The sequence below is a fragment of the Nyctibius grandis genome, chromosome Z (assembly GCF_013368605.1).
Source record: "Nyctibius grandis isolate bNycGra1 chromosome Z, bNycGra1.pri, whole genome shotgun sequence".
In the NCBI taxonomy this organism is placed as follows: domain Eukaryota; kingdom Metazoa; phylum Chordata; class Aves; order Nyctibiiformes; family Nyctibiidae; genus Nyctibius; species Nyctibius grandis.
The window spans coordinates 63,837,818-63,898,765 of record NC_090695.1 but is presented as its reverse complement, the minus strand read 5'-3'; the positions used below and the strand labels follow the sequence as shown (position 1 = coordinate 63,898,765).

At 41.7% G+C, this 60,948-nt stretch overlaps 1 protein-coding gene across 3 annotated transcripts; it reads right to left on the bottom strand.

The window, feature by feature from the left end:
- Positions 1-505: 505 nt before the first annotated feature.
- Positions 506-44,004, bottom strand: SPTLC1 (serine palmitoyltransferase long chain base subunit 1). Of its 3 annotated transcripts, XM_068422291.1 has the most exons (15): positions 43,911-44,004; positions 41,818-41,925; positions 35,861-35,955; positions 31,733-31,826; positions 31,187-31,259; positions 26,456-26,588; positions 24,625-24,754; positions 18,187-18,276; positions 17,347-17,454; positions 15,845-15,940; positions 15,445-15,541; positions 14,103-14,157; positions 7,986-8,103; positions 7,025-7,098; positions 506-1,938 (listed from the first exon to the last, which is right to left on the bottom strand). In XM_068422291.1, the coding sequence occupies exons 1-15, from the start codon at positions 43,968-43,970 to the stop codon at positions 1,845-1,847; spliced, it is 1,425 nt and encodes a 474-aa protein (XP_068278392.1). In that variant the 5' UTR covers positions 43,971-44,004; the 3' UTR covers positions 506-1,844. The 3 variants fall into 3 exon arrangements, with proteins under 3 accessions (XP_068278392.1, XP_068278393.1, XP_068278394.1); XM_068422292.1 differs by lacking the exons at positions 506-1,938; positions 7,025-7,098; positions 7,986-8,103 and having other exon boundaries at positions 14,101-14,157; positions 15,445-15,569; XM_068422293.1 differs by lacking the exons at positions 506-1,938; positions 7,025-7,098; positions 7,986-8,103; ... (2 more) ...; positions 15,845-15,940; positions 17,347-17,454 and having other exon boundaries at positions 18,269-18,316.
- Positions 44,005-60,948: the final 16,944 nt, after the last annotated feature.

The window sequence follows — 60,948 nt, the reverse complement described above, 5'->3', positions numbered from 1 at the left end:
TATCAAATTAAAAATGGCTCACAAGCTCAAGGTAAGTGATAAGTTTTAATTTCCATTTCTCACAATCTCTGAGGGTCTTGAGAAGGTTGATTTTTCTGCACTTCAGTTCCAGTCTGTAAAAGAGGAATCAGCTTCCTTCCCCACATTTTTGCTCTTTTAAAATGTTGGCTTCTCACAGGCTTTTACTCACAGTTAATAGAGAAAAATGTAAATGTCAGTGACATAGGAATACTCTTTCACATTGGGATGGAGGTTTCTTTACCTTGCACAGATAATGATTTGACTATTTCAAATAGTCAAGCAACAATCACAGAAGTGCCCCAACACAACTTTACCTGGCTTATCTGAATGTACGCAGGTGAGAAGTTTTGAAAGCCAGCACAGAGACAGTCACTATGAACTGAGGAAGACAACATAGACTATGCTCGTCTGATGCAGAATATTCAACAAAATATGGTTGATCATACTACAAAATCTAATTATGTAAGTAAAAATCAGAATCAAATATTATTAACTTTTTATTTAAACAAGGATGTTTCTCAAAAATAGTCCTGTAGTCCTTGTAGCAGCAACCAAAAAGGCACATAAAGTACAAAACAACCCAGAACACAGATCAGGCAGAATACAGAATTGTTAAATGGGCATTCTTAAAGGAAAATCCTGAAATACATAGCTATAGTTTCTATTTTATAAAAAGGTACAGCTTTTTATAAGTCATTCCCCCCTTACCAGTCTCCTCTGAGTGGTGTAATGTGTCCATCTGTGTAATGTCAATCTGTGCTCACCGAAAATCCTGACAACATAACCTCCAAATATTATTATTCAGTTGCGTGGGGATTTTATGTGTACATATCAATTTGTGTTTCAGTAGTATTTGTACCATGTAAACTCTTACTAGCTATCTGTAAATCTTCCCCTCTAAGGTATAGCTGATTAGAGAGAAAACTTAACGGACACCATTTTAGTGCTTCAAAGTAGTTTGACTACGCTAGTATTTAGTTGCTGTTTCAAAACCTTGGTTCATTCTTTATGTTGCTTATGACTCCTCTTCAAGACTGGTGTAAAGGCCCCCTGACTGAACATACTATAATGGAATTACACCAGTTTGACAATTCAGAGGTTTCAGTTTAGATGTTTTAAAGTAAATAATATGAAAAACCTCACCCATAGTATCAATCATGCATACAATTACATATGAAATGCAGGAATCAAATAGTATTTAATATTAATTTACTATTCAGATAATGGAATTCTCTGGCCACGCATTCTTAAAAACTGGCTTCCAAAAATAGTTAAAGATATAAACAAAAAAGAATTTAAGTTCCTCCTATAATTCAATAATAAATGACATAATATAGCACAAAGTTATCTCTTAATGTGTTATTTTCTCCCTTTTGGCAGTATTAGGAACAGCCATCTCAATTTGGGGCAGGGGGGGCAATAATTCCTTGACATTTATTTGTCCTCCATTCTGAGAATATGCAGAGAAAATGATATATTTTAGATGTTTATGGAGAAAACAATGTTCCTATACATTTTTGAAAACGTTTAAGGGTCTGAAGAAATAAATTTTAAACTTTTTAAGATGCAACTTATGAAAAAGTCCTGTATGCAACAGTGATATCCCATTTTAAGGAATGCTAGCAATTCAAATTCTGCCATTTACAAGTACACCGTGTCATTCACCAGTTACACAATTCAGCGTTTGTAACATTCTGGAATAATCTTATTACTCAGGTTTCAATGCCATCAGTGGAAGAACCTGAATATCTGAAGTGAAGTCACTATACAGTGTAAAACACTTATCCTGGTAAGTTGGGGAAAGAGGAATCCAAAAGATCAGTCTAATTCAATACAGACTGTGCAGCTTCCTTAAGAAGTGATGCAGCTTTGTCCAGTTCTTGTTCTGTTTGTTCCACTGTTATCACTACTCGAATACTAGAAAAAGAAAACCAGAACATACACAGTAAACTTTACTCCTTGCCTTCAGCTTTAAACTTTTTTTGTACTAATTTTAACACATTCAGATCACTATCTCTAGGGAAATTATTATGAATTCAAATTCAAACAGAAACAAGACATATGACATAGGACAGCGGCAGCAGCAGCGAAAAGCGGCGGCAGCAGCGAAAAGCGGCGGCAGCGACTTGAGGTAAGTGCGGGGGCGAGGGCGACATCGGGCTTAACCGGGCGGTTTTTCGTACTCTGGGCCCCCCCTGAGCCCCCCGCGAGCATCAGCCCCGAGCTGCTTCCCTCTGACCCCGGACCCGGAGGTTCCCGGCAACGAATCAGGAGAGGAGGGGGCGTAGCCGGAGGCACCACCCCCTGTTACCGTTGATAAGAGCCTCCCGGAGGGCAGGGACTAGTCCCTGGCCAGACGGGAGAGGGTGAGGGAGACTCAGCAGTGCCTGGGTGAGTCAGCAGTGACTGGGTGTGTCCCAGGGCAGGAGAGGCTGCAGTTGTTTGCAGCTCGTTGGGGAGGGCGCTGACTCCCTCCCAGAGCACAAGGCGAGGAAGGTGCCAAGGAGCTGTGAACCAGGGGTGGCACCAACAGGTATTTCCCAGCTCAGTGGAAGAACAATGGTATCTACCCGGTGGAAGAAGACCAAAATGGATGTGGGAACCCAGACAGAGCTCCCACGGAAGGAGGCGACGGTGCAGGTCGCAGGCTGCAGGGAATGCTACACCGTCTCTGTGGTGTCAGGGGGCTGTGTGCGCTGTGAGCAAGTAGATGATCTGCTTGGCCGAGCGGCACAGCTGCAAAACCAGGTTGAAAGGCTTCAAGCCGAAGTAGAAAGGCTTAGGAGCATTCGGGAGGCTGAAATGGAGATAGACTGGTGGAGCCAGGCTCTGCCTTCCCTGCAACAAACATGGGAGCACCTGCCAGAGAGCTCCCAGGATCGAGGGACCCCTGTACTCTGCCCCTCTCAGGTGGAAAACAGTAACCTAGAGGGGAGGAGTGAGTGGAGACAAGTCTATGGCCGTGGCAAAAGGCGAGTGCCCTCCTTGCCTACCTTGCCTCCACAGGTGCCTCTGAGCAATAGATATGAAGCCCTAGTGGAATGCAGCCGGTCCAATGGGGATGTGGTGGAGAGGCAACCTATATCAGAGGTCCCACCACAGTCAGAAAAACCTGACGGGCGTATAGCTACCTCCTCCACAAGGAAGAAGAGAAGAGTTTTAGTGGTTGGAGACTCCTTCCTAAAGGGATCTGAGGGCCCAATATGCAGAGCTGACCCCCATCACAGGGAGGTCTGCAGCCTGCCTGGAGCCCGAATCAGGGATATCACCAGGCAACTCCCCAACCTGGTGAAGGCCACAGACTACTACCCCCTGCTGATCTTCCAGACAGGTGGGGAAGAAGCTGCATCCCGTAGTCTGAGGGGGATGAAGAAAGACTACAAGGCCCTAGGACGGTTGGTGAAAGAGTCTGGGGCACAAGTTGTTTTCTCCTCCCTCCTTCCATTTTCAGGTGATGACGTGGGATGGAATAGTAGGATTCTCTCTATTAATGCCTGGCTACGAGACTGGTGCTACAGGCAGGGCTTTGGGTTCTTTGATAACGGCTGGTTTTATAAGACAACAGGCGTGACAGTGATACATGGGAAAGGTTTATGTCGCAGGGGCAAAAGGGTTCTGGGACAGGAATTAGCAGGGCTCATTCGGAGAGCTTTAAACTAGATTCGAAGGGGGATGGGGTGGTAGCTGGGCTTGCACCACTGGGGCAATGCTCTAGTGTTGAGGTGGACCAGGAGGCCCCCCATCCCCCTGGGGTGAAATCAGGGGGTGAATCTGGGATGAAATCGGTGTGCCCAGCTCGCTCCCTGAAATGCCTGTACACCAATGCACGCAGCATGGGGAATAAGCAGGAGGAGTTAGAAGTCTGTGTTCGGTCGGGGGGCTATGATCTAGTGGCAATTACAGAGACTTGGTGGGACGCCTCGCATGACTGGAATGTGGTCATGGATGGCTATGTCCTGTTCAGGAAAGACAGGCCACTAAGGAGAGGTGGTGGAGTTGCTCTTTATGTGAGTGAGCAGCTAGAATGTATTGAGTTCTGTCCAGAGGCAGATCAGGAGCGAGTTGAGAGTTTGTGGGTGCGAATTAAGGGGCAGGCTGGCAGGGGTGATACTGTTGTGGGTGTCTATTACAGGCCACCGGATCAGGATGAGGAGGGTGATGAGGCCTTCTACAGGCAGCTGAGAGCAGTCTCTCAATTACAGGGCCTGGTGGTTGTGGGGGATTTCAACTACCCTGATATTTGCTGGGAGGCCTACTCAGCCAGCCATCCTCAGTCCAGGAGGTTCCTCCAGTGCATTGATGATAACTTTCTGATGCAAATGGTGGATGAGCCAACTAGGAGAGGAGTGCTGCTGGATCTGATCCTCACTAACAAGGAGGGTCTGGTGGAAGAGGTGAAGGTTGAGGGCAGCCTTGGTTGTAGCGACCATGAGATGGTAGAGTTCAGGATCTCATGTGGCAGGAACAGAATAGCTAGCAGAATCGCAACCCTGAACTTCAGGAGGGCCAACTTTGGCCTTTTCGGGCAATTGCTAGGGGAAATCCCATGGGACAGAGTACTAGAAGGTAAGGGGGCCCAAGATAGTTGGTTAGCGTTCAAGGACTGCTTCTTCCGAGCTCAAGATCAGAGCATCCCAACAGGTAGGAAGTCAAGGAAGGGTACCAGGAGACCTGCATGGTTGAACAGGGAACTGCTGGGCAAACTCAAGTGGAAGAAGAAGGTGTACAGATCGTGGAAGGAGGGGCTGGCCACTTGGGAGGAATATAAGTCTGTTGTCAGAGGATGTAGGGAGGCAACTAGGAAAGCTAAGGCCTCCTTGGAATTAAACCTTGCAAGAGAGGTCAAGGACAACAGAAAGGGCTTCTTCAAATACATTGCAGGTAAAGCCAACACTAGAGGCAATGTAGGCCCACTGATGAATGAGGTGGGGGCCCTGGAGACAGAGGATAAAAAGAAGGCGGAGTTACTGAATGCCTTCTTTGCCTCTGTCTATACTGTTGGAGGCTGTCCTGAGGAGCCCTGGACCCCTGCGGCCTCAGAAGAAGTCAGGATAGAGGAGGAATCTGTCTTGGTTGATGAGGGCTGGGTCAGGGACCAATTAAGCAACCTGGATGTCCATAAATCCATGGGCCCTGATGGGATGCACCCGCGGGTGCTGAGGGAGCTGGCGGAAGTCATTGCTAGGCCACTCTCCATCATCTTTGCTAAGTCATGGGCAACAGGAGAGGTGCCTGAGGACTGGAGGAAAGCGAATGTCACTCCAGTCTTCAAAAAGGGCAGGAAGGAGGACCCGGGTAACTATAGACCGGTCAGCCTCACCTCCATCCCCGGAAAGGTGATGGAGCAACTTGTTCTTGGTGCTGTCTCTAGGCACATCAAGGATAGGGGGATCATTAGGGGCACTCAGCATGGCTTCACCAACGGGAAGTCTTGCTCAACCAACTTGATAGCCTTTTATGAGGATGTTACCCGGTGGATAGATGATGGTAAAGCTGTGGATGTGGTCTATCTCGATTTCAGTAAAGCGTTTGACACGGTCTCCCACAGCATCCTCGCAGCTAAACTGAGGAAGTGTGGTCTGGATGATCGGGTAGTGAGGTGGATTGTGAACTGGCTGAAGGAAAGAAGCCAGAGAGTAGTGGTCAGCGGGACAGAGTCCAGTTGGAGGTCTGTGTCTAGCGGAGTCCCGCAAGGGTCGGTTCTGGGACCAGTTCTATTCAATATATTCATTAATGACTTGGATGAGGGATTAGAGTGCGCTGTCAGCAAGTTCGCTGATGACACAAAACTGGGAGGAGTGGCTGAGATGCCGGAAGGCTGCGCAGCCATTCAGAGAGACCTGGACAGGCTGGAGAGTTGGGCGGGGAGAAATTTAATGAAATATAACAAGGGCAAGTGTAGAGTCCTGCATCTGGGCAAGAACAACCCCATGTACCAGTACAAGTTGGGGACAGACCTGTTGGAGAGCAGTGTAGGGGAAAGGGACCTGGGGGTCCTAGTGGACAACAGGATGACCATGAGCCAGCAGTGTGCCCTTGTGGCCAAGAAGGCCAATGGCATCCTGGGGTGTATTAGAAGGGGTGTGGTTAGTAGGTCAAGAGAGGTTCTCCTCCCCCTCTACTCTGCCCTGGTGAGGCCGCATCTGGAGTATTGTGTCCAGTTCTGGGCCCCTCAGTTCAAGAAGGACAGGGAACTGCTAGAGAGAGTCCAGCGCAGAGCCACAAAGATGATTAAGGGGGTGGAACATCTCCCTTATGAGGAGAGGCTGAGGGAGCTGGGTCTCTTTAGCTTAGAGAAGAGGAGACTGAGGGGTGACCTCATTAATGTTTATAAATATGTAAAGGGCAAGTGTCAAGAGGATGGAGCCAGGCTCTTCTCAGTGACATCCCTTGACAGGACAAGGGGCAATGGGTGCAAGCTGGAGCACAGGAGGTTCCACTTAAATATGAGGAAAAACTTCTTTACTGTAAGGGTGACTGAACACTGGAACAGGCTGCCCAGAGAGGTTGTGGAGTCTCCTTCTCTGGAGACATTCAAAACCCGCCTGGACGCGTTCCTGCGTGATATGGTCTAGGCAATCCTGCCCCGGCAGGGGGATTGGACTAGATGATCTTTCGAGGTCCCTTCCAATCCCTAACATTCTGTGATTCTGTGATTCTGTGACTGCAGAGAAATGGTCAGACTACTTCCCCCCCCCGCCCCCCCCCCCCATATGCACCACAGAAATTTGATTGTTATCTTTTTTACCTGCAGATCCACAGCTCATGGAAATGTGCCTGGTAACAGGCAACATGCTGATCACTGAGATTCAGGTAGTTTTGATACAGTTATTTCAGGGTATTAGCATCCTGTAACAGTCACTGAAAATATACCTCAAAGTGGAGCCTTTCCCATGTTTTACAGGACCAGCTATTGATTCCAGTCTACTGAGCAAAATCCCATCATTGTATGAAAAGAGCTAGAGTCATATCCAGTAAAATGATGTATTGACTTTCTACTAACCTGGGTGGAGGAAGACATTTTTCTTCTTTCTCCAGATAGCGGGCCTGAGTTAATGCAATACCACTATTCATGCACTACAAATAAAGAAAATACAGGAGTCATCAATCTGTGAACTTCTGATGGCATATCCTTTTGATCACCAAATACATATAACTAACTTTCATGAGTTTGGTGTCAGGATAACTATAAGTTCTTTCCCAAATGGAGGTTTTGAAGGTTGTGCAAAACAATCTCTAATTTTAGTATAGCATAAACACATAAAACAAGTCAGTGTATAGCTTCTTTAGCTTTCATCTCCAAGTAATCAGAGAAAAATGCTGTATTAAATAGGCTATTAAATTACATTTAAGCATATTTTCAAGGAAATTAACTTCAGAGTTTCTTTTTGTTGTGTCATCTTGTTCACCTGCCACCTGAAATATAAAACTTCCTCATCAACCTTCATCTCCTTCATGTGGGAGAAAGAGAACCGATGTGTACTGAAGATGGAAAAAATACTACATACAAAACATTAGGTTCTTCACACAAAAAAAGCAAGTTCATGGACTGAAACGAGCAAAATTACAAAAAGCTAGACCTCAAATGGTTAAAATACCCCACCAGAACTCTGTTCAAAGGACAGCCTTTATTCTTATGAACATCATAAAAGTTTTCTTAGCATCAGTTTTATATGCAAATTTAACTTGAGTTTTGAAGTACTTAACAGGAAATTTACTTTCTGAAGTAAAAGGTCTAATATATATTTTTATCCCGTGCTACAGACCTAAACACCTGCAGCAAGAAATGGTTAGAAAACGGGCTTTAACATAGCCCTATAGTCAGCAAAGAAACTGAGTTTCTTGCAGCATTCCTGCAAGACATTCCAACAAGTTACCCAACAAGCCTCCCTACCTGTGTGCACTTCATTCGTTATTCACGTTCAAAGGCAGTTACATATTTTAATTGCTATTGGGACACTTACATAATCCACAACTCTTTTGAGTAACTTCACATCATTTTCTCGCGATCCACAGCTCTCTTCCAACTGTAGATGCAATGATGGAGAAAAAGATTCTCCCACTACTTTTAAGCCAGAAATCCTAAAACAAATAAAAAGCCTTTAACGCACATCCTACTTGAACACACGTGTTAAAGTTCTAGATAATAACTGTTTCCCCTTTCTACGTGGTGAGTGAGAAGAGAGGCATATTTCACTTTACTAATACTAATGCAGACAAAACACGTGCATTTCAGCTTGAAATAGGTAAAGACAACAGAATTTATCACATGGGTGTCTGTCTTAAGGAGTTTAGTCAATGAAGCTTCAGCAAGTTTGTGTAACAATAGGGACTCCTCCTTTTCCAAAAAGGATTAATGATTCAGAAATTTTCAAAGGATCCTTAGGAAGATGTAGGAGAAATGTTTAGTGTTAGGCCTATATGTTGCTGATAAAAACACAGCTGGCTAAGTCAAGTCTTTGGAGTCTATGTTAAGAAAATAAATAATAATAAATATTTTTACCCACTTATGTGATAAGAAGAAACAAGGTTTTTTTTTTTTGGACTTCTGATTTTAAATTACTTCCTGTAGAAAATCTTTACAACATCATCTGTCACTTAGTCAGAAGCTCCTCTAAAACTAGTTGTATTACTAGAATTGCTCCTATATCTGTACGTAGGGACAGTTGTTAATCGGGTTCCTAGAATTTGATTGAATGATTGACATTCGATTGTCAAAAAATGACTGACATTTCATTGTCATTGTCCTGACACATCCTATTATCATATTCAGGACTGAGTTATTCCCCTGCAAAAAACTATATCCAATACCCAAGCAAGACCTCTGGTCTCCAAAATTAACAGGTCCCATAAACGCATGTCTACCATCAGCTGTAATTTTGATTTTGTGACTTTGATGAGCTTGCCTCACACACATTGTAAGTTTATATCCTCATTTTCATTGTAAGTTTATATAGAAAACAAGTTTTCTATTTTTACAAAGTTCAGGACCCAGTCAGAGCAGAAGAGAATCCATAAACACCAGAACTAGAGTCTATAGGAGAGAGAACTAGCACTACAAAAACACTGAATCAATTATAAACTTGAAAAAATAACATTACACTCTAGCACGGAAAGCATCTTGCATTATTTCTGCAATGCTATTGCAATTCACAGTCCATTCCAGAAAGACAAATCAAACTAATACTCTTCTTCAGCCACAAAATGGCAAACGTTCTGGTGTCATTCACCTACACTTACAAACTAACTAAACACAGGCTTTTTCTTTAATACACAAGCACACACACTGCATTTGTCTCACTACCGCACACATATCTAGGGATCGGGGATATAGCATTTGGTAACATAAAGGACAAGGAAAAGCAGGCCAAGGTCCAGCTACAAGGTAGAAAGACAATACACAGTATAGCCATATAATATATCTGTTCTTAGGTACGTTCCCTAGGAGTGACCTGACTTCTAAGTAGTGTTCTACAAGTAGGGAGATGAGAGTAGAAGTCAGACAAAGTTTCACTGTAATTTAAATCTATTTGCTGGACAACAGAGTTTAAGACGAGCTACTAAAATAATTAGGTTTTGTTTAGAGCAACACAGTATTAGCTTCTAATTATAAACCAGACATAATTCTTTAATTGACATAGATAATAATAAACTGCCCCCCTCCAAAGAGTAAATGAGAAAAGATGAGTAGGAAGCAAGCTTTGTATCACTTCCATTCAAGCTGAGTCTTTGCCTGAACAACATGCTTTGTATTTACTATACACTTACTCATAGAGGCTGCTTACAAGTTTCAAACTTAATTTTAATCTTAAAACTTTTTCTGTCAGTCACAGCCATAGTAAACAACTACAAAATTCATCTTACCTAACTATTTGAAGAAAGCCAGGAGTTTAACATGAGGTCTTCTGATGGCAATACTTTAACTTTTCATGTGATGTATTAACTATGTTTTCTGAGCCTTTGCCAAATTAAGATTCAGCAAGTATCTAATAATCCAATGCATGCACACTGTAACTTTCCTGAAATCAGAATTCACTTTCCTAAGAAATGCTGGGAAAGTTTCATTTTCAAACAAAAACGTATAACTTCTACACAAAAAGAGAGAACTCTGAAATACGTGATTTTGGTAACAAAGGAACAAATCTAGCCTGAACTCCAACACTCCTTTTATGGCTAGTTCTGTATTAGCAAATTAAACATGCCTTGGACTGTTTGCTGGTCCTGTGGTGAATGGGTATGGAATGACTCACATCCATACTTCTAAAATCTCAATCTCCACGTCAGGGTGGCCACATCAAAACTGACTACTGGGAACAGCTCCCAGCTCACACCAACTCTGGAACTGTATCCAGGAGTCCTTTCAAAGAATGCTGCTTGGCCTGGGCCAAGCTCATACCACAGATCACTCCAACAATTTGACAGCGTAGACAATCGAGATCCAGCGCTCAGGAATGCTTCCTCACATTAACGTACCAGTATGGATGTAGCCTTGGGGAGCTCCCTCGTCACAGCTCTCCACACCCCAGCTACAAGGCTGGGCTGCAGAACTGAGTGGCAGAACCAGGTTCTCGGTGGTTAGGGAACCCTGTGTAGCCGGGCTGCCTGAACACCATAAACATTTCCATCGGTTTTGCTAACAGAAAACTAGAATGAGGTCTCACTGAAAAAAATGTCAAGCTTCACTGGAAGGGAAAATCTTTAAAAATAAATCTGCTTTTCCTCAATGAAAACTTGCTTTATTGGAAAATTCTCAGCCAGGTATAGGATATGCAATAAGTAATGAACTATTTAAGGGATACTACCTACTACTATCACACTTTTTAAAAAAACATCTAAACTCTGTCCCATCCATCCTGTCTCCCTGCAATACAGCTTCTTCATTTCTATTTATTAAGACACGAGATATTTTAAAATACAAGACAAAAATCTACTTTATCTAAGATTGTTAAGAAAGTTAATAATATTCCTGATTTGTGTTAATAATCTCATCTCTTACTGCATTTTCTTATGCTTTATAAACTGCCATGGACAATAAGAAAGTAGTTCTGTGCAGGATTCAGAAGAATTCTTCCATTTCTTCCACAAAGGGACACTTGGCTTGTACCCGGGACAGGAATAAACACCAGTCATTACTCTAGCTTACAATGCTATGGCTTCTTCCAATGCTATGGCTTCTTCCCCCACCATAGTCCATATAAAGACCAAAATTTTTCTGGAATGCTAATCATGCACTGGTCCTTATATATCAAGTCCTAAGTTTCATAGGTTATTTACACTTTGGCTAAAGAAAGATTTCCTTCACTTTTAATTTGTTCCTCTCAATGTATTTGTTCTATTATGAGAAAGGAGAAAAGCTGTGTATTCTTTCCCACTTTCTTTGTGTACAGTTCTACCACCATTCTGTGCTCTCTTTTAAACCAACAGTTAGTTCCACTTTATCATGGAGACAAAGTTCCACTTTGTCCTCAGGAGACTCGGCCCCCAGAGCCTGAAGTTAGGGGCGGGGGGCTGTGTGAACCCCCCGTAATCCAGGAGGAGATGGTTAGTGACCTGCTGTGCCAGTTGGACACCCACAAGGCTATGGGCCCGGATGGGATTCACCCCAGAGTAATGAAGGAACTGGCTGATGAACTTGCCAAACCACTCTCGATTATCTACCAGCAGTCCTGGTTAACTGGAGAAGTTCCAGCTGACTGGAAATTAGCGAATGTAACGCCCATCTACAAGAAGGGCCGGAAGGACGATCCAGGGAACTATGGGCCTGTCAGCCTGACCTCGGTGCCAGGCAAGGTGATGGAACAGATCATCCTGAGTGCCATTACACAGCACATGCAGGACAATCGGGGCATTGGGGCCAGCCAACATGGATTCATGAAAGGCAGGTCCTGCTCGACCAACCTGGTCTCCTTCTATGACCAAGTGACCCGCTTAGTAGATGAAGGCAGGGCTGTGGATGTAGTCTATCGAGACTTCAGTAAGGCATTCGACACCGTCTCCCACAGCATCCTCCTAGACAAACTGTCTGCCCAGGGCTTGGATGGGTGGACTCTTCAATGGGTTAAAAACTGGCTGGATGGCCGAGCCCAGAGAGTGGTGGTGAATGGGGCAAAGTCCAACTGGCGTCCGGTCACTAGCGGTGTTCCCCAGGGCTCAGTTCTGGGGCCGGTGCTGTTCAATATCTTTATAGATGATCTAGATGTAGGGATTGAGTGCACCCTCAGTAAATTTGCAGATGACACCAAGCTGGGTGGGAGTGTCGATCTGCTGGAGGGTAGGAAGGCCCTACAGAGGGATCTGGACAGGTTAGATAGATGGGCCGAGACCAACGGCATGAGGTTCAACAAGAACAAGTGCCAGGTCTTACACTTCGGCCACAACAACCCCAGGCATCCTGGCCTCTATTAGGAATAGTGTAGCCAGCTGGTCTAGGGAAGTGATCGTCCCTCTGTACTCAGCACTGGTGAGGCTGCACCTTGAATACTGTGTCCAGTTCTGGGTCCCGCACTTCAAGAAAGATGTTGAGGTGTTGGAGTGAGTCCAGAGGAGGGCGACCAAGCTGGTGAAGGGTCTGGAGGGTCTGACCTACGAGGAACAGCTGAGGGAGCTGGGGTTGTTTAGCCTGGAGAAGAGGAGGCTCAGAGGTGACCTTATTGCAGTCTACAACTACCTGAAGGGAGGTTGTAGTGAAGTGGGAGTTGGCCTCTTCTCCCAGGCAACTAGCGATAGGACAAGAGGACACAGCCTCAAGCTTCGCCAGGGGAGGTTCAGGCTGGACATTAGGAAGAATTTCTTCTCAGAAAGGGTCATTAGATACTGGAATGGGCTGCCCAGGGAGGTGGTGGAGTCACCATCTCTGGATGTGTTTAAGAAAAGACTGGACATGGCACTTAGTGCCATGGTCTAGTTGACAGGGTGGTGTCAGGGCAATGGTTGGACTCGATGATCCCTGAGGTCTCTTCCAACCTGGTTGATCCTGTGATTCCGTGATCATAGTGAGACCACTGTAAGAACCGAAGTCAAGCAGCAGCCATGGTTAGGCAGGGAAGATGAGTGCATTTAATATCACAGCATTAAAAAAAGCTTTTTCTGAAAACTTTGCCTCCTCTTGGAAACATCACACAGTTTTTCTCGTGTGGTTATTAATAAACAAAAAGAAACACACTGGACCCTGCAAATATTAGTTCCAATCTTCTCCCTGATACTGCTTTATGCAATTGTTAGGATAGTTTTCCTGCTACAGGATAGTTTTTTCCTACTCACACTGAGTAACTAAGTGACTAATACTACAAAAAATCAGCTAGTATGATCAATCATGCATTACAGATTTTTTGTGTGTTTAACTGTTATTAATTTCTGTAATATGTAACAGAAAACTGTTGAAGAAAATTAATTCTAAACCCATCTATTCTGCACATTAAACAGTCACTGAAAAGCCACAGTAATTTCTGTATGTTTTAGTATCAAAACCTGACAGAAAAAAACCCAATTACTCAGTATAGCCATCTTTTAAAAGAGGATAGCATTACGAAATTTTAAACAGAATCCTTATTTTTCACATAAATTCTAGGAATTTTCTATGTGCCTCCAGAATAATGAATACTTCTATTACTATTTAACATTCAAGTCTCACATGTAAGAACAACATTGTATTACAGGTGATTGCAAGGTGCATTGAGCTGTCTGAAAGAGTATCTGCTAAGCTACACCCCAAACGCTTTTACCTAGGCATTTTTTTCAAAATGCTTATCAACACTTTGTACCATTGAAAGCTATCACACTTTCCTAAAGACTTAAATGTGTAAGGGCTTGCAAACATCTTCACTAGCATTAAGGTATAATCTCATTTCAATACCTGTAAAGGGATTTAAAAAAATTGGACTCTTTTTAGTAGCATAACAGAGACAGCTGGAAAAGGATTACCTCCTTCCTTTAATACATACATAATTGAGTGTACATATCCCAGCCTAAGCACCTGTAAAACCAGAAACAGATTTGGGCAAGGAGAGCTCTTTAAAGTTGGCATTATAAAGGCATGGCTAAATCAACAACAGCCAAAAAAAAAACCCAAAATACATACTTACCCCTGTAAAGCTTTGTGAATTCGTTCACATTTACCCCGGAGAGTCTGAAAAATGTCTACACAAAAAAAAAAAAGAAAAAAGAAAAAAAGGAAAAGGCTTAGATATCCTGCTTCTACTTTACATTTCTATAAGTCTAACATTTCAAAAAAAGCATTTGGAAGGAAAACTAAGATATACATATCTATTGAAGTACTAAGTCTCTTCACTACTCTTCATAATGTTCCTGATTCCCATTTCTGCCAGGAAACAACAGGCTTTTAAGATCTGACAAATGCATTATTTCCCTTTATCTCATTACTCCAGCTGCATTGGTTCATGATCATATGGAAACGATGACACAAACACTAATGGAATTGAAACGGCAGGTCCAACTTATTTATATCTCTAAAATATCTAGAGCCACGCAGACTCTTGCTCCTTGATCCTTTCACCAACTTACTGCAGATTCTTAAACAGGAAACTTTGACTCCTGGATCTGCAAACCTTATTTCTTTTCCTCAGTATATGTTGACCCTCCACTACAGCTAACAGTCCCATAACCTACTCTTAATTTTTTCTTGCTTTTGCTTAACTTCTGAGGACTAGGCGTGGGCTACCCAGTAGTTCTCATTTATTTGTGACAAATCAAATACTGCATTTCTCTGCAAACGTGCTCCAATCTGTTGATGCTAATGAAGGCTAAAACACATACATACAGCTTTGGCCAATTTTGTCCTCATGTGCCTCTCATCCCCTCCATGCCCCGCAAAAAAATCTTTCTTAGGTTCTAGCAACAAGGGCAATTCTCTGACTCCTAAAGCAGAAACTCCTGCCTGCCAACTTTATCCAAACGTCCTGTACTTGATCCTGCCAAAATTGCAGGTGTTTGCACCATGATCATTCCTGAAATTCTTGCCTGTATGCTTACTTTGAGAAGAAAAAAAAAATTATGTCATGCAAGTGGAAAGTAAAGGGCTGTTCAGTCCTGAGGAAACATATTCCCATTTGTTTCTCTTTAGCCTTCTCTTCCTCCATTTGTCTTGAAGGAATTTGTTTTCAAGGAAAAAGCATATCACTAGTCTGTAAATAATTTCTTATCTGCTTAGTGGTAACCATCTCTGTCCCTCCTAGCCTCAACTAACTCACTCATTTTCAGTCAGAAGAAGAAAAGGGGAGGAAACACTGAAGAAGAAAAGCAGGATGGGAAATTATATGAAGAAAAAATCAGACATGTAAAATTAATTAGCTGAAAGAGAGAGGACTTAAAAGAATAATAGGGTGAAGAATCAAAGTAGGGAGAAGTATGAGTTATTAGTTTTGGGTGAAGAAAGACTGAAGAATAAGATTTTCCTGAATTAAGTACCTGGATTATCTTCCATAATATTCAGAGCCTCAATAGCAGCAGCAGCTAACAAAGGAGGGAGGGATGCAGAAAAGCAGTAGCCTTGACCAGACAATCGCTGTGGAGGAAAAAGAAAAAAGAATCCACTTTTTTGTTTATAGCAGTACAGATAATATTTTAAAAGTTAATTCACATACATTTAAACAACCCCTCCTCCACACTTACAGGTTCATGGAAGGATTTAAAAGTACGTCTCCAATTCATCTACAATATTTCATAGAACCAGACAATTTCTGTATTGAATCAAATGTTGCAGAATAATTCATATTATAACACTCTTTGCAAATTGATATTAGTAACTAACTGTCATTTCTAAGTAACTAATCCTGCCGCACCATATAAAAAAAGAGATCTGGCTTACCTGATGGTCAATAATAAAAGATCTTCCACAGCAAAATCCTCCAATAGAAGCCAGTGAATTTTCCATGTTTGCACTAATAAGATCTATATCATCAATCTGCCAGTTAAATTAAAAAGTTATTAAGAGATGCTTTTGATTACATCAAGACTATTTATAAGATAAAACTATTAAAGATGTATCTTGTTTCACATTATCATAAATACTGGAGAAGATCTACCAAACTATCACATATTAAAATGAACTTACAATTGAAATAATTTTAAGCAATACAAAAGGACTTTAGAAATTGAGATTTATAAATCTGTAGATAATTTACATAGGATCACTCTTCCAGGTATTGCAATGTGAAGAACACAAACAGAAAAACCAAATTATATAGATACTGGTGACAATTCCTCAAAGCACTCAGTGTGACAGTGTCCTTTGAGAATGAAAGTAGTCCCACTGCAGTCAGTAGGAGTTAGAATGTGATTAAAATTGAGCATAAGACTAGTTAAATTAGAGTTTGAACCTTAAAGACACAATTGTCTTATTTCACATATTTTTGCCAGGCTCTGTAATGCACACTGGTGACCACTGCTACAAATTCCCATTCTAAGCAGACAAAACTGAAAGATTACGTTTGTAAATGAATTTAATATAGAAGCCAATTAACCAGATGGTGCTTGGCAAGCATCACAGTAGCACTGTTTGTTTCCTTTTCTAAAGCTGTTTAACATTCATTTTCTCTTTTCCACATTTGCTATTGAGAGACTTACAGTGAAAACAATAGGAAATAGGGGAAGACAGAAGGAATTCTCAGAATTTGATATTTCACTTCCTAGTTGAACTCAGACACTGTCAGAATGTAGTGAGAGATGCTCCACACTAAGACACTGGCAAACAAAAGAGCCCTTTTTCCTTCTCCTTCTCAGGCAGCTATGGTAGCAAATAACTGCAAGGATACCCTTTTGGATTTCCAAAGTACTCCTCAGCTGAATAAACAACATAAAAGGTAGATTCTTGGAAAAATAGTTTGGCTTAACCTGCCAGTGAAGTAGTAAGACAACATCTTTGAAAGGACCATCAAAAGCTTTATCCTATTTTTCCCTACTGGAGTAAAAGGCAATAGAGCAAAGTAGGCTGGCTATACACTGAGAAGATTTTCCTGACTTACCCCTAGCCCCCAAATATTTCTGTGTAAGCATGACACTTAAGTGTATGCAGCTGGAAAATAGTGCAATCATTATTTCACCGAGTGTCCAAAAAAAGGATAAAGTCATGCACTGTAAATTTTTTTTTGTTATCTTCCTCTCTAAAGATAAGTAAAATTATTTCAAGTAAGCATGTGAAAGAAAAGTGCCAAGACCTAAACACTTGAAGACTGATACAGAAAAGTATGTTTCAATTTCTGTCACACACTAGTAAACATCGTTAATGCTACAGGTATAAGAAATCAATTGCACAATTTGCTTCTGTACAAGTTTCTTGTTCACAACAAAACTCACAAAAAAGGTACTTACATTTATTCCAAAGTGTTCAGTAATCCCTCTTCCATGTTCTCCAAGGACTCCAAAGGAAAGGCTCTCCTCCAAAAATATTCTAACTTTGTATTTATACTTCAATTTTATCTAAAACAGAGAAAATTATATAAAACACAAGTTAAGCCCATCAGAATTTGGTAACAAAATGGGTGGGGGAGATAGGGTGAAGACAGACAAATACAGTATCCTGAACACTGCAAAAATATCAGCTCTAGAGTTGTGTTCTGTCATTATGACATTTTAAAAGCCTTCAAAATTCTTCCACCATGTAAGACGAGTAAATTTCATAAATGTTCATGCACCAAAAAATTTTGACTTTTTTTTTTTAAACAGGCTATCAAGTACGTTCAAGATGATGCATTTTCACAACATTTCTTCCATTATCTACTAGAATATAGCCTGCACAAAAAGCCAATTTATGCTGAATAGGAAACGTTTTCCTCAGTCACTGTTTACGACAGCTGTGTGAGGGTTTCTTTGAAACTTTTTTTTAAAATATATAACTTAGTTTAATGATTTAGTATCATACAGCATAACTGAAAATACAGTATATTTTACAGGTTAAAAACTAAGACCACAACCAGATATTTACTTGCAAGTCTTATTACATATAGCTTCAGAATCCTAATCCTGATCAGAAGTTTTGAACCAATGTAAGATTTGGGATTGCCACTGCATGAAAGTTTGAGAAAGCAAGAAGGTAAACAAAAAACCCTGCATGCAGAGCTTTTCTTTGTAGGCTTAACTATATGATACCACTATTCCATTAGCCACATGTTTTCATATGCAGAGTTTAAAAGGCAAACTGAAACTACTTACCAATTCTGGAAGAGGGCAAACGTCTCCTGTGTTCATATACAATCCTTCCACTACAATAAACCTTCGAGTTACACGGGCCTTGCGAGGATTCTTCAGAGAAAGATATGGTTTCAGTTCTTATCAGTTGTTACTAACAAGTGAAGATGAAGTTTTTTTGATAGGGAAGGACAGTAATGGGAAGGGAAGGAAGATAATGTCTCTTTTTTCAAGTAAGCTTTTACTTTAGTTTAAACTTAGTATTTATCATTTGTAACAAAAGCTGAAATGCCTCATTGGACTAGTTTTTATTTTGTAATAATTTTAAAGCTTTTAACTCTTATACAAGATTTAAGATACATTGTTTTGTAACAAATCATAACCAATATATTTGAATTTACGAATAAAATACAAACAATACAACTACAGAATAAATACTACAAATCTTGGTCTCTATTACAATTAGTTTGAGCATTTAGAAGGCTTTTCAACAGATGGTTTGTCCACCAGGATTCTCAGTGCAGCACAAACCTCTCACAAGTAGCGTCTTCATAAAAAACAATCTAAAAGTATTCATAACATTCAAGTTACAATCTCCTCTGATCTCTGGACAACATCACAGAATCACAGAATCACAGAATGTTAGGGATTGGAAGGGACCTCGAAAGATCATCTAGTCCAATCCCCCTGCCGGGGCAGGATTGCCTAGACCGTATCACACAGGAACGCGTCCAGGCGGGTTTTGAATGTCTCCAGAGAAGGAGACTCCACAACCTCTCTGGGCAGCCTGTTCCAGTGTTTGGTCACCCTCACTGTAAAGAAGTTTTTCCTCATATTTAAGTGGAACCTCCTGTGTTCCAGCTTGCACCCATTGCCCCTTGTCCTGTCAAGGGATGTCACTGAGAAGAGCCTGGCTCCATCCTCATGACACTTGCCCTTTACATATTTATAAACATTAATGAGGTCACCCCTCAGTCTCCTCTTCTCCAAGCTAAAGAGACCCAGCTCCCTCAGCCTCTCCTCATAAGGGAGATGTTCCACTCCCTTAATCATCTTCGTGGCTCTGCGCTGGACTCTCTCTAGCAGTTCCCTGTCCTTCTTGAACTGAGGGGCCCAGAACTGGACACAATACTCCAGATGCGGCCTCACCAGGGCAGAGTAGAGGGGGAGGAGAACCTCTCTCGACCTGCTGACCACACCCCTTCTAATACACCCCAGGATGCCATTGGCCTTCTTGGCCACAAGGGCACATTGCTGGCTCATGGTCATCCTGCTGTCCACTAGGACCCCCAGGTCCCTTTCCCCGATGCTACTCTCCAACAGGTCTGTCCCCAACTTGTACTGGTACATGGGGTTGTTCTTGCCCAGATGCAGGACTCTACACTTGCCCTTGTTATATTTCATTAAATTTCTCCCTGCCCAACTCTCCAGCCTGTCCAGGTCCCTCTGAATGGCTGCGCAGCCTTCCGTTGTGTCAGCCACTCCTCCCAGTTTGGTGTCATCAGCGAACTTGCTGACAGTGCACTCTAATCCCTCATCCAAGTCATTAATGAATATATTGAATAGAACTGGTCCCAGAACCGACCCTTGCGGGACTCCGCTAGACACAGGCCTCCAACTGGACTCTGTCCCATTGACCACCACTCTCTGGCTTCTTGCCTTCAGCCAGTTCACAATCCACCTCACTACCCGATCATCCAGACCACACTTCCTCAGTTTAGCTGCGAGGATGCTGTGGGAGACCGTGTCAAACGCTTTACTGAAATCGAGATAGACCACATCCACAGCTTTACCATCATCTATCCACCGGGTAACATCCTCATAAAAGGCTATCAAGTTGGTTGAGCATGACTTCCCCTTGGTGAAGCCATGCTGACTGCCCCTAATGATCCCCCTATCCTTGATGTGCCTAGAGACAGCACCAAGAACAAGTTGCTCCATCACCTTTCCGGGGATGGAGGTGAGGCTGACCGGTCTATAGTTACCCGGAACATAGACCACAAGAATATCCTGCACTGGTTTCTGTTTAAGCTTCAATGGTACGATTTGAGTTTTGTTGTTTTATAATGCCATTCTCCTGGTATTTACTTTAAACCTTATCGATATCTTCTGATCAAGGATATTAAGTCATGCTGCTTACCTTTTTCAGTTCTAATAAAAAGATTCAGAGAACATCTATTTCGCTTTTCTGAGTGGTAGGCACCACAGAGTCACAGAATCAACCAGGCTGGAAGAGACCTCAGGGATCATTGAGTCCAACCGTTGCCCTGACACCACCCTGTCGACTAGACCATGGCACTAAGTGCCATGTCCAGTCTTTTCTTAAACACATCCAGAGATGGTGACTCCACCACCTCCCTGGGCAGCCCATTCCAATGTCTAATGACCCTTTCTGAAAAGAAATTCTTCCTAAAGTCCAGCCTGAACCTTCCCTGGCGAAGCTTGAGGCTGTGTCCTCTTGTCACAGAATCACAGAATCACAGAATGTTAGGGATTGGAAGGGACCTCGAAAGATCATCTAGTCCAATCCCCCTGCCGGAGCAGGATTGCCTAGACCATATCACACAGGAACGCCTCCAGGCGGGTTTTGAATGTCTCCAGAGAAGGAGACTCCACAACCTCTCTGGGCAGCCTGTTCCAGTGTTCGGTCACCCTCACCGTAAAGAAGTTTTTCCTCATATTTATGTGGAACCTCCTGTGTTCCAGCTTGCACCCATTGCCCCTTGTCCTGTCAAGGGATGTCACTGAGAAGAGCCTGGCTCCATCCTCATGACACTTGCCATTTACATATTTATAAACATTGATGAGGTCACCCCTCAGTCTCCTCTTCTCCAAGCTAAAGAGACCCAGCTCCCTCAGCCTCTCCTCATAAGGGAGATGTTCCACTCCCTTAATCATCTTCGTGGCTCTGCGCTGGACTCTCTCTAGCAGTTCCCTGTCCTTCTTGAACTGAGGGGCCCAGAACTGGACACAATATTCCAGATGCGGCCTCACCAGGGCAGAGTAGAGGGGGACGAGAACCTCTCTTGACCTGCTAACCACACCCCTTCTAATACACCCCAGGATGCCATTGGCCTTCTTGGCCACAAGGGCACACTGCTGGCTCATGGTCATCCTGCTGTCCACTAGGACCCCCAGGTCCCTTTCCCCTACGCTGCTCTCCAACAGGTCTGTCCCCAACTTGTACTGGTACATGGGGTTGTTCTTGCCCAGATGCAGGACTCTACACTTGCCCTTGTTGTATTTCATTAAATTTCTCCCCGCCCAACTCTCCAGCCTGTCCAGGTCCCTCTGAATGGCTGCGCAGCCTTCCGGTGCGTCAGCCACTCCTCCCAGTTTTGTGTCATCAGCGAACTTGCTGACAGTGCACTCTATTCCCTCATCCAAGTCATTAATGAATATATTGAATAGAACTGGTCCCAGTACCGACCCTTGAGGGACTCCGCTAGACACAGGCCTCCAACTGGACTCTGTCCCATTGACCACCACTCTCTGGCTTCTTGCCTTCAGCCAGTTCACAATCCACCTCACTACCCGATCATCCAGACCACACTTCCTCAGTTTAGCTGAGAGGATGCTGTGGGAGACCGTGTCAAACGCTTTACTGAAATCAAGATAGACCACATCCACAGCTTTACCATCATCTATCCACCGGGTTATGTCCTTATAAAAGGCTATCAAGTTGGTTAAGCATGACTTCCCCTTGGTGAAGCCATGCTGACTGCCCCTAATGATCCCCCTATCCTTGATGTGCCTAGAGACAGCATCAAGAACAAGTTGTTCCATCACCTTTCCGGGGATGGAGGTGAGGCTGACCAGTCTATAGTTACCCGGGTCCTCCTTCTTGCCCTTTTTGAAGGCTGGAGTGACATTCGCTTTCCTCCAGTCCTCAGGCACCTCTCCCGTTGCCCACAACTTAGCAAAGATGATGGAGAGTGGCCTAGCAATGACTTCCGCCAGCTCCCTCAGCACCCGTGGGTGCATCCCATCAGGGTCCATGCATTTATGGACGTCCAGGTTGCTTAATTGGTCCCTGACCCAGCCCTCATCAACCAAGACAGATTCCTCCTCTATCCTGACTTCTTCTGGGGCCTCAGAGGTCTGGGGCTCCTCAGGACAGCCTCCAGCAGTATAGACAGAGGCAAAGAAGGCATTCAGTAACTCTGCCTTCTTTTTATCCTCTGTCTCCAGGGCCCCCACCTCATTCATCAGTGGGCCTACATTGCCTCTAGTGGTGGTTTTACCTGCAATGTATTTGAAGAAGCCCTTTCTGTTGTCCTTGACCTCTCTTGCAAGGTTTAATTCCAAGGAGGCCTTAGCTTTCCTAGTTGCCTTCCTACATCCTCTGACAACAGACTTCTATTCCTCCCAAGTGGCCAGCCCCTCCTTCCATGATCTGTACACCTTCTTCTTCCACTTGAGTTTGCCCAGCAGTTCCCTGGTTAACCATGCAGGTCTCCTGGTACCCTTCCTTGACTTTCTACCTGCTGGGATGCTCTGATCTTGAGCTCAGAAGAAGCAGTCCTTGAATGCTAACCAACTATCTTGGGCCCCCTTACCTTCTAGTACCCTGTCCCATGGGATTTCCCCTAGCAATTGCTTGAAAAGGCCAAAGTTGGCCCTACTGAAGTTCAGGGTTGTGATTCTGCTAGATATTCTGTTCCTGCCACATGAGATCCTGAACTCTACCATCTCATGGTCACTACAACCAAGGCTGCCCTCAACCTTCACCACTTCAACCAGACCCTCCTTGTTAGCGAGAACAACATCCAGCAGCGCTCCTCTCCTAGTTGGCTCATCCACCATTTGCATCAGAAAGTTATCATCAATGCACTGGAGGAACCTCCTGGACTGAGGATGGCTGGCTGAGTAGGCCTCCCAGCAAATATCAGGGTAGTTGAAATCCCCCACAACAACCAGGCTCTGTAATTGAGAGACTGCTCTCAGCTGCCTGTAGAAGGCCTCATCACCCTCCTCATCCTGATCTGGTGGCCTGTAATAGACACCCACAACAGTATCACCCCTGCCAGCCTGCCCCTTAATTCGCACCCACAGACTCTCAACTCGCTCCTGATCCGCCCCCGGACAGAACTCAATACATTCTAGCTGCTCACTCACATAAAGAGCAACTCCACCACCTCTCCTTAGTGGCCTGTCTTTCCTGAACAGGACATAGCCATCCATGACCACATTCCAGTCATGCGAGGCGTCCCACCAAGTCTCTGTAATTGCCGCTAGATCACAGCCCCCCGACCGAACACGGATTTCCAGCTCCTCCTGTTTATTCCCCATGCTGCGTGCATTGGTGTACAGGCATTTCAGGGAGCGAGCTGAGCACACTGATTTCGCCCTAGGGGGATGGGAGGCCTCCTGGTCTACCTCAACACTAGAGCGTTGCCCCAGTGGTGCAAGCCCAGCTACTACCCCATCCCCCTTCGAATCTAGTTTAAAGCTCTCCGAATGAGCCCTGCTAATTCCTGTCCCAGAACCCTTTTGCCCCTACGACATAAACCTTTCCCATGTATTACGGTCACGCCTGGTGTCTTATAAAACCAGCCATTATCAAAGAACCCAATCGCTGTCCTGTCGCTGGTTGCCCGGGAGAAGAGGCCAACTCCCACTTCACTACAACCTCCCTTCAGGTAGTTGTAGACTGCAATTAGGTCACCTCTGAGCCTCCTCTTCTCCAGGCTAAACAACCCCAGCTCCCTCAGCCGTTCCTCGTAGGTCAGACCCTTCAGACCCTTCACGAGCTTGGTCGCCCTCCTCTGGACTCGCTCCAACACCTCAACATATAACAGTGATAGCTCTTCAGCTAATTCTTTTAAAATTCATTTAACCAAGCTATCTGTATTTTCTGATCCTGATTTTAGTATCTGCTTTTGGACACCCTTTTCTATTACTGTCACAATGAGAAGCAAGCCGTCAAACCGACACAAATTTTTCAAGAGAGAGAACATCTTAAGAGTTGAGTGCAAGAAAGGGAAGAGAAAAAAAAAACAACAATCATGATTCTATAAATTAAAGGGTTAGGACTAGCCACTTTTGTTTTGATTTTATGGTGTGGCATTCAAACTGATCATTAACTTGCATGATTTATTAGGTAAATGCAGTTATACAAATTTCTAAAAGACCAAAAAAAATAAAAAGCTCTGTAATAGTATTTTTAAAAAATAAAATAATCTCACACTTCAGTCATCTGTCCATAAAGATATTCCCCCACTACCAATGCCTGTGAGCTCACTTTCAGTGGTTATGCAGACAAATGCAAATAAATAAATATTTTTTTTAAAAAAATCAATCTTAATTACATAAGCAACATTAACCGCTCTATAGAGATTTATGAAAACCAAATAACTGCGTATAAGCACTGCATCCATTCAATTACACAACCCAGTAAAAAAAAAAAATGTGGGGGAGGTGGCAGAAAAGAGTAGAAATATTTCTTCAAAGGAATGGTACCTTTTGATCTTCAGTCTCTTGTTCTTTCAACAGTCGTTCAAGGTCAGCCATATCATTATGCTTAAATAACTTGATGTTACTACGAGATGCCTGTAATCCCTTCTGAATAGCAAAGCAGGCAGCTTCATCTCTGTAAATACAGCAAGCCCTTCTAAGTTTGTACTCGGTTTAAAAACTATTCAAAGAAAGCTTTAGGACTGTCATGCTGTTGTGCAGATATCTGTACTTAGGTGTAGTTAAAACCAGATTTATTAAAGCAGCATATATTTCATTCACATTTTGAAAACTCATTTCCAAAGATTCTCAACTTTCCTATGCACTATAGCCACTAAAAGCAATCAACAGGTCTTTTCTTGGAGTGTGCACTGGTCCTTTTGCTTGTATGTGACAGCAGTTTATTTGAGCACAGCATTCCATGGACCAGGTACGATAACGTGGTAACCATCCCAGCCACCTCTCACTCCATTTGCTGTCGGTCTTAGACGCAAAGATATGCCCGTAACATTCATAGTGATCCTCCATGTATTCAAAACCTGCTTTTTAATACCCTTTGGGAATTACTATCTCAGTGTTCAAAGAACTATCCACCATTTTTGAGTGTTGGAAAAGCAAATCTCTGAGCATGATGGGGTATGCAATTTCACAGCTGCTTATGTCAAGCAATCTTTTAAAAGTGGCAACTAAATCAAACCTTCTGCACATGCTAAACGCAGTAATTTCAACCAAGTTGCCTTTAAATATGGTGAGATCTTTTGTCAGCGAGAAGCTGAAACAATACAAGATAGCTAAATCCAGGATACACTGGCATCTTGAATAGTGTGCTCAATCCTGGTTGTTCGTCTCAAAAAAACGATCCAGAAAATGTTCAAAGATGACCAAAAAACATGACCAAAGTTATAAAAGAACTTCTGTAGAAGAAGTCAAATAGGCTGCAAGCCTTACAATTAGAAAAGAAAGCGCTGAAGAAAGATTTTGGCAGACAAATACAAAAGTGTCACTGTGTTGTGGCTTAACCACAGCAGGCAGCTAAGCTCCACATAGCCATTCATTGCCCCTATGGAAAAGATGCATCAGTTCACTGTCTAAAAATCAAATGTATCCATTGAAATTAGTAGGTGTTATATTCAAACCAGATATTTCTTCATATTTTTTCATAAAATGTTAAACTGTGAAATTTCATGTCATAGAAGCACTGTGAATATTGAAGATTTACAGAGGTATTAAAAGAACAGGAAGGCTTACCAAAAAATCCATCAACTACTACTAAATCCAAACCCTTCTCTTGGCTCAGAAAGTCTTGAGTATTGTTACATTTTTTCTCCTGTTTTTTTACTCTTCCCTAGACAAATTAGCACTGGCTACTCTCAGGGACCAGATACTGGGCTTGTTGAATCCTTAGTGTGACCCTGAACAGCTGTTCTTGTGTCATTTCAGTATGTACCAACATTTATTCAACTAATCCATTGCAAATATGCATGAGGTGAACAACTGTCCTGCATGAAAGGTGAAAAGCCAGCAGGAGAAAAGCAAATATGACTGTACAGTTTCTCAAGAAGAAAACTAGGTATTAGACTTCTGTTAGTTCTTGCATGTACAAGTTTTTCTTTTGTTTCAGCTGAGTGCCCAAATCTTCCATGATAAAAGCAGTAACTGATTTGATTTGGAGTATTTGGCAAAGAAAAGATATTTGAGCTTTGTACAACAAAATACTTGATCAAAACCAGCATTATTTTCTAAATGGTTAACTTAATCTGATTAACAATAATGAAATAGAAAAATGGAAAGGAATACTCTTTAAACTGGAATTTCCCAAGTAGAAAACAATACTTACACAAACACAATGTCCCCTCTTTTCGAATATGCAGGAATAGCACTGGCAATTGTTGCGAATCCATATGAGTATATAATAGCTTCCTCTGTCCTCATGAATTTTGCTAGTCGTTCTTCTAATTCTAAATGCACATCTATTTGAGAGGAAAACTGAAAGCATCTTAGATAGTTTACTTGTTTTCATATCAGAAAGACATTCATTGCTTTTAGCAATCATCCAATTCAAGCAAACAGAATGTTTATTTGTAGGAAGAGTGCTATAACAAATAACTTCCCAAAAACCAGCTGCAACCAATCCAGCCTTACTTACACTGACAAGTAACCCAATATTAATCAGAAGCTTTGCTAGATCTGAAAATATTTATGTAATGTGGTTCTCTCATGTTTTTATGCAATGGTAATTAAATCTATTTGTGATTAGAACACAAGTAAATGACGCAGCATTCCTGGACTATGACTATGGAGCAGTTACTGCAGTCAAACAACAAATAGCTACGTAATTTATAGCAATTAATGAGGTCCCGTTGGCAGACTGTCAGTTCTTCCAAGCTGATGCTTCCACCGCACATAGCACAGCTATCATTACAACAGAAAACTGGTCTTGTCAGGCTGCAATCACATACTACCTCCTGAATGCACTTTAGCCAACTGAAAAGGTCACCATCTCCATGCCAGAGATCACTGACCCTTGAGATAAATTGACACAATTACACACACAAGCATTTCCCAAACCAATTTGGTCAAAGTGACCCACATTGGAAACAAAACACCACTAAATCAAAAGATTAAGAAAGGTAATACCACATGGTGGGTGGATTGTTGCTGCAGAAAAGTGACCATGGCATTAAGTATTCTGCCTAAGCAAAATAACCTGTATCAGACAAACTGTTATTTTAATTGTGTAACTCTCTTGCCACTACCTGCTTCTGCTAGCAAATGTTAGTCGGAGAATTATGCCTTTTATCAACTGGAAATAAAAAAGATTAAAGGGCAAACAGAGATCCTTAGTGTATGACTTGAAAGATCACCGTTGGCCAAATGTTACCTTTTTGCAACTATTGAAAGTTCATTGAAACTAAAATCAAATGAGGCAACATCAGTTAAAAATATAGATTCTTCAATAGCCTATGAGGCACAGTTATGGCAGTGTTGCTACTTCCAGCCACGTACCAACAGCAAGGGTGGAACAAGAAACAGCTTTATAAAAACCTTAACTTTGCCATACTAAAGAAATATCTAGCATAACCTTGCACCAGAAGGGCACACCCATCTGATTCTTGTATTTATACAACAAAAGCAAAAGGTATGTCTTCAAACAACAGCCTCCCAATCACTGGCAAGAGCAATTTTATCCACAGACTGCAAACTCTAAATCTTCAACAATCCTTTCCTAATGTTTACCGGAGCATCAAAAAATAGAATGGAAAAGAATTCTTTTATTTGGTTTCCCACTGGTTTTAAATGGAAACAAAAAGTTTAATCACTTATTATTTGAAAGTTTTCTTTTGCTACCTATCTCTTCGATCCAGTTGTATTAGATATACCAAGCAGTTGGAGAAATCTAGAATAGCCTTTCTTCTCCAAAGCCTTTGGAAGGATATTGATTTGAGTAATCTAATCCACTTTCTGATAGAGATTTTAAGCAGTCCTTTTCCAGAATCTTTGTGTCTTTTTCTTTATTGTTACATGGACTTCAGGACCAATGAAACAATCTCCAGTCAAGTTTCAAAACAGGATGGATGAACTTTGATTCAATTATTGAACAAAAAGCCCAAGAAAGATCTTTTTTTTCTGGCAGCAAGCCCCCAAAAAAGAGGTTGGCCACATGGCACTTAAAACACACAATATAAAAAACATTCAGCCAAAAGTGCTCCTTCTTGAAGCCCTGCCAGGAGAGAATTACAAATTAGAGGAAACCGGGACTGAACTACTATTTTGAGTGCCCAGCTATTGATACCTAATGGGGAAAAATGTTTTGTTTGCATGTAAAAGACCACCTACATCCTTGAACTAAAAAACTGGAAAAGATGACAAGAACATCACAGTTAAAAATGAAAACTTGCATGCTTCTCACTGAGCTTTAATCAGCAACAACCACCACTACACTGAGCAAGGGCTAGGTAAAAACAGTGGGTGAAAGAAATACTGTCAGCAATAATGAACTAAAAAATATAATCATATTTGTGTTAAGGAAAAAAATTCTACAAGCCTAGTAAATTTTGCCAAGGGCAAGAACATTTAAGTTCAGAGTGACATACAGCATACACAAACCTGATACATCATTACATAAGGGAATGAATGCTTTGTATAATAGTGAGGTTGAAAAGCTTAAGACAGTATTAATTAAGGCTTCACTAGTACTCCACTGTGATAAAACCAGAATACTATCTGGCTCTCCTGTTCTTTATTGCAATGATTTGCTTTAGTCTGGTTATATCACTTGGATTAACCTAGCTTAAGTGCAAGCTGCAAGCACTACCTAGAGTACATTTGCACAGAGGAAGATACGACTGAAACAGCTTTCTACATAATTATGACACCTTAATAAAGCTATTATTGTCAACAACCACTACGAAGTGCCAGTTTAGTGCCTAGCACGTGCTCGCATGCAGGTCAAAACCAGACGAAATGAGACCAAATCCCACATAATCTTTTATATACTTTTTCAGGTAGCCAGTCCTGATCCTCACAGTAGGACTGAAATTGTAGCTGCTATGCAATCAATAATAGCCTTTAAAAAACCCCTCCACCAAAAGTGATACACCCCTCAGCTGCCATTACGGAGAAGACAACCATAAAGAATCAGTTATGTGTGAATACACTAGTATTTCAAGCTTATCATAGGATAAAGTCATGCATGCAGTTTTCAGGGATACAACACGAAGCAAAAATAGGGACTCATGAATCTACGAGATCCCTTCAAACAGGCAGAGATATGAAGAATCAAGTCTCCATTCAAAATAAATTATAACAGAATATCTACGTTTCCAAATAAAGAGGTCTGTAATATATATCCCCTAATTCTGAGTGACGCCAATTGACAATCATCAATTAAATCCTATATAGTTAAGTAAGACAAAACTATGTGGTTCTGGACACAACATGACTCATTTACTGAAGTCACAGCACACAAAAAATTGTGTGAAAAGTTTGAGGCATACAACATTACTGATGTAAGAAGTGTTTCTTATCAGAGATTCATAATCCTGCAATACTCAAATGTTTAAAAGTCAAGGGAAAATGGTGAGATAGTTCGGGATCCAACAAGACCAGCAGGTGTTTATATCAAATTTTAAACCAATTTTTCATTACTTTATCTGTAAAACATGATACCTTAAATAGGTGAGTATAACATCATTTCTTCACTAGTGTTCTCATGCAGCAATACCACAGATTCTATCCCCTGCTTTGCGAAACGGAGCACCAAAAAATTCAGAAGCCAACGAGCAGCAACTAAAATAAATGCAAAAACTATACAGTTTGGATCTTAGGACTGGACCTCCAAAGAGGGCAGGAAACAACCCAAAGAATCTCTCACTTACCAGAGAAAATCAACTTTTAACCAGTCTGTTTTGAATAATTACTAGAAAGAAGCAAAGTGAAAGATTTCACAAAACTTAAAATCAGCCTGGATTCAAAAGGCAGGAGGCATTAGTCCACAAGTTTCTTTGAACTTTTCAGTGGTTTTTTTTTGGGGGTGGGGGGGTGGGGGGGAAAGCACCTGCATGAATTCCAACAGATCACGGCTGAACTGTGATCAGTGAGGGAATCTAGCTTCCTAAAAGCTCTCTACTAATCAATGGGCTACCATCACCTTCTTTAGAAATGAATTACGGTTACAGGCTAATAAATAATCTATAACATTTATATCAAAGACGCACCTTTGTTCTGATATATAGACTTCTAACAAATCAAAATAGGTACAGCACCTGGCTGATCACTTAAAGGACTAGTTTGATTAACTGAGAAAAGTACAAGCTAGTCTTGAATTCAAGTCAAGGCTATAGGAAGCTAAGTCTATAAAATCATTCGAGTACAAACATGCTGTGAATTCCATCACCTCTGGGAAGAGACCGGAAAGTTCACAAGATGATGAGTCAATGTATTTATCCTGCAATGGTGCAGCTATTCATGTATTACTCTTTGGTTTCCACGCAGTATTTCAAAATACCAATGCCTGTAAAGAACTATTTCCAGAGGCTGATATTTAACAACTTACTACTTCTTAAAAAGAATGAAAAAACCCTTTGTAACACCTGCTCATGTCATAAAATCTCTTAATTACAAGTTATCAGTAAAGGAGAACTTCATTCTCACTACAGCATTAAATAAACTTAACTAATAATCTTTATCATAGAAATCAGATTGCCCTCTTGTGGTCTACTTAGAAACTTACTATTAATTTACAGTTAAATTCACCATGCATTATGAATTTAAGTGCATGAATCTAGTATGTTTATTTTCTTTTTCTACTGTGGTGACCAGAACTAAACCAGATTATATTTAACTTCACAACTCTCCTCCAAGACCAGCATTAGAAAGAGTAAGAAAACACATAAAATGAATAAGAAACAAAGCTGCAAACAATGAACACTACCAATCTTTAACAATTACAGTAAAAAGTGTGTCAGAAGCAACAGAAACAATTTGCTGCTTATACATAGGACTATTTTGGCTGACTTAACAAACCAGTCTGAACATGTTTAAAGGCAGATCAAAGAAAGTTACTCACCAAAAGTACCATAGAATCCTCTAGGTCCACAAGTGCCAACACCGTATTTCTTCAGAGATGCCTGGGCTGCACTCTTTAACAGAAAAGAATTACATGAAATATTTATTACTATACTAGATCTCTAACTCTTCTATGTACTTCACATTGATATTTTTATACTAATGTATGCAGGCCAGTTCTTGCATCATGTAACATGACCTGCTCTACAGAAAGTATAATAGCATACTGAATTCTATGAATTAATTTCACATCAAAACTATTTTAGACAAGTGTTTAAGCATCACTCATTGTATTCTAATGATTAAGCACATTAGATACTAATCTAACTTGATAATCAGCTAGTATGCAGTAAGTACACCGGATTACACTTTAGTAAAAAGACAAACTTAAATAGCGCAAAATTTTGAGGTGTATAATCTTCCTCACTGCTTTAGAAGTACACTTCCTTGACAAAGTTTGTGCTTTCTGAAGTCATTCTTAATTTCAAGATAACATACAAAGTAAAAGAGGAATAATCACACAAATACAGTAACTGGAAGAACTCACCTTAACCTTTTCATTATCCAAAAGTCCAAGAAAGTTAAACGATGCAAAGTTTATACATTCCTTGCCATTAACAGTGATTATATGAGTGGGAGGACTGAAAAAAAATAACAGACCTATTATTATGAATGAACAGTTGGCATTTTCATAAACATTCGAACAGTACAGGAGTTTTGTTTTTCAACAGTAAAAGCCACACAGCGTTTTCAAGATTCTCTCTTTCTAATTCTTCCTTTGCAGCTGCCAATCAACATTTAAGTTCAGCGTCAAGTCGCAAATATACTACCATACTCAGCAGAAACTGTATTCCTGTAGTTTAATAAAGAAATTGTAAATACCTTCCTGAGATATTTAGTTTAATGATTCCCTGTTGAAAACTTAATTTATACAAAGATGACTCCTGAAGAGATAAAGTTTCTCCTTTAAAAGCAAAGTGATATCTATTTGAAAGAAGGAATAGTACAAATAAAAAGGAAATTTCATTGCTACTTACTTCCATTATAAAAACTAATTAAAAGCCAATGTTTTTGTCATAAAGCAGACCCACAATACCGATCTTGTACTGAATAGGGCTTCTGAAACATAGGTACTAGCTGTAAGCAGACAGAAGTATTGTATTATCTGTCATCTCAAGTTTCCAATTCTGTTTAATCCATAACAGTTTGAATAACTCATGTAATCAGGAAACACAGGAAGTCTGAAAACACCCAATATTAACAAATGAACAAGAGCACAATATGTATGAAGCAAAGGGCAGAGAAATTTTCTGCCCTAAAAAATTATGATTTAGATAAACAGTTATTAAAAAATTGAAGATAAAAATAGCTATTACCTCTTTAAATGCAAGCATCACATCTGTGTGCTGTATTCTAAAATCCTGTTTTGGCAATAACACACTTCAATACTACAAAATCAAAAGTTTCAATTAATCACTCAGTGTTGAGAAGTCTCAAAGCTAAAGCACACAAAACCTTATGTCTGCCCGTTTCTGCATGTGCTGGCAAATATTACAATTGAGATCCTATACTATTCCTCAAATACAATAGTTTCAACAAGCTTTTCCCATGTGGAAACTAGCACTGAGCAATTTTCACAATCAAAATTAAACAGGGCTGCTCAAATGTCAAATGCCTGTGCATAGCTGCTCTAAATCTGGTTGCTGACAATATTTCAATAGGCATATTTGGTCTGCAAAGCAAATAAACTTTAAGTCCAAGCTATGCACTAAAAGTTAACACTGAACTGCCTGAACTTCACTTAAAAAAAAGTGTGATTTTGTTTTGTATCTGTTCACTTCAAAAATCAAGTACATGTTGCTTCAACCAAGCACCTGCAAAGCTTACAAAACAGCTTTGGAAAGCTTTTGCTAACACAATGCATGTGCCATGCATCTTCATCACTGTCATTCCATGGCATTAAACTGACTCAAGCTGCACCTGACCCCACAAAGGAGCAGTCCTGTATTGCTACAGTGCATCTTCTGCACAGTAGTAGCATTATATAAATGCGCAACAAACTCTCTTGGGGAACTGACTGCCATTAAAAATACACCTGGATCTGTTCCTCTGTCTTGCTCATCAACGAGCTGTACCAAATGTTGCAAGTCCTATTAAGTGAAACAACTACTTAGGTTTGCAGATACTTAGATAGATACATAAATAGACAGACAGACCTATGCATTTTGGCACTAACGAGGTTCAGTATATTCCCAGCATACTCTTAAACCTGGTAAATTTACAACAACTTGCCCCCACAGCTCCACCTCTCAAACCTAGACAATACACTAATGCTCACCAACAACTTGCCCCTAACAAAGCTGTAGCCCTCATGAAAACATGGCCACACTTTGCTATCAGTATTTTACCCAAACTTCTAAAGGAACACTCACAGTTAGGCAGAAAACACTCATGGAAAAGCTTATGCCAGTGAAAAATTACACCCAAAACATGGATGCTAACAGTATCATAAAACCTTCCTTCCCATGTCAAAAGCAAGACTTCACAAAAGAAAAACAGTGAAACACTTAATTTCTTTATAGTTTCATGTATCTCCCATCCCCTAGTACCACACAGTTCGTTAGGTATCATGGTTAGAAACAACAGTTATGAGATACTGAGTGATCCACCTGAAACCATAAATAAAAATATAATTTCAAGCTATATTCAAAGAACTTGCAAGCACGTCCTTCAGAAACTGTGTCTTTTAAGGACCAAAAGCGCTCTATCTGTACTTGGACCTCTCACTTATCTCTTAAGTGTTGCATGTATTGAAAGATCAGTTGCAGAAGATGATAAAGTTAAAAGCCAAATCATTCGGGCCTCTTTATTTTAAAGCAAAACGAGAATCAGCATGAGAATTTTGCAGACATACTGTTTTAGGAAATAGGTTTAGATTTTCTGAATGAGATCTTGTACAACTAAGCTATCATGCACGGATTAGTTCACAGAAAGGCTACCACAAGAAGTAACTATGTCCAGTCTGTGACCAAGCCGTCCTGGGTAACTTCTTCACCGCTGATTCAAGATTGGTCACTTTTTTTGTTTGGACAACTCTCTGCATTATTGGCTTTGCTTATCATTTGGCAACATTACTGGGATTATGCAAGTGTTCAGCAGAAAGGAGCATACTAACATAAGGCACAAACTGCCTTGCATATTGAAGGAGTAGGAAGTCTGTCTCCCCCACACACTGGGTCAAAATTTTTAGTGAAATATTTAATATTTCCTAAGTGGTTATGAGCCTATATAAACCCTATCCACACATCACTGCAAATATCCCATATTAAACTACCACATACTAAGATAATTAAGATTTATGTAAATCACCATTTACGGTAGACACTAACTCATGAAAATCACTGAAAGAAGAATACCTCATTAGCATCAATAGGGTCCCCTAAAATACTAATTAAAAAGGGGATAGAAATGGTCTTCAGCTGAAATTAGGATGCAGACACTTTCATTTCTGTATTAATTCTGAAATGTGGGTTAAGTTTATAGCCCAAGTAACGATCTCATAGCTGTTGAGCAACTTACGGGAGGGTAGTGAGTTGGCAGTTTAAACCTTACAAGACAAATGCCAAGTTTTCCCCATTGCCACTATTAAGTTTAACAGCCACAACACATTAACATTCTGTCACCATACATTCCCTAGCTGTAAGCACTGGAAAGTTCTAAATAATGTAAACATTTTCTGAATTGATCTAAAAGAGATATTTGTTCAAATTTTTTTTTAACATCCAACACTTCCTTTAACTCCACAGTACTGCTTATTTCAAAATTCTGAACAATAACAGAAGGATTGTTCACATCACGGTTGGTTAAAATAGGCATCCTTTTTCTAAGGCAGACTTTTCCATGGTGCCAGAACCATCAAAATGGAGCTCCCTACGACAACAAATAATTGTGCTCTGTCACTAAATTATTTTAAATTATTAGTGTCTCTAGAAGGCTACTAAGAACGCTTATATTGTAAAAGTTACTGACATAAACAAATCTGAAGCTTGTGAAAGAAATTGCAAAGCAATTTCTGTAATACTGTGACTCTTGCCTAAGTCAGCACACATTTTAAAGGCCTCATACCGCACAAGAAAGTAATGTTGAGCCATAATTTCCTCACAAAATGACGTTGCCATCAAGCATCTCCACTTCTGACTGTCCAAACAGGAACAACTTCTCATGAAGTGCCAAGTGGCTACCTACAAAATCAGTTTCTTCTGAAGTGATTGGTGATGACACAGTTTCCTCCCCAACTGCCACACAGAAGGTGATAACCACTTTTGGAGGTCTAAGTCTGCATATTCAGAAAAAATGAAACAAATTACTACCAAACAGTACAGACCAACAATGAAGTCAAAGATAAAGTGCCCTCCTCCTCACCTCCAATATTTAAAAAAAAAATTAATTACAACATTTAAAGTAAGAAATATTTTCTTAATAAGATAGTCTTGCTAATGTTGCAAAACCAGGACAGTCCCCTCAGCGGCAAATATAGTCCTGCTATCTAAAAATGCAATTAATTTATGAAGTGTTTTAAGGATATGGAAATGCTTAGTAAGGAATACACTTAAAAATATGGACAACAAGTATGTGAGTTGTAATGAAAAACAGAATTTACTTCGGTTACATTTACCCTGAAACAATGTTGTAGTTGAGAGCTGGGTGATCCTTTGGTACAGGAGGTACAAGAGGCTCTGGCTGCCATTCTTCAATCAACTCTTCTTTTTCCTGAATAGGAGAAAATAAATATTGCTCAAAAAGGATTTCCATTAGAAAAGACATTATGTGCTAATAAACAGTTGGTAATAGTTGAGTGAGAAAGGATGTATGCTAATATGTGTCACCTTTCTGAGACACTTAGAATTGATATTATATCAGTACGCTCAACTGAGGGGCTCTGAATTCTTCAAAGGGAAGGAAATACAAAGAAAGATAGCCCAGCTGTGCCTGTGCATTGAAGATCTCATGATATGATATGATATTCAAGAGATACTAACTGGGTGTCCCTGCCAAATTTTAATCAATACTGCTTCATTCAACCTATTAATTATGAAAATTCTCCTCTATAGTTTATGTAATTGAATACAAATTACATAATAATTGAAGATAAATTGCCTCACTTTACATTCTCAAGTCCTCAACAGTGCTGTTTAAACAACTGTGGCATTAAAATACTTAGCAAAGTAACACACGCATGAGCAGGACACAATGGAGAAAAACTGCCAAATGCTCAAGAAATGGTAACAACAACTACTAAACCACGTAGCCCCCACCTAACCACAGAGGAACACTGAACGCACATTCCTTTTCAAAGTGCTTTAAACTATTTCGAAAACCTCAGTTAGATGATTTGCCAAAGGACATGCAGTGGACCAGCATAACAGGTGCATTAGACTAGTTTCACATAAGTTAGCAACCACTCAGGCAAATCACCAAAATCTGCTTTCACGGTATGAAGGATGAACTTTCCCAGAAGATTATTTATTAGTACAGCAAGACTTACTGGACAACATACTCTGCTCTTCCTCTTTACCTTTTACAATTCTTTTACATTTATATAAACATTCATAAATGTTAAATAAAACAAAGGTATCAATATAAAATGTATATATTTTATTTTTATGACTAATATACAATACACATGAAAATATAAGATATTAGATGTTTGTATTTTATAAATTATAATATACACATTCATACACTTGTGCATATAAACATTTAAAATATATTTATCTAAATACACACACACACATATATATATATAAGAAAAATGGGTTTGGATGGTTGTATTTTTTTGGTTGTGGTTTTTACTTTTTAAACACCAGATACCTTGGGTAAGGGAAGTACTTGGGTGTAAACACATCCAACCCAAATTATTTAAATAAGTTGCCTTGTTGACCCTGGTTTTTAAGAAAAGGTAGCAATTATGTTCATGAAGACAGTTCTAGCTAGCACTAGTGTTTTGAAACAGTGTCATACATGCATCCATGTCAATATCCAAAGATCAACAATTTTTTTTTATTTGCTGGTCCTCAAATAACAGGTCTTTCATTTCATGGTATTTATAGAATCACATATCGATATGGCATAAATTGGCACAAACAATTGGCATGTTAGAAATTTCTCTCTTTCAAACTATGCTAATACTTACAAGAATCTTTACCTACATAGGCAGTCTTGGCTCAAAATGACTGAAAACCTTTACAAGAACAGACTACATCTGCTCTTCCCTGTAGAACAACACCTGATCAATCTCTGAATGCTCTTCCTGCACAAGAGAGCTCTTGTGGCCCACAGTATTTCTCAGCCATGCATTAAACATTTGTCTCTGACAGGAACCTTCCAGCCTCCTGACTAATATCACTCTAATAAAACTGTTCCCATGCTACTACTGGGGTGAAAATTCTAAACCCAAAGAGAACAACTATTCCTCCCATCCAGATATGGTAAGATGTGGCTCCTGGTAGGACTTCAGAGATTCTGAGATAAAAGCTCAGTATCATTCACTGCAGAGTGAAAGACATAATTCTGGAAGCCACCTTCCTTTCACACAAATGGCTGTTGGCTTGAGAGTGGGCTTGTAGCTAAATGATGCCATGCAGCCTCTCACAGCCCACTCCAGTTCTCAGTGGCACTTTGCCACTTTTCTGTACATTTTTTGGGGGGTGAAAAGCCCACAAGAATCTCTATGTCTAGCATCCTGTCTGGCCACAGACTTATTTGTACTTCCCAAAATCCCATACTATCAGGAACTTAGAGCCACAGAGAACTATTCCACATTTTTAGCTAATAATCTGGGAGGTTTCATTATTTTGGAACAGAACCAATAGGAATACCTACAAACACTGTTATTAAAGCATGACAGACAGTTGGTTGAGAGACGATTCCTGCACTGGATTTCATAGTATTCTTGGTATATGTTTGACAAAACCCAGAAGCTACCTTCACTGTTTTAGAAGTGTGACTCCTAAGTGCACTAGGTTGCATAATATATCACCTACCTCTGGTTCCCCAGGACAGACTGGTCGATCACACCGAGACAGATTACATCGAGATGGCTGCGCAATAGTGGTATTCTTCAGTAATAACTATTACACGGAGCCAGCTCTGCTCTGGCAGCATCCCCAACAATAATGCACAGAGAAACTCCAAGTATTGTTACATGAGTGGCTGACATAAAGGTAGCCTGGGCTCCACTGCCTGAGCCGGCCTATTTCCAGCACCTGTACCTGAGCAACTGAGTATTCCTTTTTGGTGCAGTAAAGACTGGACACCACAGCATGAATCAAACTAGAAAAAATCAGAAGGCAAATCATCAGTCTCCTTGCTGAACAGCCAGCATGTTACTACATGCAGCTTAATACGCACCCAGAAAACTGGCTCTGTGAGATCCCACATTATATGAAACAGACCGTACCAGGTCTGGCTGGGATGGTGTTAGTTTTCTTCAGGGCAGCTCGTATAGTGCTGTGTTTTAGATCTGAAACCAAAACGATTCTGATAACACTAACATTGTAGCTTTTGCTGAAAAGCATTTGCAGTGTCAAGGCATTGTTTCTCACTCTGCCCCCACAGTGAACAGACTGGGGACTGTACAAGAGGTTGGGAGGCAACACAACCAGGCATATGACCTGAACTAACCAAATGATATTCCATACCATATTATGTCACGCTCAGCAATAAAAGGGAAAAGAAGGGTCTTAGGGAAGTTAGCCATCTTTTGCTCAGGAACTGGCTGGGTATTGGTCCACCCACGGGAGGTGGTGATTGACTGTCTTCGCATCACTTGTTTTGTTTCTCTCTTCTTCCACTTCTGCTTTGCTTATTAAACAATTTTATCTTCGCTCACAAGTTTTCTTGCTTTTACTCTTCCTTTCCTCTTCCCCTGTCCCACTGGGGGTGGGCAAGAAAGTGAGCAAGCAGCTGTGTGGTGCTTAGCTGCCTACTGGGGCTAACCGACCAGAGAGACCAGTGTCAACTATCTGTGGATTTTTAGTGAAGATTAAGGTAGGGGCATGGCGGGTTTCCTCACAGCTATTCCCCTACACAAAATAAATGAGCTCTTTTCACAGCCATTACCTACATTCTAGAAAAAGAGATGGAATCACTCCGCACCTCTGATGTACCAGTCTACTGAAGTCCTCCAACTGTAGAAGACACATTCACACTTTCACTTCACTGTTGTATCTATGCTGACTTTCAATAAACTATCTGTAGACAAGACATTCCCTTCCAAATAGTTCTTCCTCTGGAAAACGTTGTTTCCATCTTCAGAGGTCAATGGTAAAGCCACATGGACTAACTAAATCTCCTTCATCATCAGCCAGCCTGAACATACCATCAGACCAAAGGCAATTAATTCCCCCATACTATTCTTTTTGCCATCAAGAAACATGTAACAAGAAGCTAGCGGTGTTGACATCTTCAACATCAAGTCAAGTCCTTTGCTGTAATACAGCTCTTAGCACTCTGCAATTTTTTTTTCTTCTGTGCCTTGCAACTGTGAATCAATGTATCCAGTATCTGAACAATGCAATTCTTGATCACTTTGGATTTTTGCTAGTATTCATATTCATTTGTATCCCTAGAAGTTCATATAAATCTCATCAGAAGTATCACAGCAATAATGTAGTTGCATGTTTCTATTCTTACGCAAGCCTGCTACTGCTGCCCTGCCAGTGAAATTTACTATTGTCATCCTGCAAAAGCAGGATTGTTATTAAGCATGAGCCATTTCCAAACATTTTTACCCCTTTTGACCCTCTTCTAAACCCCTGCTTCCACTGAGCTGCAGCAAACTAGCTACATGCGCAATCTCCCAATTGCTCATTGCTCCCAGTTAAGATACAGAACAATTTTCTTCCCCACATACCGCTGTTCCAGATTGTCTGAGCACTTTCTTAAACACCTCAACTTCTGCAAAATGGTCTGTCAGTGAATGAAGGAGATGACCTGCAACTGGATGATAACATTCAAGTACACATAGAAGTATCTGAGTGTAATTCCTGCTCTGTAAGGAAAAGGTAGGTTTCAGCTTTTTCAGGTCACCAGTTAGGCAAAAGTTGCAAAGAGCCTTTTCCTACCATCTACGGCAGAGAGAATGAATCTTTCAAAAGAAAAAAAGTTATCCTCCAAAATACCACAGATCAAAACCACCTGATGTGGGAAAACTCTACTAAATGAACTATCATAGTTTCTGAATGGACAATCAGGAGCTACTTTAAAGCTGCAGCACATCTTCCTAGATGATCTGAACATTCAGCGCTTCACCACACTGGACTTCCCTTTGTGTTCACTCCTCCTCTGTATTCTTATCAAAGGTGGCAAACTTCAAGAATCCCAGGATCAATTCAAACCCTTCCAAGCACAAAACTGAACTGGCCTTTTTTGATTCCTGCTCAGATCACTTCTTGCGTCCAATATTAAATGCCTCTAATAAATACATGCTAAAGCGTTCCCTAGAATACTCTAAGCTCATTTAGAAAGTAGTCCCCAAAAGAGGACACTGCCTGCAGCTTTGCTCACATTTACAGCCTTGTGCCTATAGTCCCTGCATCCTGTTTACCGATGCATTACACGAAGCCCACATGCTTAACATGCATCCTTAGTGAAAACAAGATCAAAAAGGGTGCAAATGCATGATATAGATGTGACTGACAAGGTAAAACACCCATAAATCTGTTTCACAAACCTGCCCCAGTACCATGAAGAAATTCCAGTGTTTTATCCCATTCACAAAGAACACTTCCTCTGAAGCTCTAGCAAACTAAGTTTGTGTTATTATGGGACTTCAGATTGTTCAGATCAACCCTCACACAAGCTGGTTGTCACGTTGCAATACAGTGCTATAGGTCATCTTTGACTGAGAAAAATTGGTGTCTCCTTGTTCACCTCACTATTTTCACATTTAGAGAGTGCATCCAATCATCCTTTGTATACATCCAATGGCATCCTCTGACATTATGCAGCAAGCCCAATTACAGACCATGTCTCAGACAAACTAGTCCAGTGACATCTCCAGAACAAACTCTACTCACTTCTAGTAGTCTCCAGCCAGAAGTCTGGGAGAAATTCCAGTCTTCACAAACAATTATAGCTTTGTTTTTTTGGGTTTTTTTTTTTTTTTGAGACAACTACATTGCAAAAGAAGATAATTACTCCCAAACTACAAAGTTTTCTGGAACCCACTTAACACTGTAAACTCTCAGTGTTATTACTCACAGATACCACATGTACAGACTGGTAACGTTCCTACTCTCTACAATTATAGTTCATTTTGTTTCGTGTTTTTTAGTAGAGCTTCCATTTTTAAAACAAAGCCATCCACTGACTAGAGCTAATTCTAGCTTTTCATAGCTTAGCAGTCACAGTCACATCAGTTCTATATTTCTCAGACTCTCAAACATAGTGCTACTTAAAAAGCATGAACTGAAGCGTTTAAGCAATAAGCAGTTTCTTAGTCCAAAGTAAGCTTACCCTTTGAAATCCTAAGAAAAACCAGCACAATTTGTGATGCAGCAATTGTTCAACAGCCAAATATATCAATAGCTACAAACTGTTTCGCTAAAGAACAATAATTTTCCACCATACCTTAGGTGTTAGATCAGATCGCTCTTGAAGCTTGTATGTCTTGGAGAAAAGAAGTCTGATTATCCATAGAATTAGAATTCCTTCCAAAATGAGATGGTAAGCAGGAGCCTGAAAATAAAAAGCACAAAAACAAGTCTACACAGAATTCTTTTGAATCAGTGTGACGCCATGCAACAGTTTTGTCTCTACTCGTACACTCAGAAAAAAAACAAAGCTGATCATCAGCTGATATGTATTTCTAAATCAGTAAAAAATATAATTATATGAAAGTGGATTGCTTTGCAACTACTACTTGCAGCTGTTAACTTGAGCTTGAATGGATTTATTCTGTTGTTAATAAACAAGGCACGCTCTACATCGATAAGCAGTTTCCATTCCACACATGCACACCAACTGAGTAATGAGAGGAAAGGCAGATAAGCCATACAGGTTGCACCAGTATCTGTGAAGGCAGAAAGCTTTCACAACAAGCAGAAGTCTCCTGAGAGCTTGAAGGTCTCTGTCATCTATACACACCCACTTCAACCCTACATTCTTATAACTTACAGTCCATCAGCAGTAACAGCTACTATTATTTACAAAGAAACCTAATCCTGTCCTCATAGCCATTTTTTGTTAGTTTCACGGGCACTTTGAGCAGGTATAACCCAACACAGTCACCAGAAGCAGTTTCGCCTGTGTTACTTACTTTCTTGCATGGACACAATAATTAGGAATATATACAGCAAACTAGAACAGAGAGTTGACCCATGTTAAAGTTAGCCTCTTTGGGTGCTTGGAGGAAGGAAAGTCAGTTTCCTCTGGCAGCACAGCTAGTTTAAAGTAGATGTGGAGTTATGGCATCAGCATTTGACACCTAGTTTTAATGATGGGTTTAGTTATTCCATTTCAGAAAGGCTTCTGTCTACACTGTGGATGCCTACTATTTTTAAAAGACTCAAAGTGCACACACACTACTGCACTCCCTCTTTAACTCAGTCGAAGAGCTCCCACACATCAACGTTTTCTGGTGGGATCTGACCTGCCAACAAAGGAAGTGGAATGCTCCACGTACCCAGAAACTAAGACAAGATTAAACACAAGTTTTAAAAAGCAGTAAGAAGTCCTATGGCATATCAAACTGCAAATAATGAGTTTATAATTTGCTGAGTACTTTTCAGTTCAAAAAATGTATCAAGAACACGTACGTACACCATGACATCTAAAGAACATATAGTGTAGCAGCAGTAAAGGTCCACACAAACTACCTCCCCCTTGCTTTTCAGTGCCTACAATTATCCTGAATTCAGTGTACTAGACTGTGCCACCAGCTTCAGTAGCTAAGCATTTCCATATCTGTACTGCAAAGCCTTCTTTAAAAAGTCACCAGCCTTTGCCAAAGGAAGGCAGGGAAACAGAGTGCTGATACAAGGGCACCGCCTATCACCAGCACATCCTTTTTAATACCGCGAAGCAAAGCCTGTACACAAACATGCCATGCTGATCCCCTCCAGGAAAGGCCTCAAGCACAAACATTTAAAAGTTGTTTCTTCACGAGTAAATAACACTTGTAAGGTACAAACCCCGAACTTATACGCAAAGGACACTGTGAATCTTATTAAGGTTTAATGCTCTGGTATACACCTTAAACGCAGCTTTATAAACTTAAACAGAAAAAAACATAAGTGCGCGCATCTATTTTTCCAATATATAAATACGGCGCACATACATACATTCACAATTTTGCGCGCGCAGCCTTACACCGGCGGCACCGACCCGCGGCAGCTCCTGACTCAACGCGGGCCAGACACAGCGCGGCCCTGCCAGCCACCACCCTCCCCCGCCACCGGGAGAGGCTCACCGGCTACCAGCGCCGGGGCAGGCCCGGTTCTACCTCCCCGCTCCCTGCACCCAACATCCGTCACCCCTCACACCCGTCACCCAAGCTCCCACAGCCATGGGGCGTCCGGAGGCCCCGGCCGCCTCGGCGCGGCGGCGCGCGGCTCGGCGGTGGGACCCCTCCGGCACCCCCACCCCCCCACTCCCGGCGGCGGGTGCCAGCCGCCCCGCGCCGGCGCTCGGACAGCACCCCGGGCCCGCGCCCCAGACCGCACCTCATAGAAAGCCTGCACCATCTCCACCAACACCCACTGCTGCCCCACGCCCGCCGCCATCGCGTCCGCCCGCTTCCGCCTCTGCGGCCCGCCTGGGCGCCGCCACCGCCCTACGCCGCCGTCGGGGCGGGGCGACTGGGCCTGGGCCGCGAGAGAGCGCCCCCTGCGGCCCGGCGGGGGCAGGGCAGGGCAGGCGGCGGCGCATGGCGGCGGGCGGTCCGAGATAGGCCGGGCCGCGCAGCCCTGCGCCCCTGGGCCCGGGAGGGCGCGGGAGGGCGCGGGAGGAGGCGCGGGCTTGGGGCCGCTCTTCTTAGATTCTAGAGCGGTGGTTTGTAACGAAATGGCTTGTTTGGCGGTGCGCGTGGCCGCCCTGTGTGCTGCGCGGGGAGCCGGACAGTGACTGCTCCCGGTCGTCGTCACGGGCTGCGGTTTTCTCTGGCAGCCCCGGCCAGGGAGCCAGGCCGGACTGGGAAGATGCGCTTTTCAGCGCTAAATAAATGAAATTAGCTATAAGTTGAACTTGAATAAGAAGATAAACTTGGATGCATTGGCATGTACTTCCTCACCACACTTCAAACCAGGCCCTACTTGTTGAACATGCTGGCATCATCTTGGTGTCTCTTTCTCCACACCCGTAGGCCTCTTCGGCCCCACACCGTCCCAGGTGGGAAGCTGCCAAGGGGCAGAGCCTGTGCTTTGGTACCTCATCAACACACGTTACAGTTCCTGCCTCTACATCTGTAACCAGTGACCTCATTGCTGTAAGAAATGGTTGTTGAGATACTCGGCTAATGAACAGCAAAAGCAAAACTAGACTATAGTGGAAATAATGAGTAAATTCAAATACGAGAAATTACAGCTTTAAGAGGCTTGCCAAAGTGAGTAGCCACGAAAGCTGAACATTCCTGGGGAGAGAGAAACCCCATGAAGAAAAGGAGTAATGCTGAAGACCTTGCACAGATGCATCTGAGTGTGAGGAGGTGACTGAGTCCCTGCGCACAGCCACACAGGACTTGAGCAACTGCCTAAAAGGCAGTGGAGAGGAGGGGGAGCTGGAAAGAAGTTTGCTTATGAGGTGAGGTAGCACTTGATGGAAAGGGAACAAAGGATATTGCTGCTAAAGGAGATGTTTGGGAGCTGCTTCACTGAAGCTAAACAGCTGTGGAGGGCTTCTGATGGTCTTCTGGGAGAGCACTGTGGAACTGCACCCCTTGAGGCTTCACTCACTAGTCTTCAGGATGGTTAGAGGAGGGGAACCTGGGGCAGCAGTTGATTAAACAGATGACAGTGAAAACCTTTGGTGCTGTGGCTAACTACGAGCAAACAGTAAGCTATAGTTTTACAGTAGCAGATGGTTAAAAGCAGTGGACTTCACTTTCACGCTGACAGAAGTGCGTAATAGTTAATCTTCTCACCCAGTTTCTGGACTTAATGACACACTTCTCAAACTCCAGGCTCTACAGAGTAAAGAGAAAAAATGTGGTTTGAGGCTATCTGAAAAGTCAAGACGTGTCCCTTTTGTTTTCTAGCTGCATGAAGATTATTCTGTTCACTGTTAAGTACTTCTGTGGCCATTGCATTGTGCTGGAGAGGAGTCTTGGGCTCTTGGGAGATGGCTGCTACTACCAGCCTCAAAGAATGTGTCTGGTATGCATCCCAGTCCCAAATTGTCCCCAGAAGAGTGGGCTGCATTAGTTGTCTTCGTGGGCTGCAAATTAAGTTACACCCCTGCTCTCAACATCCAATTCTGTCTTTCAGTATTTGACGTATATGTGTATGATTGGGAAACTGAACTGATTTTGTGAAACACTGAATGAATTGTTTCCAGCTTGAAATGCAGTGAAGTTAATAACGTAGTAATCAGTAATTCTTCCGGCAGTGAATTTGGAGTTCCTGGGCTGGATTATCATAGGGCTGAGTCTCTCATAATAATGAGCCTATCCCTATTGTTCAGCAGTTTCATTGTTCCAACACAAAACAACTGCTGCTAATTGTTTAAGGCTGCTATACTTCTAACAGCAAAAAAGAGGGGGAGTTGAAGGGAGAAGTCCTTTGCAATGGCAATTTATGGCTGAGAAGAAAGGGGAGAGGAAAAACATCTTGAGCCTATCTCTGAACTTAAAGTCCTGACAAAAGCTACTGAGGTAGTGCCCTATGGAAATTCCTGCTCTGGAAGTGTCAAATTTTGTCTTCTTCCCATATCCTCCAGTTGCACAGTGTTCCTAAACTGCTCTTGTTCTGGACCTTCGTCACCAACCCGCTTGTTTCCCACATTCTGCTTTGAATTGCCAGCTCAGTTCCCCTGGGTCAGTGCTGGCGTGCCACTTATCTCCAGTTGTTCTCAAGTCACTCCAGAAAAATGGGACTTGGTATGGCTGTCAGGGATTTTATTTTTCCTGAATATCACAGAGGTAGCCAGTGCCAGTTATCTTCGGTCCTCTTTGCTCGATCCTAGAAATTCCTCTGGCTCCTTCATTCTTACTCTGTCAAGTGTGAGAGAGATAGTAGGAGCTGGAAGTGGAAGTGAGGGAGTAATGTCCGCCCTCTTTCTGCACTCTTGGCTGTCACCCCTGGCCTCTTTTGACCTAGTACTTTATCAACTAGGAAGGCGAGAGAATGGCAGTAGGAAGCAACACATAACTGTGAGAAGATGGCAGTGGTTGCTGCCATCCTGCTTGTATTGCTGTGTTGGAGATATGCACATCGAGGGGATAGTGGGAAGAGAAATGTGGGAACTGGTGGGAATAGGTCCTGAGAGTCATTCACTTCCCCCCTGCCTCCTGCAACCACACACATAGAAGGGGGATGATGGCCGAGGATATTAGGGAGTCTTTGCAATCATTCTCACACATTCTGGGTGGTGAAAGCTTAGCTTATATTATTCTGTTTTTAGTGTGTCTAGTTGTAACTTCTTGGCTCTGTGGCTACCATCAAAAAAATAAATAAAGCATTGAGGAAGCAATCCTGTACTGGCAAGGAGAACAGCAGGGGAGTACTAGTTAGTCTTTTTTAGTTTTTGTTGTCCTGAAACCTGATGGTCAACCAAGATTATGCTGGCAACAAGCATAGAAATTGTCCAAAGTCAGTTAAAGCTTAGTATTAAGCCAAAAATCATGTCCCAGCATCAGGTGGGAAACAGAAGGATATTGCAAGAGTACTGTGCAAGTGCCAAAAAGAACTTGAATGTCAAGTTCTGTAATTTACCTGATACGTGGAGGAGTAATTGTTCACAAGGCAAGCAGAACACAGGATAAATTTAGTGTTACCTCAAGCCATGCGCCACTGCATTTTGGAAATGTGCTTAATCCTAGTTCTGTAGTAAATTATCTCTGGATTAACTTCACCAGCAGAAACCTGTTTTAGATCTGCCTGGGAAATGCCTGGAGATAGCAGCCTTTGACACAAGCTTTGTGTAGGAGTAAGGATACCTACTGATCAGAGCACTGATGCATTCTAGCTATCCCAACCTGTACCGTGGCACCTTGAACAACTGTAGTGACAAAGTGGCACAAAGTGGAAATGCCACAATGTTTTCCTGGCATACAATGGGGACCAAATTTGACCTCAACTGTTTGGACTTAATGACTATTGTAACTGTGTAAGAGTGGTCAGTGTTCTCTTTTTAAAGTATATTCAGCCAAAGGTGGACCTTTGGAACAAAAAGCTAACTTATCACAGAGATGGATGTAGGCACAACAGTCTCTGTCTCCTGCTTATGCTTCTTTTCAGTGCCTGCTCCTCAGATGGGCTTGGCAGCACGGGGCTAAGCACCTAAGATTCCAATACATGGCAGAACTAAGTGTCTTAAAATGGAGTTGACAACAGATAGGCCCAGTTCTGAGGTGACTGAAGAAAACTTGTATTAGAAACTTGCAAGAGCTGCTCAGCCAGGCTGCTGGGACCACTAACAGAGCAGACACTGTTTAAATGGGAATATTTGCCTTGCAGAGAGCCAGTTACCCATATGCATTGTTGCAATATTTCTGTTGCAGAGCTGGATTTTGTATCCTGTGTGATTAAATCCCGCATGTCTCTGATTCAAGACTTCAGACATCTTGAGGCTGGGGATTTGCAGCCCAGAACTTTCTGCTGGGCTGGTTGCCCATACTGCAGAGGAAATAGATGGGTGGCTCACTTGTTTCTCTCCCCCACCTCACTATGCAGCTGAACTGATGTCCGCCTTTTACTTCAAAACCTTAGTCCAAACAGCACCTGACTTACTCCAAATTGTGTCAGTTTAAATCTGATTTCTTTTAGAAACACAAGCACTGAATTAAATAGGACAGCTTGGAATTTATGTTCTTCACTACTTCTTCTCCCACTTTTTGCTCACACTGAATTGACTAATTGTTGTTTCCTACAGCATATTTGGATTAGAAACATGGCAGAAATGACGGGCAGACTTGTACCCAAAGTCATTCTGATGGAGTTAAAGCAGGTTGACCACAATGAAGTTGGGATCACTTCAGGAAGAGAGTAATTCAGTCAAAATAAATAATGCAGTATGTTGTGTAATACAATCAGCTCTTCACATGCAAGTTGTCCAAACTGACTAGATCCAAATGTGTGTGCAGAGTGGTATGTTGTAAAGTTATGTGTCTGCATCAGACTGCAAAACATTTTCTAGGCTGAAAAGTAAGTTTTGTATGTTATTTTTAAAAAGTGGTCTAGTGGGATAATCCGACACGAATTTTAGATAACACACGTAATATGTACCATATGCACAGCAGAGCTTGTGACCTGCAAGATGAGAAAGAAAAACACAATTGGTATAAATTCTAGCCATTGGTAAGGTGGCCAACAGAAGCTCATGAGGTTTGGCTCCCGAGGTTCACATTCCACACCTCCTTTAACTAGCACCATGCAGCTCTCCTTTCTTGAGAAGGAAACTAGAAGAGAAGCAAAGGGATGTTAACCCTGAATCAGTTCAGCTTATTTACCTGAAGATTTGGACTCCAGTCTAAAACAAAATGTCTAGGAAGCTTTCCTCTCAGCAATGTTTTCCATACTTACTATTTTGTCATGGAAGTTTTAGAGGAGGGCTTCATCTTCCGATGCTCTGACTAGGTAAAATGCTGTCTCCTAATGCAGCCTGAATAGGCCTTTAACCTCTGTGGGGTTACATAAAGGTCACACTGGTTTGTACAAACCCCTCTGCATTTACAGTACTGTTACCCACTGGCTGTCTTACATAAAAATGGGGTTTATAATGAGTGCTTTTACGACAACAAACAGTGGAACCATCATTTGCAGGTTATTCTGATGCACAGAGCCTGAGACATCGCAGTATTGAGAAGCATGAAAGCATGTTGTCTGCAGCCTTCACTTCACATAGTTGCAACTAGATGCCTCAAAAAAGGATCCATTAAAAAAAGTAAATGAGCATGTAGCTGCCCATTTAAAGTTGTGAAGGTACCGGTATGCTTTAAGTCCTAGATGAGGTGAGAATTTGATTGTTCTAGTCAGATATTGGAACCTTTTGAAGTAAGATAATTCAGTCCATTTTTTTAAAAATGGAGCAGTGTGTACTGTAGATTTCATTTGCCTGCAAAGAATAGGCAGATGAGTAGGCAATTGCACAGTCATGATGCTATAGGTAGATGGCTACCTCCTACTTCTGTTTCAAAAGAGATCTTACGCAGAGCCTGTGAAAGACTGTGTCCATATCAGAGATAAGTTCTTTCCTACACCCGTCTGTGACTCTAAGTGTTCCCCAAAATTTCCAGTTTAGAGTGTGGTCCAGATGCAGTGAACCTTATGGGAACAGTGTGTACTGGATTTAAAGGTGCATTTTTAAGATTAAAGTGGCAATTTTGTCCTCTTGATACAAAGAAATGCAATAGATTCCCATCTTCCAGCACCAGACTTAATGAATGGGCTTTGCAGTTCCTAGTCTTAAATTTGAATACATATTAAATCCAGTCAGGTAGCAGATCACATGTAAAGATTAGAGACAGATTTATCATCCTCATTCTTCCACAGTTAATTGCCAGCGAATCTTTCTGATGAAAAGTAGAAAAGAACTATTGAACTTTTTCAGGCCTGCAATATTGCAGAGCTCAGATCAAAACTGGGATGAAGTTGTGCTCTGTGCAGTCACTATATTTGTTTGCCCTAGGAAGAATGGAATGATGGCAAATAGTTGCAGATTTTGGTGAAAACAAAACCATCTCTTGATCATACCTTCATTGTGGTGCCCATGGCTCAATTTCTGGTAGCTTTTTATATCCTGCAACACCATCGGGCATTAAAGTCACAGAATCACAGAATCACAGAATGTTAGGGATTGGAAGGGACCTCGAAAGATCATCTAGTCCAATCCCCCTGCTGGAGCAAAATTACCTAGATCATATCACACAGGAATGCGTCCAGGCGGGTTTTGAATGTCTCCAGAGAAGGAGACTCCACAATCTCTCTGGGCAGCCTGTTCCAGTGTTCGGTCACCCTCACTGTAAAGAAGTTTTTCCTCATATTTAAGTGGAACCTCCTGTGTTCCAGCTTGCACCCATTGCCCCTTGTCCTGTCAATGGATGTCACTGAGAAGAGCCTGGCTCCATCCTCATGACACTTGCCCTTTACAATTTATAAACATTAATGAGGTCACCCCTCAGTCTCCTCTTCTCCAAGCTAAAGAGACCCAGCTCCCTCAGCCTCTCCTCATAAGGGAGATGTTCCACTCCCTTAATCATCTTTGTGGCTCTGCGCTGGACTCTCTCTAGCAGTTCCGTGTCCTTCTTGAACTGAGGGGCCCAGAACTGGACACAATATTCCAGATGCGGCCTCACCAGGGCAGAGTAGAGGGGGAGGAGAACCTCTCTTGACCTGCTGACCACACCCCTTCTAATACACCCCAGGATGTCATTGGCCTTCTTGGCCACAAGGGCACACTGCTGGCTCATGGTCATCCTGCTGTCCACTAGGACCCCCAGGTCCCTTTCGCCTACGCTGCTCTCCAACAGGTCTGTCCCCAACTTGTACTCATACCTGGGGTTGTTCTTGCCCAGATGCAGGACTCTACACTTGCCCTTGTTATATTTCATTAAATTTCTCCCCGCCCAACTCTCCAGCCTGTCTAGGTCTCTCTGAATGGCTGCGCAGCCTTCTGGTGTGTCAGCCACTCCTCCCAACTGTTCTTGTCAACTGTTTACAATTACTTAGTTTTGTGAAACATCTGGGGTGACTATGGGTGCTTAATAATGAAGAACATGGTCTGTATTCCACTAATTGGCTATGAAACAGCAGTTGAATAGGGAACTATGTTTTTACTCAGGCCTTCCTCAGGTAAAATCATATCGTTTAAAAGCCAGAATTTCAGAGCTTGAAAGAGCAATGCTTTATCAATTCAAAAATGTTTTCAGCCACATCTGTTCTGAATTCGCAGCAGTTATGTTGCAACTCTCTGGGTAGCAAACATATGCAAGGTGTTGCCTGACAGACTTCACTAGCTCTGCCAACACATGCACACACGTTTTACCTATAACCACAAAGAATTTCAGCTTGTGTTCCGGTATGTATTACGTGGATCTGTAAACAATACAGTGCCTTTCTGTGTTTCAGTAGATTGGCAAGAATGATGAGTTGCCAAAGGACTACTTTGTGTTTTTCTGGCTGAAACTTAGTTGCTGCTTTTACATGCAATGTTACAAATACATCTTCAAGGGAGAACACTGTATGGTGAAAATCATGCATTAAAATGCTGAAGTTATCATAACTTTTCAAACTTCTCCCTACTCTGTTAACTCCATCTGAAGTGTCTTGTTTCTAAACTCAAGTATGCTAGTAAGAGTTTTATATGCTGTAGACTACACCGTTACCATTAAAATGCAGAACTGCCTAAACAGCAAAGGAGCTGAACTGAAGAAAACCCAAACAGAGAGAGTCCCACAAACATCTTTAGAAGGTGTCACGAAGTCAATGAATGCATTAGTAATCAATGCTTGCTACAGTCGGCACAATGGAGTTACTGAGAGTGCTGAATATTGTGCAGACCTTAGTGAAGAAACACAGTCATTAAGGAGAAAAACAAAGATTATGTTCTCACAGACAGCTCAACCTGCTCTCAAAGATTCTGGAAATGGTTTGTGAAGATTTACAGCTTGCATAAAACTTGAAATAAACATTCAGTTCTGACAGCCTGAGGGTGTTAAGACAGCATGGGATACTAAAATACTTGGAATTAAACCTTGCAAGAGAGGTCAAGGACAACAGAAAGGGCTTCTTCAAATACATTGCAGGTAAAACCACCACTAGAGGCAATGTAGGCCCACTGATGAATGAGGTGGGGGTCCTGGAGACAGAGGATAAAAAGAAGGCAGAGTTACTGAATGCCTTCTTTGCCTCTGTCTATACTGCTGGAGGCTGTCCTGAGGAGCGCCGGACCCCTGAGGCCTCAGAAGAAGTCAGGATAGAGGAGGAATCTGTCTTGGTTGATGAGGGCTGGGTCAGGGACCAATTAAGCAATCTGGACGTCCATAAATGCATGGGCCCTGATGGGATGCACCCGCGGGTGCTGAGGGAGCTGGTGGAAGTCATTGCTAGGCCACTCTCCATCATCTTTGCTAAGTCGTGGGCAATGGGAGAGGTGCCTGAGGACTGGAGGAAAGCGAATGTCACTCCAGTCTTCAAAAAGGGCAAGAAGGAGGACCCGGGTAACTATAGACTGGTCAGCCTCACCTCCATCCCTGGAAAGGTCATGGAACAACTTGTCCTTGATGCTGTATCTAGGCACATCAAGGATAGGGGGATCATTAGTGGCAGTCAACATGGCTTCACCAAGGGGAAGTCATGCTTAACCAACTTGATAGCCTTTTACGAGGATGTAACCTGGTGGATAGATGATGGTAAAGCTGTGGATGTGGTCTATCTCGATTTCAGTAAAGCGTTTGACACGGTCTCCCACAGCATCCTCGCAGCTAAACTGAGGAAGTGTGGTCTGGATGATCGGGTAGTGAGGTGGATTGTGAACTGGCTGAAGGCAAGAAGCCAGAGAGTGGTGGTCAATGGGACAGAGTCCAGTTGGAGGCCTGTGTCTAGCGGAGTCCCTCAAGGGTTGGTACTGGGACCAGTTTTTATTTTTATTAATGACTTGGATGAGGGAACAGAGTGCACTGTCAGCAAGTTCGCTGATGATACAAAACTGGGAGGAGCGGCTGACACACCAGAAGGCTGCGCAGCCATTCAGAGAGACCTAGACAGGCTGGAGAGTTGGGCAGGGAGAAATTTAATGAAATATAACAAGGGCAAGTGTAGAGTCCTGCATCTGGGCAAGAACAACCCCATGTATGAGTACAAGTTGGGGACAGACCTGTTGGAGAGCAGCGTAGGGGAAAGGGACCTGGGGGTCCTAGTGGACCGCAGGATGACCATGAGCCAGCAGTGTGCCCTTGTGGCCAAGAAGGCCAATGGCATCCTGGGGTGTATTAGAAGGGGTGTGGTCAGCAGGTTAAGAGAGGTTCATCTCCCCCTCTACTCTGCCCTGGTGAGGCCGCATCTGGAGTATTGTGTCCAGTTCTGGGCCCCTCAGTTCAAGAAGGACAGGGAACTGCTAGAGAGAGTCCAGCACAGAGCCACGAAGATGATTAAGGGAGTGGAACATCTCCCTTATGAGGAGAGGCTGAGGGAGCTGGGTCTCTTTAGCTTGGAGAAGAGGAGACTGAGGGGTGACCTCCTTAATGTTTATAAATATGTAAAGGGCAAGTGTCATGAGGATGGAGCCAGGCTCTTCTCAGTGACATCCCTTGACAGGACAAGGGGCAATGGGTGCAAGCTGGAATACAGGAGGTTCCACATAAATATGAGGAAAAACTTCTTTACAGTGAGGGTGACCAAACACTGGAACAGGCTGCCCAGAGAGGTTGTGGAGTCTCCTTCTCTGGAGACATTCAAAACCCTCCTGGACGCGTTCCTGTGTGACATGATCTAGGTAATCCTGCTCCGGCAGGGGGATTGGACTAGATGATCTTTCGAGGTCCCTTCCAATCCCTAACATTCTGTGATTCTGTGATTCTGTGATTCTGTGATTTCAGAGGGACCTGGACAGTAGGGTTGAACAAGGAATTGAGACACAACACAATCCTTCTTAATGGATGAATGATGGCAGCTTTATAAGACATATTCTGATCTTTCTGAAACCTCTGAAAATCTAAATAAAAGTCTACTGGAATCAAAGAAAATAGTAACTTGGTTTCTGAAGCTTTTTGGACTTTCCCACGCACTCTTCAGCATGGTGAAACACTGTTTTTGTAGCTTCGGTTCTGTAAGATGTTTACACTGGAAGACATGTCTGCTGCATGCAATTGTTCACGTCAGCTGCTGAAGCTAGTGCGCAGTTTCAAGTGAAAAAACTGGCACAACCTAGCTTGTGCTCTGTCTGAATATTCTCCTATTTATTCCTGATTATCCTGATAGGTTTTTCCCTTCTCTTGAAGGAAATGGCTGCAATTTTGCGGCTATAATGGTAGGATATTTTAAATATAAATTCCCATTTATAGCATTGTTTCACTTTAAAATTCATATTAAAAATAGGACAGCTGATGTCTTAGAAGTCTTTTGAGAAATGCAGTGGACTGGAGCTTGTCTAGCTTGTGCCTTTTTGGTTTGGAAAACAAACGAGCCTGTTTTCAGTTGCTATTTCTTCTTTGTTACTTTTATTTCTGTACTCCTGGATTATATTCTGTCTGATTATTTAAAAAGATGACACTAGTCTTAATTAACACGTAAGATGATAAAGCAGCTGAAAATCCGTTGGTCTTTGCTTAAACATAGTAATGAAGTGAAACAGCTCTCCAAAGATCCTGAATTATTTTTCCAGGAGACAGGAAGGGACAAACGTGTTCACTATCTGGGCAGTTATCAAATAGAGAAGAATGTGAGATGAGAACTTACTTTCTCTGACTAGTATCAATAATGGAGATCACTGATTGATACAAATGCAAATACTTGATTCTTTGGGGGAGGGGAAGAAATCTGGAGAAAAGTCTGATAAATGCTTCATTCTTGAAAAAGATACTTTTTGCTAAATCTCTGTGCAAAGAGGCTGATCATATTTATCAGCTCTGATGGTTGCTATCAAAACCAGGAAGTCAAGTAATCCAGTCACCTTCTATCCTGGCAGGTCGGTGCGTTTTTCAATTATAACACATTTACTCTTCGTCAAAAAGAAAAAATCATTGACAACATTTAGAGGTACTTCTAAGCAAATCTTAGTTCCTTCTGTACCTGGGAGGTCAAAAGTCTTGGTCTGATTCTTTGGATCATGTCTGTGTTTATGTAGAAAGAAAAGGAAACCGTCAGGTAGATTCTGCAGCATTTTTCCTTCAGTAATTCCTTGGACTTCTGTGTTCAGTTTTGTGATGCTGTAACATTACCTGTGTTTCCTTCTGCTCCAAGCACAGCTGGTGAAACGAGAATCATACATTGTTAAATTGCCCAACAGTTTTATCATGAAATGGGTGGCTTGTGCAACAGCAGTTTGTGCAGTCAATTCATATTTCAAGGCCTTTTGTGTATGGAGCTTATCAGGAAACGAGCAAGACAATAACAATTTGAAGTCGTGGTACCAGCATTCCCAGACACATTTCTCTATTCCATATGGAGAAACAAATGTGTAAAAACCATTTGCAAAATCACAATACATTTTCCAAGTGATTTTTCTGTTAAATATTTTAACCAAAATTGGACATGTGTGGCTAGCTACAGAAACAAGGCCTTTTTTCCCCCTTAACCACACTTTCATTGCCTCATAGAAAAACTTGTGCAAGACTTCTGTACCAGGTTGCTGTCCCTAAGACTGCAAAAGTTCATTGCAGGCTTTGAAAGAACATAATTGTTGGCTAGACCCTGAGACCCCCCCACCAAAGCAATTCTTGGTGAGTGTTGTGAATTTCCATAACTCCACTGAAGTAGCTCTGGCAGCTAACAGTGGCTGTCTGCTGTAACTGACTCAAGAGGATTAATCCTGCTCCCACTAACTTAGAAGAGCTGTAGCGTTCTAGTATCCAAAGCTGTGAACTTATGATTACTTCAAGTAGTGCATACACAGAAATGAATTCTGCTACCCTCAGAAATGCAGGGCCAAGTACAAGACATCAATCGAAAGTTTTCCAATTATTTTACTTGCTTTCTGATTTAGATGTCTGACCTGCCAAAACCGGGTTCTGAGAATGGATATTTAGGTGCCCAGTTTTGAAAAACCAGTTCTGTGTTAGAGAGGAAATGCATTTAAATCCCATCCAGGAAATCCCAGTGAAGTGCCTTTTATGGATTGATTCATTATTTTTGTGGTAAATTGGCAAAGTTAACTAAGAATAATGATCCTAATTTTCTTTGTTTGAAAGCAAAAAGTAAAAACTGAATTGAGATTCACAGAATTTTGATAATTTGATCCTTCAATCCTACATTTTTGAAAATAGAAGCCACATATTTTGCATATTCCCAGACCTTTGTGGAAATAAGTGAAGTAAAAAAATTATGCTGTTCTGCAGGTGAAAACTGTTCATGTAATTTTGCAGCTGCTAACCTTTTTTACAAATGTGAAGTGATAAGCACATGGGGACATCTGCTGCCACTGAAAGGCAATGCACTGAAGCCACTTGACAGTAGGGTTCGTGCAATACTGTTGTAGGAAAGTAAAAATAACAGAGGGCATTATGCTTGCTTTCCACATTTATGCCAGACTGCAGGAAAGATCTGGGGATTTGTGTGTCTGTGTGCTTGGTTTTGTGTGTGTGTTAGGAAAGGGCAACCAGAAGGCAAGACAAGGTAGATGGAAAACCAGATCTTATTTGTTGATTCGTTCACCTCAGAACTGTAAGAAGGGCTTGCTCACCCAGATGCTTCAGCAACTGAAGTGATGGTTATGTTCTTTGGTATAGCTATTGCAATCCCTAAAAGTCCTAAAGGCCTTTCATTGAGCCAAGCAAGGTGCTAGCCTAATCCTAGAAGGCTTCTACATGGAAGAGTTGTGCGCTGCAAGGGAGCAGTAGGAACAGAAAGTTATCAGTTTGAGTCTGATCTGGCAGTGGTCCCATCACAACTGAATTATTTTTAAAGTAGATGCGACTTGCCTAGGATCGGTTAGCAGTCTTGAGCCAGTCCCTTGCAAATATATCAATGGGTAAAAGGAAACAGTAATACCGGCAAACTTTTCTTAAGTCTATTCAGTGTGCAAAGGGCGTTGTCAGAGTGACTGTCAGAGGGATTTTAGATCGGGACACACTGGTATTTCACTGGAAAAATGATGTACTGTTTATTCCTGGCACCTCATCTATTAGTAGTTATATAACTTTCAGATGACACAGTTATGTTAGTTTTCCATTTGGAGAATCTGTACTGCAGTGTCTATCATTAGACAGCTGCTGAAACTTCTTTCAGACATACATACATTTGTGGTTTTTTTATGGTGTTTACTCTTTGGGGGGAGCTAAGAAAGTGCATTTCCTATCAGTAAGAGTATTCCTATTAATAAGGGCATTTGACCTAAAAGTCAAGAGACAAACAATTGACTGTAAAGACAAAATTAAGACGTTAAAAAGAATTCTGTGGCTCACGTCTGCCACAGAGATTTTTCAAATATCTTTTGACTTCCCAGTGTAACACATCATCAGTGTATTCACTATCAATCACAATTGTAACAGCATTTCATGTGCTTTACTGATGAAAATGTCGTGGCAGTCAGGAACTGTTTAAGCTTAGCTGGCTAAAGCAATTCCAGAGAAGGCTAAACAAAATAATCACAGGGATCAGAAAAAAATGTGACAATGATGCCAATGTTCTGAACTATATGTGGCTGGCTCTGTTTTTTTTGAAAAAAAACCCCAAAAAAACACAAAACAGTGTAGGAGAAGGTTCAGGACACTACACATTCCCTCTTTGCTAGATGTTGATCTTGTTAGATGGCAACTGTGATTAAGTGTATTTCCTGTGCACGTCATTAATGACAGAAAGAAGTTGCATACATCACAAAATTAGGCTACTGTACATGGATCTTAACCTTAATACTGCTCAGAAATTGAACATGTCTAGTGCTCGATGCCTTGCACTAAGTACCTGTAATACTGAGGTAATTGCGTGTCTCTGGATTTCCACATGAAACTCAGGGTATTGGGGTTTGATCTCTGACACTCCTATGGGTGGGGATAAAACCATTTCGCGCCCACAAAGTAATACTGCAGTTATTCTCAGGAGGCTCTTGAAGTGTGCTCTGCCACCAACAAAGGGAACATTGCTGACTCGGCAATGTTTGTCAGGCTGAGTCTGAATAAATTTCCCTTTCTTTTGGCCAAAACTCTGATAAGTTAATTTTCCACATGTGCTACCAAAAAACACCAACAACAAAAGCAAATCCCCTTGAAAACAGAACTCTTTACAGTACGTTTCCTCCCTGGGGGAAGGATGAGAGTACAAACAACATATGGCAGATGTTAGCCATGCTGTTTTAAGCCCTAGCAGGAGCTCAGACACCGTGTGGATAGGTGCTGAGTGAGAACACACAAGCAATAGAAGGGTGGTCTTCTCCAGGTGATTTCTAAGGGGAGCTGCAAGGTGCTGAAACAGAAAGATGCCCCAATGTTGAAGAAAGATTTTATGCTGGGGTTGTAGGGACTGTTGAAGTGGGAGCTTAACATCTGAAGAATAATTCATTCATTACCTCTTTTTTATTATTCAAGTCATAGAAGTTGGCCCACAAACACTTATTGGCTGTTTAATACAGTTGAATTTAATATAAACTGAAGGTTTTTCTTGGTTTTCATTGCTGGGGTTTTTTTTTTGGCGGGGGTGGAGGGCATTGGTTTGTTGGAGTTTTTTTTCAGGAGCAGAAGAGTTGGGATATTTTTCCTTTTAGCACTATTGATCCACACTCTAGTCAAGGAATTAGTAAAAATTTTATTTGGGTGAGGAAAAATGGGGGAAAAAAAAGTTGCAGTTGCCAAATTTCAGTTTTGGTAATGAGTGGGGACCAGAATGAAAACCAAGTTATTATCTAATTCCAGGCCCAGCTTTTGGAGTTAGACAGTCAAGACAGTTTTCCATTCTTATGAAAGATGCTTTATATTTTCTTATAAGACAGTAAACATGAATGTCCTAAAGGAGTGAATGCCCCCAAACCCTTCATCTTTTATCCTTGATCAAACTGCCAATTATCTTCTACTGTCAAGAGCAATTTTTTGATAATAGTTTAAAAATTAAAAAGAACTAATTGAAGGAGGAAGATCAAGCCAGAAAGGATTAAATGCTGACACCGTTTCACTGGAAAAATACCGCTCCTGGATCTGACATACTGACCTACATTCTTCCTGTGGCTAGTTCCTGACTGAGCTGCTGTGAGGCATGTTATCTTAACCACAAGGCCTTCCCTCCCTTCTCCAGTGTTTGGTGTTTTTGCTTTTTGATGATCATCCCTCACCCTCCCAGGTTTGATACAAATGTCTTATGACAGCTTGCTTCCCAGATAAAAGCTTAGTTTGCATATATATCTCCCAGCACACTAATTACTTTTCTCTTTGACCTCCTGCAAAACAGTAGCCAAGGATGTTTTGAGCAATTTCTGCAGTTAGTCATGCTGTGAGCAACAGTGCTATACCTCTCTTTTCTCAAGTCTTTTAGAAGTGGTGCGAGCAGGTCTGACCCAATGCTTCCTAAAAACATCAAGTTATATCAGTACTAATCTCATAATTATTGGAAACTACAGCTGTGAAGCAGTGACTTAAAAATGTATTAACTTTGGACTGGTTTAGCTAGGGACAGTCTTTTATGGTTGTACAAATCTTTTATGGTTGTGCAAGTGCTTTTAAACAACATAATGCAAAAGGAAAAATGTAAAGTAGTAATATCCCCTTGTCAGAGGGTGGGAGCAGAAGTGGCAATCTTGGATTGAAAAAAAAGTGATGTTGTATAATTTGGACCTCAGCTAGATTGTTGCCTTACAAGGGCAGAGTATGAGATTTCCTTGTACACTTACCATGTCTGCGTACACAGATCAGCCAGGGAGTAGCAGGTGCATCTGTTTCCTTACCACTGTAACTGTCCTGGGTAATACAACTGGAAAATTCAGGTAAGTTATCTGAACTGTTTGTTTTGTAGTACTGACTCAATAGGAGATAACAGTTTTTCTTAAAACTTGTGTCTCAAATTTTCTTAAAAACTTGTGTCTTCGAATTTAAGATCAGTCCAGATGTAAATATTTCTAGACTTAAGTTGAATTAAGTTGAATTGGTATACCTTGACATTGTAGCATAATCTTGAGCCAAGCTAGGTTTGAATTCAGTACTACAGATATTTTTTTTGTGCTGTGGGTAGAAATATCAACAGAAGCTTGTAGAGTGCCCATTTAAGGTATGTCTGGGACAGAACAACAAGGTGTTCTGTTCTTACAGAACTGAACAGCTTCCTTCCCCAGGCACTAGTATCCCATAAGTACTTTTTTTTCTGGACAGAAACCAAACTACATGTGTCTACTTTGCACAGAACTTTGACTTTGTACACCAACATGGTCATAACAGGAATCTGCAAGTACTGCAAAATGCAAGGGGCAAGGAGCTTCATACAAACACAAAACAACCTTGTTGCCCCCTCTAAATCCCCCAGCAGATCATCCTCTGCACCATACCAGCATAGAGCATTTTTGCTAGTTAGGCAGCTGCTGCACTGTGATAGCTTCTGTTATGCAGACTAGTCTGTCTGTCTCCCACGTTCTGTTAATTATATTCAGCTGTTGTCACGTTAGTCCCTTAGATTGCTGTCTGGGGCAGGATGAGCTGGTTTTTAGATAGGGCTGTTGCCTAGTTACGATATAAGAAGAGCCAATGCACAATGAGGAGCTATTTTGCGCTACCGTAGTGCAAAAACATTGCAGGGAGAAAGTGCTGAAGAATTAGCTATTTATAGGTGTTCTTGGCTGGCAAACGCACAGGGTCTGCAGCTGTGTGCATTTGCACATCTGAATGAAGTTCTGTCTTGAAAATCCAGAGTTGGGACTTCAGCTGATGTAAACTTTTCACTGCAGTGCCCAAAAAGAGGGTTTCCAAAAGCTACTGGTCTG

What these genes read in the sequence shown, in the direction of transcription:
- SPTLC1 (XM_068422291.1), bottom strand. Translation starts at nt 43,970, where the DNA reads ATGGCGGCGGGCGTGGGGCAGCAGTGGGTGTTGGTGGAGATGGTGCAG. An exon ending in AGGATTCTATGGTACTTTTG is followed by an intron (nt 26,589 to 31,186) that starts GTGAGTAACTTT and finishes CCTCTCAAATAG; the next exon opens with ATGTGCATTTAGAATTAGAA. An exon ending in AGAGGGGACATTGTGTTTGT is followed by an intron (nt 24,755 to 26,455) that starts GTAAGTATTGTT and finishes CTGTATTTACAG; the next exon opens with AGATGAAGCTGCCTGCTTTG.